General features: G+C 42.7%; 4 protein-coding genes and 1 long non-coding RNA gene across 12 annotated transcripts in view; 2 read left to right on the top strand and 3 right to left on the bottom strand.

The window, feature by feature from the left end:
• LOC118388730 (megakaryocyte-associated tyrosine-protein kinase-like) overlaps window positions 1-1,703 on the bottom strand; it is a 14,396-nt gene extending 12,693 nt beyond the window's left edge. Inside the window, exon 1 of one of the 2 annotated variants that reach the window (XM_035778152.2) lies at window positions 1,506-1,703. The gene's annotated coding sequence lies outside the window, so the exon portion shown is untranslated. The other variant, XM_035778143.2, reaches the window with a different exon arrangement.
• Window positions 1,704-6,187: 4,484 nt separating this feature from the next.
• Window positions 6,188-25,755, bottom strand: LOC118388724 (zinc finger RNA-binding protein-like). 2 transcript variants are annotated; one of them, XM_035778130.2, is made up of 19 exons: window positions 25,422-25,755; window positions 20,344-20,602; window positions 20,051-20,165; window positions 19,573-19,791; window positions 19,101-19,405; window positions 18,226-18,411; window positions 17,787-18,003; window positions 17,479-17,633; window positions 17,265-17,384; window positions 15,173-15,354; window positions 14,568-14,694; window positions 14,192-14,400; window positions 12,185-12,356; window positions 10,833-11,007; window positions 9,321-9,409; window positions 9,012-9,107; window positions 8,782-8,893; window positions 8,358-8,455; window positions 6,188-8,059 (listed from the first exon to the last, which is right to left on the bottom strand). In XM_035778130.2, the coding sequence occupies exons 1-19, from the start codon at window positions 25,472-25,474 to the stop codon at window positions 7,880-7,882; spliced, it is 3,069 nt and encodes a 1,022-aa protein (XP_035634023.1). In that variant the 5' UTR covers window positions 25,475-25,755; the 3' UTR covers window positions 6,188-7,879. The 2 variants fall into 2 exon arrangements, with proteins under 2 accessions (XP_035634023.1, XP_035634013.1); XM_035778120.2 differs by having other exon boundaries at window positions 14,192-14,403; window positions 25,422-25,751.
• Window positions 25,756-26,603: 848 nt separating this feature from the next.
• LOC118388710 (caytaxin-like) lies at window positions 26,604-39,766 on the top strand. Of its 4 annotated transcripts, XM_035778108.2 has the most exons (14): window positions 26,604-27,213; window positions 29,204-29,303; window positions 30,763-30,797; window positions 31,189-31,247; window positions 31,482-31,733; window positions 33,540-33,713; window positions 33,949-34,051; window positions 34,319-34,450; window positions 34,730-34,816; window positions 35,198-35,296; window positions 35,625-35,660; window positions 35,811-35,873; window positions 37,241-37,310; window positions 37,865-39,766. In XM_035778108.2, exons 4-13 carry the CDS (start codon window positions 31,211-31,213, stop codon window positions 37,272-37,274), a joined length of 1,017 nt encoding a protein of 338 aa, XP_035634001.1. In that variant the 5' UTR covers window positions 26,604-27,213; window positions 29,204-29,303; window positions 30,763-30,797; window positions 31,189-31,210; the 3' UTR covers window positions 37,275-37,310; window positions 37,865-39,766. The 4 variants fall into 4 exon arrangements, with proteins under 4 accessions (XP_035634001.1, XP_035633973.1, XP_035633991.1 ...); XM_035778080.2 differs by lacking the exon at window positions 30,763-30,797; XM_035778098.2 differs by lacking the exons at window positions 26,604-27,213; window positions 29,204-29,303 and adding an exon at window positions 30,054-30,291.
• Window positions 39,767-54,046: 14,280 nt separating this feature from the next.
• Window positions 54,047-57,720, top strand: LOC118388692 (nicotinamide riboside kinase 2-like). Of its 3 annotated transcripts, none has more exons than XM_035778061.2 (8): window positions 54,047-54,269; window positions 55,190-55,280; window positions 55,637-55,769; window positions 55,993-56,167; window positions 56,527-56,598; window positions 56,719-56,825; window positions 56,953-57,038; window positions 57,132-57,720. In XM_035778061.2, exons 1-7 carry the CDS (start codon window positions 54,244-54,246, stop codon window positions 57,036-57,038), a joined length of 690 nt encoding a protein of 229 aa, XP_035633954.1. In that variant the 5' UTR covers window positions 54,047-54,243; the 3' UTR covers window positions 57,132-57,720. The 3 variants fall into 3 exon arrangements, with proteins under 3 accessions (XP_035633954.1, XP_035633946.1, XP_035633962.1); XM_035778053.2 differs by having other exon boundaries at window positions 54,051-54,269; window positions 57,129-57,720; XM_035778069.2 differs by having other exon boundaries at window positions 54,059-54,269; window positions 55,721-55,769; window positions 57,129-57,720.
• A 7,830-nt stretch (window positions 57,721-65,550) lies between these two features.
• On the bottom strand, window positions 65,551-68,014 carry LOC118395626 (uncharacterized). The gene is made up of 3 exons (XR_004827987.2): window positions 67,712-68,014; window positions 66,909-67,064; window positions 65,551-65,759 (listed from the first exon to the last, which is right to left on the bottom strand). It is a non-coding gene; the product is annotated as an uncharacterized LOC118395626 (long non-coding RNA).
• Between the last annotated feature and the right edge of the window lie 2,932 nt (window positions 68,015-70,946).

Here is a 70,946-nt window from a genome sequence, read left to right as displayed (position 1 = left end):
TCGCAATGGACGTGTGTACTAAGACTATTTATTTCCTGATAATGAGAACTCAAGTGAAGCTATAACATTGAACTGAAACTGTTACTTACACGCTAAATGTGTTCACAATGTAGATCAGCATTAGGATTCGATCTGTCATATTTCTCTTTGCAGTTTCGATTTGGGGAATGAGTGAGGAAGCCAATGACCAATTGCACCGGCGCGTCGCATTACAGGCTATTTAGTAACAAAGAGAATCGAGGTAGAAATGGATGCGTAATTCTTCCTTCGTGCGGTTAAAAGTTCCAACGACAAGCACATAATGTTAAGATAATGGCAATAACGCCAACCTAGGGATGGCGCCAGTGGGGGCTATGATATATAAAAAGGTATATTACGAGTGTCTGATTGGGATGTTGTGACCTGTAACACCTGAGTAAAGGATTATGCTTGAACTTTACCAAACTCTCCGACGTGAGTTATTCACATTAAAACATGGTGTCAGCGAAAATAACCCAAAGTCAAGCGCCACGGAAAATATAATAAGGTATGTGGACAATGTAATCGCTGTCGGATAAACACAAATAAGTGGAACAAATGAGCGAGTACGAAGAGCCTGCAATGTCTCTCAGTCAAATTCCGGTGGCTAGCACCATGGACATGAACGGCGATTTGTACCAAAACGGGTTGCTTTTCCGTGATCAGTGGGATAATTATTAAAACGCTACAGGTTTATATATATTTTTTAAAGACCCGCATGTGAGAGTGGCAACACTGCTCAGTGTTATTGGAAGAGAGTGCCATATGCTTCAGCGTCACCTAGATCTGGGGGAAGAGGATATAAACAATTATAAGAAAATCCTTGACGTTTTACAAAGACATTTTGAACCCACTCGTAATGTGATTAATGAAATATTCATTTTTAACATGTGAACAAACTCAAGCAGAGACGTCTGGTCAATATATTGTGAGGTTGCGTCAATTGTCGGATTCTTGTGATTTCGGGTCAATGAGAGACGAAACGATCAGAGACAGACTTGTGATTGGCTGTAAAGATAACGGAGTAAAGTATGCTGCGCGAACCACAACGCTGAATAAAAATGCATAGATATATGCAGAGCAAACGAACAGACGCAGATCCAATTAAAAAAGATGAACACTGTCCCTGAACAGGCAGAATCACTGACTTATACCACTCAGAACAAATACAGAGACCATGTCGACAGAAAATGGAAACAGGATTCATCGGACAGTGGTCTAAGGAGAAAAATACTAAAGAAATGTGCAGGTACTGTGGATCAACACACGCAAGAGCCAAATGCTCACCATATGGGGTTATATGTAAATTCTTTGGAGAAAAAAAAAACATTTAGCAAAAGTGTGCAGACAAAGTAAGCCTGTCAATCTGCTAGAACAGGATACATGCAGTGATCAAAATTATGCTGAAGAAGCAGACATGCTATACATGAGATGTTAATTCTGTTCAAAGTGGCAAAGATAAATGGTTTACAAACTTTAAAGCTTACCCCATTGATATGTAATAACTGTGATTATGATCCAAGCAGCACCATCAAATGCCAGCTAGACAGTGGCTCAGCTGTCAATATACTCAGCGACAAAGACTTTATGCAAGTAATGCAGGATGGAGATACAAAGCCACAACCAAGCAAGGCTAAGGCAGTAGGGGAGTGAACTACAAGCCAATCAGGATGGGGAAACATGTACTCAAGTTCCAAGTGGTGAAAAACCTTGCAAAAGCCTCTCCTTTCAGCAGAAATATGTGAAAAACGTAAGTTGCTACAGTTCAACCACCAGCGTGCCATTCATCATGTCAACACAAAAAACAAAAGGTCCCACCAGACTCGAACACCTCAGGCAATATTGAAACAGTTTGAGGACGTTTTTGAAGGGCTTCGCCTGGTGGTGGATGAGTCTGTTAGATCAGTTCAACAGCTTCCCACATTTACATTTTACATTTAAGTCATTTAGCAGACGCTCTTATCCAGAGCGACTTACAAATTGGTGCATACACCTTATGACATCCAGTGGAACAGCCACTTACAATAGTGCATCTAAATCTTTTTAGGGGGGTGAGAAGGATTACTTACCCTATCCTAGGTATTCCTTGAAGAGGTGGGGTTTCAGGTGTCTCCGGAAGGTGGTGATTGACTCCGCTGTCCTGGCGTCGTGAGGGAGTTTGTTCCACCATTCCCCTCTGAATCCCCATTCCACGGAAGGAAAAGATACTAAAGGCTGTTGAGTCAATCGAGGAACAGGGTGTCATTACGAAGGTCACCAAACCTACTAAGTGGATAAGCAACATGGTTATGGTGGAAAAGCCTGGCAAAATAAAAACATTGACACCCAGGGAGCAAGGATATGGCCAACTTGAAAAGGAGTGCCTAGCCATGGTGTTCGCCTGTGACCGTTTTGATCAATACCTTCATGGTAGGAACTTCATCACGGTGCACACTGATCACAAGCCGCTTGAGATCATCTTCAAAAAACCTCTTCTGTCTGGGCCGAAGCGACTTCAAAAGGATGCCGCTAAAGCTTCAGCGTTATCAACCACAGGTAGTATACAAGAAAGGAAGACCTGGGATGCTAGCAAAGCTCATTCAGCAGAGGACAAGACTTCTCCAATGCTTCAGTCTTTTATTCTAAGAGGCTGGCCGGACACAAGAAAGAGTACCCCCTTCCTGGTGAGGGACTACTGGACATACAGAGATGAACTCACAATGCAGGAAGAGGTTGTCTACAAAAGCGACAGAGTGGTAGTGCCAGAAACTCTACGCCCAATGATTCTCTCTCGTATCCATTCAGGGCACTCAGGGGTCAAAGCCAGTCTCAGGAAAGCCAGCGAATCAGTATTCTGGACCAACATGACCTAAGAAATGAAACATTTTGTGGCTGTGTGCAGCTATATGTAATGCTAATCTACCTAAGCAGCAAAAGGAAACGCTGCAGCCACATGACAACCAACACGTCTAAAGTGGGAATGGATCTGTTCACAGTAAAGAACGTTCCTTTTCTGATTTATAGTGAACTACTATTCAGATTTTTGGGAGGTGGAGAAAGTGATTTGACACAACAGTCGGTTGCATCATCGACTGTTCTAAGCAGCAGTTTAGCAGGTATGGCATACCTGACAGTGGTGTAGTTACAGACAATGTGTCCCAGTTCACAAGTTAAGACTTTGCTTTGTTTGCAAAAGCCTGGGGAATTCCATCATATGACCTCTTCACCATACCACAGTCAGAGTAATGGTAGGTCAGAGTCAGCTGTGAAAATAGCAGACAAAGGCAATGCAGGCACAGATGTGTGGCAAGCCATTTTGGCGTGGAGAAATACTCCCACAGAGGGCTTCGGCAGCAGTCCTGTACAGCACCTAATGTCTAGACGCACCCACTCTCTGTTGCCAACAACTCCCAAGCTCCTCACACCAAAGGTCATTAGGGATATTCAGGCACACAAAGTGCACGTCAGGACAAGTCAAAACATTACTATGACCAGCATACAAAAAATCTGCCTGTAATAAAACGAGGCAAAACTGTCAGAGTGCTCCTGTCACCTTACACCAGGGATGCCACTTGGGAGGACAGTTCAGCCCAGTTCAGGAGAGCATAGGACACAGGAGGGACAAATGGGAAGATCCTCTGGATGGTGTGGGCAGGACACAGGGCAGTTCTCTGCCGACCGTGCCTACACACTTTCAGGAGGCTGTGTGAGAGAACCTAAGGATCCCGGAGGTGACCAATATGCTACCAGTGCGCCGCACTAGGACAAGGGCTAATGTAAGACTGCCCCTGCGGTATGGGCACTGTGGACAACAATTTTTTATTTTCACATTTAAAAATTAAGTGTTTAATGTAAATAGGTATTTTCACGGTGGTATTAAATTGGTATGAAGTGTTCGAGCTAACTCAAAATTAAAAGAAAGATGTTAAGATAATGGTTGTAATGCCAACCCAGAGATGGCACTAATGGGGCACCTATCTAGGATATATAAACAGGTGCATTATGAGTGTCTGATTAGGATGTTGTAACATGTTATACCTGAATAAAGGATTATGCTTGAATTTGACCAAACTCAACGACGTGAGTTATTCACATTAAAACAATGAGGTTGTGTGTTGTATAATAACCTCTCTTGGCTAGGGGGCGGTATTTTCACAAACTGCCTGCTACTCAGGCCCAGAAGCTAGGATATGCATATTATTATGCTAGGATATGTATATTATTAGTAGATTTGGACAACACTCTGAAGTTTCTAAAACGGTTTGAATGATGTGTGTGTATAACAGAACTTATTTGACAGGCGAAACCCCAAGGACACTCTCTTTTCAATGGGTTTTCTATGGGGATCTAGATTTCTAAAGCACTTGCTTGCAGTTCCTATCGCTTCTACTGGATGTCAGTCTTTAGAAATTGGTTGATGTTTTTCCTTTGAGAAATGAAGTAGGGCTGTTCAAAACGAGGGTCGAGTGAAGTGTACTGTTGTGGTTGGGGCACGTGACCTGAACTCGCTCCACTTTGTTTTTATCCGCTATTGGACGCAGTTTATCCGTCTTAAATTGTATCGATTATTGATGTAAAAAAATAACTAAAGTTCTATTAGGAAAGTTGTTTGAAATGTTTGGATAAAGATTACAGGTAACTTAGGTATTTTGTAGTCATGTTGTGCGAGTTGGAACCGGTGTTTTTTATGGATCAATCGCGCCAAATAAATGGACATTTGAGATAGAACTACGGAATTAATCGAACAAAACGACCATTTGTGATGTTTATGGGACATATTGGAGTGCCAACAAAAGATCTTCAAAGGTAAGGCATGAATTACATCGTTATTTCTGAGTTTTGTATCGTGCCTGGAGGGATAAAATATGATTGTCTGTGTTTGTTTGATTGGGTGTTATCCTCAGTATGGTTTGTTTTTGCCGTAAAGCCTGTTTGAAATATGACACAGCGGCTGGATTAACAAGAAGTTTCTTTAAACTTGTGTAACACTTGTATCTTTCATCAATGTTTGAGTATTTCTGTCATTTGATTTGGCTCTGCAATTTCACTGGATGTTATTTGAGACAATGCATTACTGAACATAACGCGCCAATTTAAACTGAGGTTTTTTGACATAGAGGGACTTTATTGAACAAGACAAACATTTGTGTAACATGGAGTCCTGGGAGTGCCACCAGATGAAGATCAAAGGTTAGCGATTAATTTAATCGCTATTTCAGACTTGAGACATTTTCCAGCCAAGGAGAAAGCTATGGTTGTTGTGGCTAGGTGCTCTCCTAACATAATCGCATGGTGTGCTTTCGCCGTAAAGCCTTTCTGAAATCGGACACTGTGGTTGGATTAACAAGAAGTTTCTTTAAAATGGTGTATAATACTTGTATGTTTGAGGAATTTTATGAGATTTCTCTTCAAATTTAGCACCCTGCAATTTCACTGGCTGTTGTCCCACAAATCCCAGAGAGGTTAAGCAAATACGCATCTTCAAACAGCACTTCAATGATTATTTACCTCCTTGCCTGGAAACCCGACATTGAATTGCAACATTTGAGTCAGGAAAGTTTCCCGTCTCTACAAGTCAGAATGTTTAATCAAATGATATTTTAACATACTTTAGCGGTTGGTCCTTTTGGCAGTAGAAATGGGAGACAATATATCCACAGGAAAGTATTATATCAACTTTTCAAAGTGCTGGTAGTGCATTCAGATTCCCATCACCTGAAACATGTGCACGAGTTCAGCAAGTATGCATGCATTGTTATTTTGTGCACATGCTTAAATCTGAACACACTATCAGCGCTTTGAAAAGTTGATGTAATTATACGTGTGGATATATTGGGTTCACATTCCTACCGCCAAAAAGTCCAACCGCATGAGCAACTGGTAAAGTACGTTAAAATAAATGTATTCCACATTCTGGCTTAGAGGTTGAGAGAACTTCCCTGATTCAAACACTCATTTCTGCCATACGGAATTCAACTTCAGTGTTCCAGGCAAATCATTACCCACTTTAGCCCATCTCATCTGATTGCTGCACCCTTTATAGTCAATATACCAGAGGGGTGTGATAGGATACAATTTCTACTTTGTGGAAGCCCTGACCATTTTTTCAGTGGCAATATGAATGGAAAAACATTTTACAAGGTGTGGAATGCAAGTTATGTCAACAAAAATATTCACATAATCAGAAAAGTAGACCATGGGTTAAGTCTTTAATATTCATCCTTGGTATAAGGCGCCACTACAAAGAAATTAAAATATTACAGCAACGTTAGTTAACTCTGTTCAACAATACAAATTAAATTGCAACATCCTCCAAAGATAACAAAAGTTAAAACGGTGCTGCGCAGATGCTCTCTGTAAATAAAATCAATGAAAAGCACAATCTGCTTCTTACAAAACCTTAATGCACAAAGATACAGGATGTGAATAAGATCTTCAAAATGTTGCATGATCCAGTTTCGGTTAAAAATGTTTCCCCCTTTAGAACCTTCAGTCCACAGATATGACATTTCCTAGACAAAACAATGCAGGCACAAGGAAGAAAGTCTAAAGACTATCCCTGGATTATTTCAGTAGATATCCATACTTTAGTTCTCGCTCAAGACATTTTCCCCCAGTAACACAAGACAGATTGTTAATAGGCAAGTTTACACGATAAATATATGGCTGCATATAATATCAGTCATTTTATAAGTGCTTCATTCCCTCAGCATGCTAGACTTAGACTGTGCAACATACTGTATGAGCTATCAGTCAACTCCTCTTAGACAAAACATGTTCTATTACCCAGTGATTCCCTTAAGTGTTGTGGCACAAACAACTTGTACATAGCAAATTTATTTTTCTTTCAGGTGTCCTGACAAATGAGTAGGCCTCTTTATAGACTATACGGAGCGCTTTTCAAAGAGCAATGTTTTCAAAGTGTTTTTCTTTACATTACAGCTTTAGAATTTGAAATGTGTCATTGACTGCAATTTAGGCACAACGAACTGTACATTCTTAAAACATACTTTAATTGACCCATGTCTTTGTATTTAAAACCTCCTGAATAACAGGGCTTCACCCCAGACCCATCAGCAAAACCCATCCTCATCTACAGAACTCATCTCAATTCATGCACCTAGATGAGAAACTCCTGCAGTCTTCGGTATATAATAAAACACTTGAACTAGACTGTGCAGTATAGGATTAAAGCTAGTCTTCAATAAGAAAAGCACGGGAAAAAGCTAAAAGAGCTTTGTTACAATGTAGATATCCATGTAAGAGTACTTACAGTACATAGACAATGGTAAGTAACAGTGGTTCGTACAGGGACTGAAAATGGGAGGGCTTCAGTAGCTGAGTGGGCAAATATTCTGGAAATGGAATGATTCAATCATTTAGCCTGGTTCCAGATCAGTTTGTGCTTTAGCAAACTCCTGACGATCATTGACTCCTGACAATCGTTTTCATGCCATAAATACATGAAGAGGACTTTGACTGAAGCACATGCAGATCTGGGATCAGGCTATCAGTCATTAGCTCCTTAATCTCAGTCAGTCAGTGACGTTAAAGTCCATTTTCAGCACGATTTGAAGTACATCTACAGTATGTTACAGTACAGAATGCATGGGAGAGAATTATAGTAAATAATCTTTACCTTTCCCCTCCCGTTCTCTCCTCCCTCTAGGGGAGGCAGAAATGTTACGACTAAGTCAGTTATATTCATATAGATTTTGAGAATAAAAATAAACGTAAAGGATGTGACATTCTGCCAGTATAGACTACTAACCTGCTCTAGCCTGGGTGCCGGTCCGTTTCTGCATTACTCCCCTATCATTCTTATGCCAACATTAGAAGCAGAACCAGGCGGGCGCCCAGGCTAACACTGCTCTGGGAGAGATCAAGCATCCACCTCTTCTGCATCCTCCTTCTTGTCTTTCTTTCCCTCCCCCTCTCCTTCTCCCGTCTCGCTCCCATCCCGTCTGCGCTTGCGGTTCCGAGCACTGGCCTTGGATGCCGGCAGGGAGTCCATCCCCAGAACCTTGTGGATCTGACGGAATGCCAGCAGTCGCAGAGCATGCTGGAACCAGAGAAATGCGAGGAGAAGTGAATCAGTGGACTTCAAACACATTCCGTTCTCACACATATCAATGGGTGAAAATCAAACACAAATGGAGTGTAACCGGAGCTAGCACTTATAACTAAGGGGTTAAGTTAGGTGGATCTGTACCCATATAGTTTAGCCATGATTTCTTTACAGAAATCGGTATTCAACGTCTTCTGTATGCCACCCCATTTCCCAGTCTAAGGTGGTAGACTTCCAAACGTTACTGTTGATTATGCGCAATCACATGGTGAGAGTGTGGTAGTTACAGTACCTGCGCGCTGGCAGTAATGTCTTCCCGGGCTTGCTTGGTCATGCTCCCCAGAGCATCGGTTTGGGCTTTCTCACAGGGGTCCAGCAGCCCAGGACCGTCTGAGAGAAGGAACACAAATCACTCAAACTGATATATATATATATATATATATATGACTACTGCTACATTATTTATATTGTTCCACTCGCTGCTTACATACCACCGCACTGAACAACTTCTGCTTCAAGAATGTAAAGTAACACTGCTAGCTATGTATACCGCTGACAAAGTACGCTGTACAGTTCAAAATGCAAGTTTCCCCTGAATGACCTGTAATACGCATTAGAGAACAAAGAGGGTCCAGGTCAAAACAACTGCAGTAAATGTGGAGTGAGCGCACCCTGGCTAACTAATACTAACAAATAATACTGTCCAAATCCCTCACCTGGCAGTAGGATGCCCGTGGCGATACACTCCAGGACCCTACGCATAGCTTCCCCCGGGCTGAGGGGCCCTGTGGCACTGCTGATGGCCTTCTCTACCAGCAGCTCCATAGCCTGAACACAGGGAGTTCACACATACCACGTAAGACACAATTAAGAACTAACGTCAATTAGCTTCGTAAAAAAAAGGGGGGAAAAAAAGAAGCTGAACACAGAGACAGAACATCCTCACCCAGGCTGGCATCTTGCCCCAGGTCGGCACTCGCTGGCACAGATCACGCAACAGTCGAATGATGATCACACAGGACTGAAGACCGTTGGCACGAGCCTGTAGATACCACACACACACACGTTTCAGTGCACTGTTTTACCTAGGCCCTGTTTATGGACCATGTTTATGAAGATTCTGGGACTCAGTACTTAGGCGTTAGTCCCAGATCTGTTTGTGCGGTCTTGACAACTCCATTGCTGTCTTAGTCACGATCTGGGACTCGGGATACTTAGGAGTGAACATGTTTGCCATTGTACATATTCTCTTTACCTGGAACCACTTGGCATGTCTCAGAGCAGCTAGGTACTCCAGGCACTTCCTTTGGTTCAGAACGTCAGGAGGGTCTTTCTCAGGCATCCCTACAGTAGGAGAGGAACACACTGGCTCATTGATTACTGCTCTCACTCGTATGACTGTGTCCATCAGACCCACCTACAGTACTGTTTCACCCAGTTTCTCATGAGTTATGGGTAATAAGAGAGATAATGAAAGTCGGGAGGAAATATTAAGTGATTGCATTGGATGTGTTGAGTAACAAAATATGACAAACAGGGTAATTCAACTACTTTACCACTAATCCCTTCCATGGTAAGAAAATGTGCCAATAATGCATTCGATTTGGGAACTCAAGGAATTTTGATGTGGGACTTGTTAATGCATCCATTGCCATATCATGCCATTTATCAATAGACATATTGAAGTGAATAGACATATGGAATGTCAAATGGTAACTCCTTAGTCATTTAGAGCTGTAATTTCATAGAGATAAGCTACAGTAGCACAATGGGGCTTTCCATGTTCCATGTGGCAAGAGTCGTAGATGTTAGCGCCTCTGTTACAGGGGGGGAATGCATGTACATACTGTATGTTTTGCCAAGGTCTGCTGATACATGCGGACAAACTGATCAACAAACCCAAACAACAACTTAAGCAATGGGAAATATAAATTTTTAAACCTTTTCCAAGTACGGGTATTTACAGTGATAGAAAAAAAGGGGAGATCAGCTCACATAGGTGAGGGAGTGTTTTGCATCTCACAATGGTTCTACGAGTAGGCCGCAATGCGACAGGGGTTTAACTGTATAGCAGACTAATCAATTCAACAATCTCGTCCCAACTTCAATAGAGACCATTGTGTGGGGATAGAATGACACTCCAACACCTTGTCAATCAATACTTTGATGATGCCGTTTCAGTTAACAGGGATGAGAGAGGTTTCATGGCACCTCTTAAAACCCCATTAGCAACTATTGACTAACTATTGATAAGATGATAAATTGACATTAGCCTAGATGGAGATTAATAGTAACAAAATGACATTTACATCAAAAGTGATACAATTATTCCTGCATGTCATGTTAATGGAAGCACACTCATCCCTGGGCATTATCTTTGTATAGTTCATCACTTCCATTGTTTTTCTTCGTTTCCCTTGGGCATGTGTCCATAGACACACACACACAAACACACAAATGGCATAGAAAGGTCGGAGAGCCCTGCTTTAGATTTCCATATCGGACAAAGTAAAGTGGAAAACAGAGGGACTACTGGTACTGGAAATAATGGATAAATTAAAACAAGAGACAAATGAATGGGCGAGTCAATTCACTTCATACCTTCGAGGGTCGGGAGGGGAGAAACAAGTGTTATTCTACGATATCTATCACATTTGTATGAAAGTCTATGGGCTTGGTTAAAAGTCCCATTTTTTTTTTCTTTTTTTGAGTTTGAGCTTTGGAAGACACAGTGCATTTATTGGACTGAAAGCTTGGCTTCTCTAACCTTTCTCAGCCGCTTTGTCTCCTGCCTTTTCCTCCTTCTCAGGGGCAGGGTCCTCCCTCATCAGCGGCGAAGTTAGAGAGATGGTGACCTGCATTTTTGGCTCCTTGCTCGAAAAAATCACGATGTTGGCTTCCTCAGGGTGAGCCTGTACCTCATACTGATCTTCAGAAAATGTCTGCCGGTTAAAAGGACACTTTGGATTACTCACTACAGAGGGGGGGTATCTTTTTGGACTGGGGGGGCGGGGTGGGTTCGTTTGATGGGGCACTGGATTCATCTTAACTATGTTTTTGGCGCTAGATATTCAAATAATTCCTCAATAGCTGCATTTAACTTTAAAGAAATGCCCATTTATATAATCTTGCGGAAGTGGACAAATGCTTAAGAGACAGTAATTCTATTAACAGGTTTTTTCTTTGGGGGCTTCATGTAACCTTTGGGGCTATATTTAAACATGTACTCCCCTGTCTCTGTAGGGTACAGGTGTCATGACTCATAACCAGGCAGTGGTACTAAAGATCAGTCAAAAGCACTTCTGATGAAAAACACTATTATACCAGAACTTCAGAGGAAGGAAATGCGACACACACACACACCACAGTCTAATATGCAAATTGAATTTTTTATAAGACCTGGGTTCAAATAGTATTTGGTTTCTTTCAAATGCTTTGGACATTTAACTGAACCTGCTGGAGTGCCAGATGTGAAAATCCAGCAATCATTTTTGTTGACGATTCCATTGTGCCAGACAAGCTCATAACGTAAATCAGGCTAAATCATTTGAAAGAAAACGAATACCATTTGAACACAAGTCTTTTTGGTATAGGTCCTTTCCTTGACTGTTTCTTCTTGAATAGTCTTGATGCCCATCTGTAGGCTAAATGTTGTGACCACTGGTAAGGCACAGACTGGTATTGTGTCCCATCAGCACTAATCTTGGCATCTCAGGCACCACAGATGCAAATACACGTTTCACTGTTCAGAGGATTGCAGGTTTAGGAACTGAGCTCTGCAATACAGACAGAGGGGAAACCGCTCTCCTTGAATCATTAATGATACAGTGTTACCTTACAGTAAATTACTTTTCTAGTGTTGGTGCAGCCCTGATGACAACTTCATGACATGAAGTCAAGAGCTGTGGTTTGTCATTTGATTACAAAAATCAGACTTCCCCTTTTGACCAAATATAGCATCAAAGATGATCGGGAAAAGTCCCCAACTGTTCCTTAGAACGGTTGACGTGTTATTTTCTGGTGTATAATCCAACAGCATGTAGAAAAACCACACCATCTCATACACAGTGGATCCCAAAAGATATGATTCCACTTAAGGGAAGATGAGAATTATCTTACCGTCAGTTCTTTGGGCAACTGCTCAGCGATGTCTTTCAGTAGAGAGCTGGTGGGCTTCTTGGCAGCCAGCAGGATGAGCTCCACGTTCCTGTCCCCGTGGAGCAGCAGGCCCTTGGCCAGAATGCCAACCCTCATCACCCCCTTCAGCATACGGGCCGCCTGAGTGTCAGGTCTACACACCAGGGATCAGAGGTCAAGCAGGGATGGGTAAACAAAAATACACATCAGGCTACATGCTAAGGTTGAGCGATGTCTGGAATGATACATTGTCCTGTCCAAACATCGTTGATATACATTTGTATCGTCTACGCGTTGCTCAAAGAGGAGTCAATTGGCGGGAAGAAAGCAATATGAAAGACACATTGCTAGGCCTAAACAGTGCTAGACCTAGTTCTTTTTTTATCTAGTCTAGGCTTCATGATTTTCAAATTGGTAGAGCTATGATTCATATTAGCCTACCTTTTAAAAACAAATATTATAGCCATATCAAGTGTAGGCTAATTGGTTATTTCATATTGATCTAGATAAGCGCATTTGCAACATTCTTCCATTAAGCTACTTTCCAACAGTTTGACTGTAAAACCTGTCAACATTTACAAGTCCATCTTCCTACTGAGTTTGCTACTCTTGGACAGAGAAGGTGAACATGCTGGTGTTCCTTGCCAGAAACCTTTCGGTAGGCTGTAGATGTGTTTTAAAACAACTAGACCTAATGGTTCCTCGTTGCACTTCATTTAATTTGAAATGACTATATTCAAAGCCGAAAGACCTATAGGATAAGCTAAAATATTCTGTCAAACCTTGAAAGACTTGTTTTTTTTTTTGCACTAATTTCAGTTATTTTTATTTAATTTTTTTGTCTACTTTATTTTGTAACTTGTAGGCTTATATTTAGGATTTGTACAGTTCAGTAGGCAAAAGGCATATACTAATAGGCCTATTTGTTATTAGCATAAGCCAATGTTCATTCAAGTGTTATAAAGAGCGTTATAGGCTAAATCATTTATTTGATCTGATTGTTGTTGACTTATATAAATGCACAATCTGTAAGCTATTTCAAACACACTTTTGTTCCAGCTTATTGATAGTGCTGCTGTGGGAGCTTATGCCCAATTGCCCGTTACACAATTCAAGGACAGTAACAAAGACTTCAACAATATTATACATATTCGTTAATACGTTTAAATTTCTCAAAGTACCTTTCACTGCTACTTTTACTGACAGTAGCCTGTGTGTAGGCCTATATTATTGGCTTTTTGGTTTGCAAGGAGGGATTTTCCAACAGCGAAGTTGATTTTGCCCACACTTTAGTCAAGTAAAGCAGAAAAGTACCAGGTTTGTTTAAACTTCCTATTTGATTGGTTCAACTTGCAATGGTTTGTTCTCCCTCTCATTATTACTATATTATGTTATGTAGGATATTCGCAAACGAAATTGTGATGGAACGCCGTTAGACCTATAGATTCATTTGATGGTTGATATTGAAAGAGTAGGCTAGTATGCTTATGCCAACAACTCACATTTTAATTGAATGGGAAAATGGGGAGAAAGACAGAAATCAACATTTTAAAAACAATAAGCCAGATAACGGAGTGCCCACTGCAAAAGGCCCATGATCAGACGGAGGGGGGAGCGGGGACAGACCTTACCTGACATTTTTCCACAGATTTGGTGCTCTCTCTACAATCTACCTTGTTCTCTTGCATTTTGTGAATAGTCCAACTACCACATATGTATCGAAATGTATTAGGCTATGGCAAATAGGAAATAGGCCTTTTGGCATGTTGTCCTGCAGTGTGCTCAGACTCCGGAGGAGCAGACAAACTCAAATATATTTTAAAAAATGATTGTGACATCACGATGGTTGTCAAACATCGTCGATAGACGATGCAATCCTGAAAGCCCCCCAACCCTACTACACGCCGATGGCCCACACCAGGAGGGAACAGCATTACAGAACATTCCAATAGAAAGGTGTGCACTAGTACAGACCCATACAGCTCTTACCCTTTCTCGCCAGCATCAGCCTCTGTATCAGTCTTAGGAGCAACAGCGGGGGGCTCTTTCTCCAGCAGGGAGTCAGACACCAGTTTGAGGGCTCGCTCAGAGTGGGACACAATCCTCTGCACTGCCTGCAGCTCCTCCTCCACAGGGTAGACGGTGGAGTGTTTGGCCATGATGTGGCGATCGTCTGGGGAGTCTGGCCGACGCACGGGCTGCTAAGGGGAGAAGAGAAGAGCTGAATAGAACCAGTTTATCTCTACAACGAAATACGTCTGGAAACAAACTGAAAAGCTAAATACATCAATCCTGGTTGCACCAGTTTTCCCTCAAGTGATCAAGTTCACGTAGACCGAACATTGATTGAATCATTGATTCTCACCAGTAGGGGTGGCACTGGCATGCCAGGCCGGCTCATGAGTGGAGGGGGGGGCATCCTGCGTCTCTGCTCCCCCCAGTATAGCTGATCCTCCTCCATCCTCCTCCAGTATATGTCCTCCTCATAGCGCCTGGTAGCGGAGACAAATACAGCACAGGATTTTTAAATATTCAGACTGGGTAGATTTTTCTGCTGAGTTACCCGTCTGATGCTGATCAGGAGTTATAAGACATCTTTGAGACTGTTGAAAGGTATTTGTCCAGATTATGCAGGGGGATTCAAGAGTTTTCAGCACATAAGATGTTGGGTTTCAGAACTATATGGGTAATGGACTCAGCAGCAGGGTTCCCCTGCTCTGCCTTCCTCTGAAATCATCTCCAATAAAAAAAATATATTATATGGTATCCATCTGACTTTGGGTAAGTAGAAAAGGGCTTAATTGCCAAAATCTCGCACTGTTTAACCCCAAATGGATGACAAGGATTTTTGGGGCGAGTAAGCTTGATCCTAGACCTATGCCTAAGCAAGGCTCTGACCTCATCTCTGTGTGCCAGCTGCTGTCTGGCTCTGACATCATCCCTGTGTGCCAGCTGCGGTCTGGCTCTCACCTCATCTCTGTGTGCCAGCTGCTGTCTGGCTCTGACCTCATCTCCAAGTGCCAGCGCTGCTCATCATCCCTCTGTCTCTTCAGCACAGCCTTCTGTTTCTGTTTCCTAAGTTTGCCCTCCTGCAGTTTCCTGGCCCGGTTACTGGGCTTGATCTCCACCGGCAGCTCTGGGTTCACCTTCTTCTACAGGAGGGGAATGAAGGGATAGTAACAATGTCAAGAGCTGTCTTTCATACAGTAGCAGTCAAACATTTGGACACACCTACTCATTACAGGATTTTCCTTTATTTTTACCATTTTCTAAATTATAGAATTATAGTGAAGACAAAAACAATGAAATAACACATATGGAATCATGTAGTGTTAAACAATCTAAAAAGTGTTAAATCAAAATATTTTTAGATTTGAGATTCTTCAAAGTAGCCACCCTTTGCCTTGATGACAGCTTTGCACTCTTGGAATTCTCTCAAACAGCTTCATGAGGTAGTCACCTTGAATGCGTTTCAATTAACAGGTGAGCCTTCTTAAAAGTTAATTTGTGATATTTCTTTCCTTCTTAATGCACTTGAGCCAATAAGTTGCATTGTGACAAGGTAGGGGGGCGGGGGGTATACAGAAGATAGCCCTATTTGGTAAAAGACCATGTCCATATTATAGCAAGAACAGCTCAAATAAGCAAAGAGAAACGACAGCCCATTATTACTTTAAGACATGAAGGTCAGTCAATATGGAAAATGTCAAGAATTTTGGAAGTTTCTTCAAGTACAATCGTAAAAACCAAGCCACAGGAATGGAAGACCCACAGTTACCTCTGCTGCAGAGGACAAGTTCATTAGCGTTACCAGCCTCAGAAATTGCAGCCCAAATAAATGCTTCAAGTAACAGACATCAACATCAATTGCTCAGAGACTACGTAAATCAGGCCTTCATGGTCAAATTGCTGCAAAGAAACCACTACTAAAGGACACCAATAAGAAGAAGACTTGCTTGGGCCAAGAAACACAAGTAATGGACATCAGACCGGTGGAAATCTGTACTTTGGTCTGAAGTCCAAATTGGAGATTTCTGGTTCCATCCACCATGTCTTTTTTGAGACATGATGTGGGTGAACGGATGATCTCTGCATGTGTGTTTCCCACCGTAAAGCATGGAGGAGGTGGTGTTATGGTGTGGGGGTACTTTGCCGGTGACACTGTCTGTGATTTACTTAGAATTCAAGGCACACTTAACCAGCATGGCAACCACAGCATTCTGCAGCGATACGCCATCCCATCTGGTTTGCGCTGAGTGGGACTATCATTTGTTTTTCAACAGGCCACCAAACTGTGTTAGGGCTATTTGACCAAGGAGAATGATGGAGTGCTGTATCAGATGACCTGGCCTCCACAATCCCCTGACCTCAACCACATTGAGATGGTTTGGGATGAGTCAGACAGCAGAGTAAAGGAAAAGCAGACAACATGTGCTCAGCATGTGGGAACTCCTTTAAGACTGAATACTGTTGGAAAAGCATTCCAGGTGAAGCTGGTTGAGAGAATGCCATGTGTGCAAAGCTGTCAAGCCAAAGGGTGGCTATTTGAAGAATCTCAAATATAAAACATTTGTTTAATCCTTTCTTGGTTACTACATGATTCCATGTGTTATTATATAGTTTTGATGTCTTCAGTATTATTCTACAATGTAAAAAAATAAATTAAAAAACCTTGAATGAGTAGGTGCCCAAACTTTTGACTGGTACTGTACATTCACACATACCCCTAGTGAGTAGTAGGCTCTCAAACTGAGAAGTATGCATATAGCAGTCATGCAAATCAATTATAATTTGATGTAAATTACATAATTCAACTGATGGCCAAATGACAAGGGGGCTACAGGACATTGCAAGCAATTTCTACATCCTGCCTAGACAAAGTCTGCCATCTAGTGGTGATAGTTTTGCTGTGACTTGACATACACTTGTACAACAGGTCAAAGAGTTCCATGCTTACATTAGTCAATTCATTTTGCCAGTACAATAAGTACATTGTAGTACGTAGCGGTTAGCTCTAGAAACACCTTGCACAAATGTTTCGCCATATGATGCACTCTCTGACCTTGTACTGCAGCCGGTGCCTGCGTCCCTTTAGGTGCATGTCTTTAGCGTTGGGGTCATTGAAACTGCATTCACAGAGTTTACAGTGGAAGCGAATCACCTTCCCATCATCATTACGCACCTTCCCATCATCAAAATGGAAACTTGCATTAGAACATAGCATAACCTTCGCATATTTTACAAATGATTAGTGAATCAAGAAAAACAACTCCTACCTCCTCCACATAGTCATGTCCCACAGGCTGGACGTCCCCCTGCCCCCCCACTCCTTCCCCATCCTCATCGTCACTCGTGGTCTCGCTTTTAGAAGCGGTTGCTAACTGCTTGTCCTCATCCACCTTGGCTGATGGAGGGGTGGCCAGCTTGTTGGCTGTCAAGAGGAAGGCCAAATATTAGTACGGTGCAACTTAGAAGTGTAGTTTGAGTCCAAAATTACTGCTTCAATTATCCAGCATTGGTTTAATCTGTCAGCACAGATATCATAGTCACAACTACTAAACACAAATTTCTTGGGAAGATTTACCAAGGGTTATTTTGGGTGTGATTTGCTTCTTCACAGGTGCTGGGGCCTTGACGGCGTTTACGACCACCGGTTTGGGTGGCGCTACAGGGGCAGTTGACGTGACGACAATAGGGGTCGTCTTCCCAGCGGTCGACGTTGAGATAATCGGAGCATTGTTCACTAAAATGGGTTCAGTTGACGGTATAGGTTTGCCTAGTTTGGTGTGGAGCTTCACCACCTATAAGGGAGAGAAATAACACAAACCATTGTGAGCTGGGATATCACATAGATACCTTATTAAAAGTGGTACACTAACGAAACACCAACATTTACAACTATCACAGAGCTGATCTAGACAAATTAACTAACTAAACAGTGCTTCAATTAGCTAGCTAAACAGGGCTTCAATTAGCTAGCTAGCTGCCTGATGTTTATCTTCCTGTCAGTGCAGCTGTGCTACCTTCTGGTGCTTGGCCCCTCGGATATGGGCAGCGTACGCGTCTACGCCAGTGCAGGCAACGTCACATAGTTCACAGCGCAGCTGGGTCTGAATCCCCCGGGGCCCGTTGCTCCCCACCGCGCTGCCAGATTTCAGAGCAGCCTCCTTCTTCTTGTGCTTCTGGCCCTCGAGGTGTTCCCGGTACGTCTGCAGAGAAATCCATTCAACAGTTAATTCAACATCCCTAGAAAAACAAACCTGCAAAAAACATTGAATGTCAACCCTGGGTTTCTACAGTATGTCTCATCTTAGGCACATTACATGTTTAACTGTTCTGCCTGCAGCTATGGAACCCTGACCTGTTCACCAGACGTGCTACCTTGTCCTGGACCTGCTGTTTTCGACTCTCTCTCTCTCTCTCTCTCTCTCTCTACCGCACCTGCTGTCTCTAACTCTGAACTGACATGTACTCCTGAGGTGCTGACCTGTTGCACCCTCTACAACCACTGTGATTAATATTATTTGACCCTGCTGGTCATCTATGAACGTTTGAACATCTTGGTCATGTTCTGTTATAATCTCCACCCGGCACAGCCAGAAGAGGACTGGCCACCCCTCAGACCTTGGTTCCCTTTCAGGGTTTTTCCTAGGTTCCAGCCTTTCTACTGAGTTTTTCCTACCTACCGTGCTTCTACATCTGCATTGCTTGCTGTTTTGGGTTTTAGGCTGAGTTTCTGTATAGCACTTTGACATCGGCTGATGTAAAAAGGGATTTATAAATACATTTGATTGATGTTAAAATACTGTACATTCAGTTGACTCTGTAGTCGTTACGTCCGTTGCCAACAAATGACCTGTCCCTCTCATAACGTATCACCCAGACAGTTCACCACTACCTGCGGGCCAGCACAGCTGATCTTGCAGATGTCACAGTAGTGCAGCTGGGGCTGCTTGGGTGGCCCTTTGGGCTTCTGCAGCCTGTTCTGGTGGAACATGGGCTTCTTGTAGGCGTTGACTGTGGGAGCGGTCACCATGTTGCTGCCCGCGTTGCTCCAGGAAGAGCTGGTGAGCTGCTTGTGAGGCAGCTGCATGGACGGCTGGGGCTGCTGGGGTGGCGGCTGGGGAGCAGGCAATTGTGCAGGTTGGTAGTAGGAGGGGGTGGAAGTGTAGCCACTCGAGTCATAAGTAGAGTAGCTGATGCCTAAGGTGAGAGATGGAGAGTTGAGACGGGGCAGAAGGGAGGGGGTCACACACTAAAAACACATGCTGTGACAAATATGCAGGCTGTGCTTGCTTGAATTTCACAAGGGTTGATCCTGGCGCTAAATGTGGAGCTCTGGGAGTGTGGGAAGAAGCTCTCTCTCTTACCCGAGTAGGAGGTGGCAGCTGTGGAGTTGAAGGAGGAGCAAGGGGTGTAAGACGAGATGGGAGTTGGAGGCTGCTGAACACTGGTGGACACTGGGTAGATGTTATAGCTGGTGGACACTGAGCTAGCGGGGGCCAGAGGCTTTAAAGCTGTGACCTGCCTCTGTGGTGGAGGGGGCTGGCTGTACGCCGTGCTGACTGGACTGTAGCCACTCTTCACACCTACAGGGAACAATAAATCATCATCACAGTGTTGTTAAACAGGCTTTTCTCCAGTTACACAACATTCAATACATGGGCTTTTGCAGTATACCAGCAGCCATGTTCTTTTGCACAATAGTATGTTCTCATGAATAGTGTATAAAACGATGTATTGTCACATTCAGAGAGAACCTTTCAAATGAATAGGTGGCTCTTGCATTGCAGTGTTATGATTGTCTGTGTGGGATTACGCATGGGAATGAGGTTGGCAAAGACTCACCTGTCTGGTAGTAAGCTTCCGTTGGTGTCCGCTGGGCTGGAGCTATACTTGTCTGGTAGTACTGCTTAGTCTCATAACTAGTGACTGCAGGTGGGCGTCCGTAACTGTAGTTATCCTGAAAGTTTGTTTTACAGAGTAAAACATGCATAGCAAAAAAAAAGTGTATGCAAAACAGATTGTGACTTGAACATTCTAAAACTCTCCCCAGGTACTTGCATTTATATACAATAGCTAATAGATAAAACACGACGACAGCACGCAACGGGATGCTAAAGAAAGGAAATGGAACTAACCGTTTCAGTGTATACCGGTAGCTGGTACGCCTGTGGGGTGGTGGTAGGTTGGGGCGTAGGGTCCGGCTGCCGATAGCCATAATCTGGGGGGGCAGGGTGGGTCTGGTAGGCCGCCAGGTAGGGGGCAGAGGCCACGGGCCTGGCTGCTTGTGCAGGGGCAGGGGCATAGGAGGCGGTCACTGCATGGGCCACGGCAGGAGCCGGCTGAACACTGTAGCTGGCTGTGGTGGGGTGGGCAAAGGCCGGTGGAGGCTGAACGCTGTGGTGACAGAGACAAGATGGAGAAGTTGGAGTGAAGAATGAGGCACATTGTAAACAGAAAATGCTCTGTCAAGCCCATCTCTAAATGGTAAGTGTGTAGTCTGAGTACTGTACAACTAGGCCATTTCCTGTCGTCAACATATATTTCTCTCGTCAAACACTGTTGCCTACCGAACATGAACATTTCATAATGTGGATTTAAAAACTTGTAGAAGAGTTCGAAGCTAGCATCTTCAATCAAAAGATAACATTTACAAACAGCATCAACTGTGGCTGTCTAGAGACAGGCTATCTATTAAATAGGATCATGCTTGATGCATTTACCTACAGCACACACTGCCCTGATTTGTTGAGCCCCCTATTTACTGAAACCAGTTTAAGTTAAACAATTACTCAAGGATGAGTCCTGAAAGAACTCATCCCCTACAATACAGATAATACTGCGCAGACTACGACACTCTGCATGAAATCAATTTCCTGCAGAATATGCAATGCCAAAAGGATGACCTTGCAAACAAAGCAACAGCCTTATGATTAGCATGGATTGTGATGCTAACAAACAGCATTCCCAAACACAGGTGTTCTAAAATCATCTGTCAGCATTTTGTCTGGAATAACCCAAGCTTTGTTTCATGTGGGAAAAGGACATAAATGTAATGGATTATGGGGAGAATAAGCACCCAAATTAAAGCTGCGAAAATGTTTAGGCTGTTCCTCACACTGTAGTGTACTGGTACACAACTACACACAAGGCAGACAATGCTAAGGAACTTGACCAACGAAAGCAATGTTTCTATAAAAGTAGAGTGCAATGATGTCGACAGTCAGGTAGCATATGTAATGATCCCGATTTATGCACAAAAAGAATTATACATGATTACTGTAATCAACATCAGCCACTGCTGCACCACTAGTTCAGAGGCATCAACTGAGACTGAAAGGTGTCACTCAAATCAATAATAGGCCTACAGCAGATGCAGAATGAGCTGGCAACGAGTAGCTCTAGGCTGCCATGTAAACATCTGGGAATAGTGTTCATGTATGGTGGTGACGGTTAAAAACAAAGTATTCTGACTGTAAAATAGGTTGGCAACATATTTCTAGGTTGCAGTTTGAGTTTGAAGCCGCAAAGGATCCACCCTCTGGAATGCAAGGGTTACTGATCTGGTTGGCTGATAATACATTTGACATCTTAGTCATTTAGCAGACGTTCTTATCCAGAGCGACTTAGTTGTGAGTGCATTAATTTCATAAAATGTTTTTCTAATTACTGGTCCTTGTGGGAATCGAGCCCACAACCATGACATTGCAAGCGGCATGCTCTACCAACTGAGCCACATGGAATATTATAGCCAAAACTAATATTATTCATTGTCACGGCTGCCAGGTTCACTTGACATGACTCTCTGGATATTAGAATGACAGTACACAGACACTGACATTAGGCAACAATTATTTATTTAGCAAGTAAAGTTAGCAAGAAGGGGCGGCAGCGTAGCCTAGTGGTTAGAGCGTTGGACTAGTAACCAGAAGGTTGCGAGTTCAAACCCCCGAGCTGACAAGGTACAAATCTGTCGTTCTGCCCCTGAACAGGCAGTTAACCCACTGTTCCCAGGCCGTCATTGAAAATAAGAATATGTTCTTAACTGACTTGCCTGGTTAAATAAAGGTAAAATGAAAAAAAATGAAAAGAAGCTAGCACTTATTTTTTCAAGGGGCTGCTCCTCCCCAAAAAAGCTTAACCCAATGCTAGTTAAGCAGGACAAATTTTGGAATGTTTACCTTTTAATCATTTAGCAGACGCTCTTAACCAGAGCGACTTACAGTTAGTGCATTAATCTTAAGATACTGTAGCTAGGTGGGACAACCACATATCACAGTTATAGTAAGTACATTATTCAGAAAAGTCATGGCTACGAGAGAAATTAGTCAAGTGTGAGTGCTAGTTCAAGAGAGGCTGCAGCATTCTGGATAAGTTGGTGGCACAAGCAAGGAGCCCAGCCAACAGAGAGTTACAGTAGTCCAGACTGTAGAGGACAAGTGCCTGGATTATAGAAATGATAGGAGAGATAGCAATGATAGGAGAGACCATGTGATGACATGACAGAGTTGAGTAACTTGGTGTATAGCAAGAAGAGGAGAGGGCCTAGAACCGAGCCCTGGGGAACACCAGTACTGAGTGTACATGGTGCAGACACAGATCCTCTCCACGTCACCAAGTAGAAACGGCCTGCCAGGTAAGATGCAATACAAGAGTGTGCAGAGCCCTGAGAGGGTAGAGGGGATGATCTGATGGTTCACAGTGTGGCAGTGGATAGATCTAGGACAGGGGTACTGAAGTACTATTTGAGAAGGTCCGGTCACAAATTTCCTAGGTGGCAAAGGTCAGGATGGATAATGTAATTTATCAGCGTAGTAACAAACCCCCACCTCACAACCCATGCGACCCCAAACTGTTCACACCCCTCTTGTTGGCGGAGAGAAGATTGTAGTTTTAAAGCAAATTTCCCACAATTCTACACATTGAGGCAGAGATTTTAAGGGCTGTTTTAAAGCTAATTTCATGCAATTCAACACATTCTTCCATGTCTTGTGCGTTTATATGCTAACAGGGGAGAGAGAGTCAGCTTTGGCAGCGCGGAAAGCCTCCTTGACACAGAGAAGTCTTGGTTGAGTGACCCGTCTTGAAGCCTCACTGGTTAAAGCCAAGAAGATCATTCTGAGAGATATAGCGACAGAGTTGGTCAGAGACTGGTGGAAAAGAGTTGCCTAGGGTTAGAGCAAGCTTGAAATGTATAATGGTAGAAAGTGGCTTTAGCAGCAGATAGAGAGGAAGGGAAGGTAGAGAGGAGGGGGTGAAAGGATGATAGGTCCTCTGGAAGTTTAGTTTCCTTCATTTTCACTCTTTGCAATGAGTCGCTCAGCTACAGAGCAAGAGGGGAGGGCCAAGCCGGCCGGGAGGAAAGGGGACAGTGCGAGTCATAGGATGTAGAAAGGGAGGATAGTAAGGTCGAAGAGGCAGAATCAGGAGGGAGAAGGATTTAGCAGAAGGGAGAGATGATAGAAGAGGAGAGAGTAGTGGGAGAGAGAAAGCGAAGATTGCAATGGCGTATGACCATCTCGGTAGGGGGTGCGTGGCTATGGTTGGAAGAGAGGGAGACAGAAAAGGAAACAAAGTGATCAGAGACCTGGATGGGGTTTAAAGTGAGATTAGCAGGTGAGCAGCCTCCTAGAAAAGATGAGGTCAAGTGTATTGCCTGCCCTGTGAGTGGGAGGGGATTGGGAAAGGGTGAGGTCAAAAGCGGCAAGGAGGGGAAAGAGAAAGTTGGAAAGAAATGCATTGAAGGCAGACGTCGGGAGGTTGAAGTCGCCCATTACGAAGAGTAGTGAGCCATCTAAAAATGTGCTTATCAAGGTGTCAAGCTCATTAAGGAACTCTAAAGGCACCTGTTGGGCAATAGATGACAATGTTAAGCTTGAGTGGACAAGTGACAGTATGGAATTCAAATGAGGAGATGGACAGGTGAGTGAGGGAGGAGAAAATAGAAAATCGGCACTTCGGAAAAATGAGCAGCCCTGTGCCACCACCGCAGCAACCAGATGCTCTCGGAGTACGAGATAAAATGTAGTCAGATGTAGAGCAGCTGGAGTAGCAGTGTTCTCTGGGGTGACTCATGTTTCTGTCAGGGACAAAACATCTAGGGACTGAAGGGCAGCATAGGCTGAGCAGGGTACACTAAATTAGAAGGGTTGCAGCCAATGGTTGGGGAGCGTCTGTAAAGCCTACATGTAGAGGAGTAGACTGGGATAGAACACAGAGTTGCTAAAATGACATCTGAAAATAACTAGGTGAGATACTCAAGTGAGAGAGGTGTAGAGCCTTCCGCTCTTTCCTTCCTCAAATAACTCAGTGGAGCCATTTTTGTTTCGAACCACAACAATCACAAATTGCCCTGCCCATTAATCAAGGTCGATGTGTCAACAATCTGCAAGTTATGAGCAGTCAGCAGTTCACACACCAAGTGGCTACTGGGAAGAAGGGCAGCACTTAAAGTAGATGGCCCTAGCTAGCAAAAAGACAGTACTAGACAACAAATTAAGACAAACAATTATACTTCTCACTCCTGGAGAGATCAGGAGTCCTCTAGTTATATAAATATGTTAGAACAAAACAACCCTCTACATTTATAACAAGGAATGATGTCGGCTCTATTCATAGCATCTCTATCTGCAACTTAACGGCCTAAAAATGTAGCATATTCGCCCAAAATGTGACTGCTAGTTTGAAGCTGACCAGGGGCATATTCATTACGCCGATTTTTGTTGCAAAACGTTTCTTAAACGGAACGGGGAGGGGGGGAACTATCTGAATTTGTCCAATAATAGAAACTTTAGTTTTCGTTGCAAAACGCAACTGTTTGGACTAATGATTACACCTCTGGACCTCAATTCAACTCATTCGTATGTCCCTACCGCTAGGAAAAAAAGCTAAATAGATAGCCATTTTACTACACAGATATCAAGCTAGGTACAGTAGCTAGTTAATCATATTTGCTAAACGATTGAGAGTTTGAGGTTTCATTACATTTCAAGTGCGAAGCTCTCCCTAGCCAGGCAAGAATGGAACCTGCTTTGATGCCTAACAGTAACGTTAGCTAGCTAACTAATCTGGCTAGCATATCCATTGCACTCCCAAGGCCTCGAGATAGCAATATCGCACCGGCAATGAGGCGTTTGGAGGCATACTCGTCGCAACAAGACCGGGCGACGACTCGGGATGAGTGCATGCTACCCATAGCCAGAAGCTATGTAATTACCTGTACTGCGGACCGGCACCATGAGTGAACCCATAATAATTGCTTGCAGCCATCTTGGCATCTACTGTAACCGGACCACCAGACTGGATCCGCTATCTGTCACGTGTCCGTCAGGTACCATTCGCGCGCACGCTTGGATATTTAACCACATAGACGTCACAGGGGCTATAAAACTGAAGCATCCGCCCAATGTTTTTTCACCGCCAAATGTGGTAGTGAGAGGATGTCTTGTAGTGGCAGATGATGGAGCTAGGTGAAACTGGGCAGACATTCTGCAAATGTTATCATTGATGAAACATCGGATCAAAAAATATATGTTCCCAAAACTATAACATGTTACGAACACAGTAAAGTTTTATAAACTTCACGCTTTGCCAAAGTCGCGTTGCTTAGAATGAATGCACGGCTGACTGAGTTTGTGCACACGCGCACTAAAGAGTAGGCGTTCCCTACCGGAAATATGAAAATATATGCTACCACGAGCCAATACGATCTCGCAAACTCGTGCTTGGCTTTGCCCACCTCCTTTCTTGTTCTGCCCACTATATGCTTCATTTGCTCACACTGTAAACGAGAGAGATTAACAATCTTGGGTTAGTTATAGACATCTATTTATTTAACTCTAGAGGTGCTGACACAATTGATATTTCGTCGTTTGAAACGATAGCTACAAAGTATCAATTTCAGTTCAAATCCATATAAGCCTAGGTATAGCCTACTGAACATTTATATTCTGTTTAAAAACTTTTCAAACTGTGCAGAGTCCATCCCGACGCACCCGTCCTAGTGGAAAATGAAGCTAGTGGCAAATTAAGCATGTATTATTGGTCAGACAAGTGCCACATATAAGCTCTTCTGGTGTGTCCCACTGGCATTGCATGGCCGCCTGCCACCGCCACTGCTGTCTAGGGCAGATTGCTCGATAGAGGGGAAGTCCACTCCTGCAGCTGGGCAGGAAAAGGGGAGAAAGGAGGACAGGAATGGGTGGGGCATAAGCAGCGGGTGAGAAATTTGTGGATGAAAGGGGGATATGATTGGTGGAGAACTGAAGTGCGCAAGGGAGGCTGAATAAGTTAGTGTCTGTGTATGGGTAGGGGGTGGGTGGGGTGGTGATGTGTTGAGTGTGGAGAGAGAGAGAGATGCTGTTGCCAGGAAACAGTGGGCATAGAGGACCATTCACAGCAGTTCATGGAGCAAAAGCACAAAGGGAGACTTGATATGTAGGTGGTGTTTTTAGTATAAACAGGCAGATATGAACAGGACGGTTATCCCAGCATGGACTGGATTAAACCAACATGAGCAGAGTGGAAAGTACAGTATAACTACTGAAGAGGAATTGGCGCTGATGTACACGCTATTATGGGATGGAGAGATGAGAGATTCTCATCATTTAGAGATTTAGATTTAGAGTTTAGACAGAAATACATGGGCAGAGTAGACAACCAGAAACAGTCATCATGATAACAACACTGATTCCTTCAAATTAAAAGGGTAGGGTGGAGCTCTAAAGGAGCCTGTCACTTCAGTCTTCAGGGCCAGTCTCTTTCACACCCTCCTTCCCTAACAGAAGTGGAGGGAGACAGGGGGGGAACAAAGCTGCACCCTGTATTCAGACACCTGCTGCTGCTGCCTGACACGGGACGACGTGGGGGGCGACTCACTAGACCCATGTATTGACCCTGGTCTGAAGGATTTCAATTCCTAGCTGTCCAATCTCTACATCAGTGAATAAGGAGGGAGGACGCAAAGGAGGGACGAACAGCAGTGATTCAAGGGATCTTTTACTGCCCATGTGAGTACGCCTTTGCATTCTTCCTCTACTCTTTATTAGACTCCTCATGCAGTATGTGCGTGTGTGTGTGTGTGTGTAGTAAATGTATAGTAGCTCATGAATATGTTAACTCTTATATAAGATACACATCTATAGGATTAGATGACAAAGAAAGACTGTCGATTTCCATTGTATTCAGCTTTTGCATTTTCCTTGCACATGCAGACTGCAGATGTGATTGAAGTCTTTTGTCGAGTTTTCCCACACTGCTATTATTCCTCGTCATGGCAGCATCCTGAATACCTTCCTGCCTACAGATATAGCCTCCATTGGTATGCCCTCCAGAAATGTAGTACTGTCCTTGGATTGTCAATGTATTAACTTATGAAAGTGTTAGGATGCAAAACAATCCATAGTGTTTGGAAAATGAAAGATGCAGGCAATTGATTACTTTCATTACCTCTCATGCTGGTGGGCTTTTCTTCTTCCCTCCATATTCATAACATTCCAGCCCTCTCTTCATTTGACAAATTATAGTTTGGATACTGTATCACTTCACTAGGCACACACAGTTGGGTTTATGCGTTTATTGGGTGTATGGTATGCAAATTGTTCTGGTCACACAATAAGGCTCACAGTTGCATGCTCAATCGAAGTGACATGGAATACAAGCAGCTTCTCTTGTGGGTTATGGCTGGGGTCTTATAGTATGCTGCTTTTCCCTTCGGGATACAGTACACTGCTCTACACCCTCTCGGAGTGGATATGATGTCGCTGTACAGTATACATTCTGTAATAGAGGTTGACCTTACAAAACACTTCTTACAATGCATCTAACAGTATTGCCGGGCAACAACCTGATGGAAACAATCATGTGAACATTTTGATGTGTGTAGGACATTGCCTTGCAAATCATGTTCTGGTCGCCTTACTTATTTTGCTGTGTCTATGTTAGGTGAATTCTCAAAGATAGTATTGCCACTTATCCACACCCACAGGCAGATAATGTACTTTCGGAGCCCTCCCTGAGTGTATCTGTTTTTATAATTATTTCCACAGCTGACCTGGGGAACCTAAGCCGCTCAGTACACCTCAGTCAGCCTCTGTTGATTTTCCACATGAGTGAAGAGGTACAAAGAGAGGAGTAATTTAGTTCAATTAAACACAATCAGTCCCATGCAGTGAATCATACACTGTATATTTTATACTGAGGTTGTATCTGACTTTGAATAATTTTAGTGTCTCTTTCTTATTCAACATAGCCGATGATGGTAACGAAAACTGAAACGCAAGTCACACATTTCCCTCGAAAACAGAATGTGAGTGATTACGACACGGTGCACTGACTAACATGATGTCAACCCAGCTTGAGGTATCTGGAGCCAGGATTATTAAGCTGTAGAACTGTCTCTTTAAACTTGTGTCAGACAGGATAAACCAGAACACATCAAAAAGGTGGCAACTGCACTGAGGATTAGTAGCTGATGAGGGGGGATTAAGAGTTGATTTCTCCTGGCCTCTTGGATTCCACCGACGAAATTCCTTAATTGTGACTGACTTTGAGGGAAGGAGCAAGGGGACCTCAGTCACATGCTCCTCTCATGCTACACATGGGGATAAACGCCTCGTGACCTGGATTCAGTTTCTCAAATGAAATGATAAATACTAATTAATTAAATAAAATACTAATAACCGTACCATTGTTCCTCTTGTATAAATGCATTCTCTGTTTTATAACGGAGGAATTCTCTGTGTTACACAAGACATGGGCTTATTGCCATTTGAGCTTCTTACCTGAGGATGGGATTGATTTGGTTTGAGCCCGCTTATAGCCGGAGGCTATGATTTGATTATGCCAATGATAATGGTGATGGTAATGGTGATTGGATCTACATATCATTTCCAATGCTCAAAGCGCTCCCTTGTAACAGGAAGGAACTCAACCCCATCTGTGATTGATTATTGTTGGTTGGTTAATTATGTATGGTCTGTCTATGTCTGTGTGCCCCAGGCTCCTCCCCTCCCTTCCATGGGATGGGCACCACAGAGGCGACACTACGAATGGATAACATGGAATGTAAAGATGAGTGGCAGGATGAAGACTTCCCCAGGTGGGTGTCAGACGACTTTGATGATGCTTTACTTTTTACAGGGTCCTTTAGTCCTGCAGAGTCCAATACTGTGTAAAGTATTGTAACAACTCACCATAACATTATACTGACAGCAGTAATCCATCAGTAAGTACACTATACAGCCTACAGTGTAACAACAAAGGTTACACTATTTGTTACATTGTACTTGCAAGAATAAGCACACAGTAATACACTTTAGAATGATACTCTGTGTGTTTTTTTTCATCACAACTGGTAGATGACAATACCTCATGCCCGCAGTGATGTTTGTTGTTGGACTATAATCTGCTCCAGTATAATTTGCTTGAGGATTTCCCAGTGAGCTAACCCTGTGCAGCTGGTGTAATTATAGCCTGGAATACCTAGCAGATACCCCATCTACTGAAATCAACCTCTGACATTGATTGCAATAGCCACATGACAATAATATGTGCCGTAAACATTCACAAACACTGGATCTATACAGAATTTAAACAAAAATTATAATTGTCCTCCAAGCACTGAAGAATTACAAAGAGGACTGGATTTAAGCAGGACTTTCCTCTTTATTGTCATTGCGAGACACAGAGAGATCAGATAATTGCTCAGTATGAAATTAAAGGATTGTGAAGAAGAAAGGCAAAGAGAGAGCATTCTGACAGCAAAGAGCCTCCTCCTGTCTCTCTCCATCTGAGGGAGCGGAGACAGGGAGCAGGTGCAGCTCTCTCCTTAAATGGTAGTGGGTAACGTCATGTGACGCAGCAGCCAGTCAACAACACAGCATCACCAGGAAAATGGTGGCAGATCAGCATTAAGGAAAAGGAGGAAGATAAAATAAGTATATGTATCATTAGGCTCTGAATGATGATGTGCCTGAGGCTCCCTATGATCGACTGAGAAAAGGGCATGCATAATATTCTAGGATCCTGTGCTGTAAAATCAAGTAGTTGCCTGGACCGTCTTTGAATCCATCCTAATTCTTGATAAGGTAAGCAGGAGCTCTTGATATCTTAGCCCTCATCATCATATAGGAGAAGAATATGGCCTGACATTTTGGATTATCATACCCTCTGTTAGACATAATTCCTATTTCATTTCTTTCTCATGGTGTCATTATTGTAGGAAACTGGTTATTTGAACAATGGAAGCTTGCCAGTAGTTATAGCAGTGGGACGCCTCAGGGATGCTAGATCGGACACCATGCAAGTAACGGATGCCCTTGTCATTTGTTATTGCCAGTCATGTTGATTTGGCAACACTGTTATAGACTGTCTGTCCTCCGTGGGATGTTAGGTTGAAAGGATGGTTTAGTATTACGCAGCAGTGGACCACAGTGGAGCTGTATACTTTATATTTCCCCAGTGCCTCTTGGTATTTGGTTGCTGTTGACATTTCCCCCCTGTATTATACCTTTCATTCTCCACCTCCTCCATGTCCTCCTCCTGGTTTCACGTTACAGGAAGTGACAAGGGAAATTACACCACGTGTTAAGGGGTAAGCTAACGGTGTGTCTGCCTCCCCTGTACAGTGAATAAGGTTTGTTGACATACCACCGCCTCTACCTCCCTCCCCACATCGCACACCGTGGCAGGTCTATAATCTAAAGAGCTCCCTGGGGAGATGCTAATTACCACCTAGCCTCCTCTCTCTGTGCTCCCTTTGTGGTGCTGAGCCAGATCACTGACAACCCCACTGACATGATCGTTGGCATGTGTTAATTTTGCACCAGCTGCATTGATGTGGTGATGTACTAGTGTGCTTCCAGGACTATTTGGGGTTTGGTTTATTTGAGTCAGGCTGGCTGGCTTTAGTGTTTGCTCATGTCATGCTATTGTGTGTGGCTGTGGCCCTGACAGAATGATGGGCTCTCTGTGTTGATTTTCAGACCACTTCCTGAGGACGGTGACATGGAGTCTTCCTGTGGTCTCACCGATGACCGAGCCTGTAAGTGTAATTGAAATAACACCTCACCTGTCTGGCATAAGATAGATGTTTTTGGTTTGGTAAAGTTAACACATTTGATCTAGTATAAGCCACTTTAGCTTAATATACAGTATTACTTTCTAACAATGAGCCTCATCTAACATGCTACTTCCTGGACCCTGCACCCGTGAATTCAACTTGATGTCATGTGTGTACACTATCAGTAGCTAATAAGTCTCACCTCCTCTGTCACAGCTCCCCCCAACTCTCTGAATGTTAATGCAGTTGGAGGAGGCGGAAGTGGAGGAGGGTCCACCCATCGTAAGCGGCGTACATTAGTGGCCCCGGACATGAACCTGTCCCTGGACCACAGCGAGGGTTCCCTGCTGTCTGACGACTTCTTGGATACGCCCGACGACCTGGACATCAATGTGGACGACATCGAGACCCCAGACGACAACGACTCCCTGGAGTTCATCACCAACGGCAACGAGCTGGAATGGGAAGGTAGGTAGAGCTCATGCGGCGTGGAATAACGGAAGCCCTGGTGCCAGCCTGGTAGCCTGGATGCCAGTCTGTATGCTTTAGACAACTTGTTGTTTGGCAAGATGTACGTAGCTAGCTCAGACATCTGGCACCCACTCTGGCTCGATATATTGAACAAAAATATAAATGCAACATGTAAAGTGTTGGTCACATGTTTCATGAGCTGAAATAAAAGATCCCAGGAATGTTCTATTCACACAAAAAGCTTATTTTTTCAAAAATGTTGTGCACAAATTTGTTTAAATCCCTGTTAGTAAGCATTTCTCATTTGACAAGATAATCCATCCACCTGACAGATGTGGCATATCAAGAAGCGGATTAAACAGCATGATCATTACACAGGTGCACCTTGTGCTGGGGACAATAAAAGGCCACTCTAAAATGTGCAGTTTTGTCACACAACACAATTCCACAGATGTCTCAAGTTTTGAGGGTGTGTAATTGGCATGCTGACTGCAGGAATGTTCACCAGAGCTGTTGCCAGATAATTTAATGTTAATTTCTCTACTATAAGCCGCCTCCAACTTAGTTTTAGAGAATTTGGCAGTACGTCCAACCGGCCTCACAACTGCAGACCACGAGTAACCACGCCAGCCCAGGACCTCCACACCCGGCTTCTTTACCTACGTGATCATCTGAGACCAGCCACCCAGACAGCTGATGAAACTGTGGGTTTGCACAAACTGTTAGAAACCGTCTCAGGTAAGCTCACCTGCATGCTCGTCATCCTCACCAGGGTCTTGACCTAACTGCAGTTCGGCGTTGTAACCGACTTCAGTGGCCAAATACTCACTTTCGATGGCCACTGGCACATTGGAGAAGTATGCTCTTCACGGATGAATCCCAGTTTCAACTGTACCAGGCAGATGGCAGACAGTGTGTATGGCGTTGTGTGGGCGAGCGGTTTGCTGATGTAAACGTTGTGAACCGAGTGCCCCATGGTGGCGGTGGGGTTATGGTATGGGCAGGCATAAGCTACGGACAACAAACACAATTGCATTTTATCGATGGCAATTTGAATGCACAGAGATACCGTGATGAGATCCTGAGACCCATTGTCGTGCCATTCATCCGTCCGCCATCACCTCATGTTTCAGCATGATAATGCACGCCCCCATGTCGCAAGGACCTGTATGCAATTCCTGGTAGCTGAAAATGTCCCAGTTCTTCCTTGGCCTGCATACTCACCAGAATTGGCACCCATTGAGCATGTTTGGGATGCTCTGCGTGGAGATGTACAACAGCGGGTTCCAGTTCCCGTCAATATCCAGCAACTTCGCACAGCCATCGAACAGGAGTGGGACAACAATCCACAGTCTGATCAACTCTATGCGAAAGAAATGTCACACTGCATGAGGCAAATGGTGGTCACACCTGATACTGACACACCAGATACACAACCCTACTTTTTTTTTTTTAAAGGTATTTGTATTGTATCTGTATTTCCAGTCATGTGAAATCCATAGATTAGGGCCTAATGAGTTTATTTCAATTGACTGATTTCCTTAAATGAGCTGTGACTCAGTAAAATCTTTGAAATTGTTTGTGCGTTTATATTTTTGTTCAGTGTAAATAGCTGCGTAGTAAAAAGTCCATGCTATCAGACTACAGCTGAACAGAACAGCAGCTAAAATACTGAAGAGACAAAGGTGGATGACATAAAACACATGCATTATGTCTCACTAACAGAAATACCTTTGTTTTTAACCCACTGTGACTACACATTACAGCATAAACACCTTCAAACTTTTCACTATGTACATCCAGATGACACGCCAGTGGCCAACGCCAAAGCGGGGCCTGGTGACGGAGAAGAGGAGGATGGTGCTGATGGGACAGGGGGAAACGGGCGCCTGTGGAGGACGGTGATCATTGGGGAGCAGGAGCACCGCATCGACATGCAGGTCATCAGGCCGTACCTCCGCGTCATCACCCATGGGGGTCAGTATCCAACCAACAGCATCCAGCCAGAGCCATAGATACACTGTATACATAGTTCAACTAATTAGAATTGAATTGTCATAAAACCTTTGGTGCCAACATGGTGCCCATTCAATCTCAAACTGAGTTTACGTCGGTATATGTCTGTATATTGATGGTTCTGCATCCAGGTAATTGACACCAACGGGATGAACTTACAGGCCATGTCAACTGTCGCTCTTCTCTCCCTCTGCAGGTTACTATGGCGAGGGTCTGAATGCCATCATAGTGTTCTCAGCCTGCTACCTGCCCGACAGCAGCTGTGCAGATTACCACTACATCATGGAGAACCTCTTCCTGTGAGTTACTGTATTTACAAATTGCAAAGATACTGATTTATGGCAAGAGGCACAAATGCCCAACTACCACAGAGTGATATTTAAAACTAGGTCATCACGCCTGGTATACTATCATTGAAATCAGAGAGATCATGTCATACATCACGCAATCATTTTGTAGTGAAGATTTATGCTGCCAGAAAATGGGAACTCGAGATTTCATTAGTGCTTGCCGCGGTAGCAATAAAATAAACCTCAATATTTTCCCCTTCCTCATTGCCATCTCAGGTATGTGGTCAGCAGTCTAGAAATGCTGGTTGCTGAGGACTATTTGATCATCTACATGAATGGAGCCACACCGCGGGGCAAGATGCCGGGCATAGGATGGCTGAAGAAATGCTATCAGATGATTGATAGGAGGTAAGACTATTTATATCGTATACACCACTGCATGACAGCATGGATAATGCAATCATTCATACTGTCAGCATGGGATGGATTTGCATAACACAAATGTTGACTGACTCTCAGGAGAAACTAATGGGGAGTAATTGAGCTTGTCACTGCTACTGGCAGTCAATGGGAAGTGAGGGTTGACTCATACTACGGTAGGCTGCTTGATAGAGTCTTCCAGCACTATGAGATGAATGTATGTATGTATTGCCTTATTTCAACTATTTATTTCTGTTGTCCCTGAAGGCTGAGGAAGAACCTGAAGTCTCTGGTCATCGCCCACCCCACCTGGTTCATCCGCACTGTGCTGGCCATATCTAGGCCTTTTATCAGGTGACCAGAGAACAACAACATCATGTTAAAGGGGTACTCCAGGATCTAAAACATTACACATTTGTAACATATAGTATGAATTGGATTCGTAACACATGTGAATCGCTATTTAAAAAAAAAATATATTTTATTTTTACATTTTGCATGACGTAACATATCATACGAAATGGATGATGTAGTACACAATTTGATGACGTAGTACACACAAAACTGGGACCACTTTTGGCTCATTAGCAGCACTTTCAAAACTTGTCTGAAATGATACAAAAGTTTTTTCATAATACAGTTATGCTACATATCGCCACTGTGATGGATAACTAATAGTTATCCATATAAAACCAATATAACTGGTTGTTGTTTTTATCCTGTTCTTATTTGCAGTGTGAAGTTTATGAATAAGATTCAGTATGTGCATAGTCTGGATGAGCTGGCAGAGATGGTCCCCATGGAACATGTGCAGGTCCCCGAGTGTGTGGTGCAGTAAGTATCATCAACCACTATGGGGGGTAACTAAGCTGAAGACTCCCACCATCATTCACTGACCTGCAGTGATTTGCAGACTAATAAATGATGTAAACTTGCAAGCTAATAATTTCCCCCTCCGTGAATAGACACGGATGCCTGGTAGAGACTTTGAGACAGTAAATAAATCATAGAAGAACATATTTGAATATCAAAAAGATTTCAAATGGGAATTTATGTTCATTTGGTTTGTCAGCCAAAAAATTTGATGTAAGATTGTATCTGTATTTCACTCTTGGAAAAGGACTTGGATCAGAAAAGGGATCTTAATCTTTTCTTTTTACAGATTTGATGAGGAGAGGATCAGAGCTCGGAAAGAAAGGTAAAACACATTTACATATATTTTTTTTAGATCGAATTAACCAGGCATACATGCCATGCTCGTACTCAATCAGGGGTGATCCATGATGTATCCTCAGTCAATACATTCATCAAGCTTTTATTCAAGTGTTGTTTCCCTCTGCCTGTACAGGATGGAGCAGGAACAGCAGGAACAGCCAAACCCACACGCGTCTTCTTCAGCCAAGGCAGAGAGGTAGGGAGTAGACAGTTACACTATAACGGCCTGTGCGTGATAGCCGGATATCTTAAAGCTCTCCAGGATCAGGGTTGGAGATACCCTATATATACAAAAGTATGTTGACACCCCTTCAAATTAGTGGATTTGGCTACAGGTGTTGCTGACAGGTGTATAAAATCAAGCACACAGCCATGCAATCCCCGTAGACAAACATTGGCAGTATAATGGCCTTACCGAAGAGCTCAGTGACTTTCAACGTGGCACTGTCATGGGACAACACCTTTCCAACAAGTCAGTTCATCAAACTCCTGCCCTGCTAGAGCTGCCCCGTTCAACTACGTGCTGTTATTGTGAATGGGAAACGTCTAGGAGCAACAACGGCTCAGCCGCGAAGTAGTAGGCCACACAAGCTCACAGAATGAGAACGGGGAGTGCTGAAGCGTGTATCGTGTAAAAAATCATCTGTCCTCGGTTGCAACACTCACTACCGAGTTCCGAACGGCCTCTGGAAGCAACGTCAGCACAGTAGCTGTTTGTCGGGAGCTTCATGAAATGGGTTTCCATGGCACACACTAGCCTAAGATCACCATGTGCAATGCCAAGCGTCTGCTGGGGTGGTGTGAAGCTCGCCGCCATTGGACTCTGGAGCAGTGGAAATTCTCTGGAGTGATGAATCACGCTTCACCATCTGGCAGTCCGACAGACGAAAGCTACCTTCACGGAGGCATAGTGCCAACTGTAAAGTTTGGAGGGGGAAGAATAATGGTCTGGGGTTGCTAGGGCCCTTAGTTCCAGTGAAGGGAAATCTTAACGCTACAGCATACAATGACATTCTAGACGATTCTGTGCTTCCAACTTTGTGGCAACAGTTTGGGGAAGGCCCTTTCCTATTTAAGTATGACAATGCCCCCGTGCACAAAGCGAGATCCGTAGAGAAATTGTTTGTCGAGATTGTGTGGAAGAACTTGACTGGCCTGCCCAGAGCCCTAATCTCAACCCCATTGAACACCTTTGGGATGTATTGGCACACCGACTGTGAGCCCGGCCTAATCGCCCAACGTTAGTGCCCGACCTCACTAATGCGCTTGTGGCTGAATGGAAGTCCCTGCAGCAATGTTCCAACATCTAGTGGAAAGCTTTCACAGAAGAGTAGAGGCTGTTATAGCAGAAAAGGGAGGACCAACACCATATGAATGCCCATGATTTTGGAATTAGACTTTCGACGAGCAAGTGTCCACATACTTTTGGTAATGTAGTGTACCTGGTATAGATCAAGCAGCAGTCAACATGGCCATTGTCGGACACTATTACCTCTCAACAGCAGTATAGCAGGAAACAAAGTCACAGAGACATTTATTTATTCATACTCGTGTCATTTGCAGGCCCAAGTCAATGATCACAGGGCAAGGAATCTGAAAGGGACCTGCTCCTCTTTATTCATCTCATACCATGGTAAGGAAGGACACAACACTACTGCTCTTCTCACACTGACTACAAGGTGACACTGCACTCATAAATACAATGTACGTTGTGCATACGGTATCCACTGGCAGCCTGTGGCAGGAGTCAGGCCTATAGAGATCCTATTAAATGAGTTCTAAGATATCATTCTGTGGTCAGGCCATTTAACCACTTAAACAGATGTTTAAACCACCAGCACCATTTGAATGTCTACTGTTACGTAATGTCCACCTGCTCAGCCATTTAAGAATCAGACCCAGCCAGTCCTCAGTGCTATTGTACAGGAATGCCCGATCAAGTGCAGCCAGCCAGGCCTAATGGGTGAGCGTGTCAGGAATGTGTGTGTGTCTTACTGTGTCATCAAGGGACTTTCAGGGGTCAAGAGGTCAGGCATGTCGCAGCCTCACTCATGTTACAATAAGGTCAGCTGTATTAAATGAACTGCTCTGTGAACCTGGTCTGCTGTTTTGAAAAGTGTATTCTTGTGGAAGTTTTTATATCATTAACCTGCTTCTTAATGACGGTGTCTTGTATCATCTGTGCAGTTGTTGAAAGAAGTTTGGAGCATGAAAACAGTGTTTATAAGAAGAAACATGAAGTCCAACAAGTCTAAGAATACTTCCTAATCTATAAATATCAAGCTGAAGATTTTTCCATCAAGATATTAAACTCCCCAACACACTCCTCAGCGGTTCTTAGGATGCCAACTGATTCCGTCAGGACATTCCAAGGAATTGTCTGTTCTGGGGACTGTACAACTCCATGTTACATAATTTTACGACCGCTGAAAGTAGTTACTTTTAAACGCCGCCCCCAGTCACCACCCTGGGTTTTGTATCCATTTCAAAAATAGATGACACTGCAATCATTTTGCCTAAGTCAAGATTTCAGAAAAAATAACACGAATATTGTAGAAAATGTTCCACCGGACATAAATGGTGTAAGGTGTCAGTGGCAGGCAGGTAACCAGACCTTTTACAGTTTTGTGTTGGAGGCTCTTGCAGGGACAATGGTAGACTAGACCTGAGTATGTATTAACTACTGTATACAGACAGTGTTGGATGGTGTGTCCTAGGAGCTGCACCGAGGGCTCTGCCAGGCCTAGTTACAGAGAGGAAGATATGCCTTAGAGAAGAAGAGGGGAGGAGGAACAGAGAGTCAGGCAATGCCCCTTAGTGCTCAGCATTGGTGTGCTGTGGCATCATTTCACCCATTAGCGCTATGCTTGCCCTTGAACATTTAGATGTAGACTGGAATGCTTTGCGAGACATCGGATGCCTTCACCTTTGCTTCATTTTGGCCTCATAATTTGTCCGAGTACAGGCTTTATTTTTGATCAACTGTTTTGCATTAATAATTTGGATGTCATCATGTTTCATATACCCAGATTGGTCCGGGGATCATTCAGTGCCCAACTAACCAACCCATGTACCTTACATTCTGATGTGCCTCAGGATTCTTGTCTGTACATTAATATGGGGGCCCACTGAAAGTAAGAACAAGAAATGTGCTGGTTTGACTGTAATGTCAAGTGGACTGCATTTCATTTCAGTTTTTCAGTCATTGATGTTGTGACTTAATGGTATAATTTCTGTATCATGCTGTGTTGTGGGTGCAGTCAAAGCATGCCAACATGTTGTCAGCATGTAATGTACCTTCAGATGTCCTATTAGATTACAGACCAATCGCCTAATGGTCAATCTTCTATTGGATACTTACCTACCGGGTGGTAGAGGGGAGGAAGTGTTAAGAGTTTTTATTTTTGTAAAAATGACATACATACATACATGCATTGTAAGTGTTGTTTTGCACTATAGAATTTGATTGTCATTAAATTGTGAGCATAACATCTAGATGTGTATATTTGGGGACAGGTTGCCTTCCTAATATGTAACTCAAGATGGATTTATGTGTGCTCTTCTAATTTTTGTACAAGTATACTGTAGTACAATCAATATCATGCATTGTATTTGTTGGTAACCTGTCAACCCGTCTAGACAATTATGATAATCAAAAATGTCTCTTTCTGAAGTGCCATCCAAATTCAAACGATACCTTGATAAATATAAAACATAACAGAAGTCATTTTCTGTGGACAGGTTTGTGGATGGCGATGGGCTAGACTAGAGGTGATTGATATTCAATGGACAAAGTAAGAAAATGGCTTCCAAACATTTGTATACACATAATTGTAGTGTTACGTTAGAACATTGGACAGATTCATTTGCCTTTGATTTCTGGTAGAGAAATACCCATCCCGTCAAAAGGTAGGCTTAAACGTGGCACAGAATTGCAGGAGTTTTTCTGCAGTCTCCCAAAGCTGCTGGAGAGAGAGTGCCGTTTTCTAAGGGATGTCAGCTCTTCTGAGTGCCTCTCCTTCTTTTCACCAAATTCTACACAGAAAACTATGATATGGAATGTACAATTCTAAATTGACTACTGGGATCCCCCCCAAATTGCTAGTAAACTGATCTTGTTGACAGAAGTATATTTTGTTTTGGCAAAATGTTCTACATGGAAAGCAACCCCTGAGTGTCCAGAAATGTCTTTCAATCATATTTTCAATCTTTAAAAGCACAATATGTTATTACACTGGAAGATTTGGAAGAGATCAGTGGGCAATTTGTCGGCTGGAATACTGTGTGTAGCTTATTTTTCAAAACTGCAAAGCTTGAAATGGGGTTGGGATATGTAGCTATGTAGTTTGGATGTTCTTTAGATTGTGATGTACATTCTTCCATGTAAATACAAAGAAATAAACTGTTCCACCCGACAATCTCTCTCTGCGGCCTGTATTCTTCCATTTCTAAATTTACCCACTGCTGTAAATGAATCCAAGATATATCATTCAGTCATTCAGAAATACATTTCTATCTTTCAGACATTCCGAATGTACGGATAGATTCGAGCTTTGACTCGAATCAAACCTGATTTGTTGAGAAAAGGAACAGTTACATTTGCCTTACCATAGAAGTGAGGGTGTCCAGGTGTTCACTGAGTTGACTTAAAGCAACGCCGGATGTCCCTAAAAGGTGCGTGTTGTGGTTCAAAGGAACCTATTAATACACAGTCATGATACACACGTCCATGTACACTCTGACGCTTATCACGAGCCCCGCGGCTCTGTTAGAACAACTCTGACAGTTACATCAGCTCCGCTGTATTAGTGACAGAGGCAGCGCTGGTCACTGGTCAGTCACACATAGGATCTAAATTGAGAATGGCCTTCAGGAAATGAGACAAGACAACAGACCTGGTTTCAAATACTATTGAGGGTTTTTCAATTACTTTCAAAGACATTATGAAGTAGGCTTGGGCGGTATCCAGATTGTCATACCTTCATACCGACCTTGTTCAGACAGATTACTGCATTCTTTGGAAAGAGCAAGAAAGGCATTCCACTGTACATGTGCACTTGACAATAAACTTGTGACCTTCTGGGATATTCTGTAATACCGGCACTGAACACAAGAGGCAATGTTTTCAATCCGAAGGTTAGCAATGCTAACAAGTACATGTCAAATCCCATAGTGAATGCTACCTAAATGATAATGAAGTAACAAGAAGTAACAAAAATAATGCTACTCACAGATTTCTGTACGCACAAACCAAATATTAGAATGCAAGGCTCTTGATCCAGCAGGGGATTATGTTACCAATAGGAGCTTGACTGCAAGAAACTAACCCCTTATCTAGATTACTAGCTACTAAGTTAGCAAAGCAAATGCACAACTGCTTAGCATTTAGCATATTTTAGACAGTTCATAGTTCTAAGATATCCAGCTGGCAAACATTTAGTTGGAATTCCATGCTGTAATTAGATCACCTGGTATGTGCTGCACAACAGAACGACTCACAAGGCTCCAGTCTCTCTTCCTCTTCTTCTTCTTCTTCTTCTTCTTTAGGATTTGGTTTGGTGGATTGCATCCAATTTTTAGGGGTACACGCCACCGCCTACTGTACTGGTGTGTGAGGCTATTCACTGCCTACCTACATTCAATTATTGATACGGTAATACAAAACTGGGAAAAAGGAAAATTACCCTGCCAACTATTAACCCTCTCTAAAAAACACCACCCCATTCCACTATTTAACGCTATGTAATCCTACACCAGAACAACGACCAAACTGTTCTGCAGTACATCCTTGCAATCCCAAGTACCTCTCTGCCACTGCCACCACAACCTCTATTTTCTGTGACGACCATGGCTACAAATACTAAAAATCCCACCTTACTGAAGCAAATATTCTTCCCATCACTCTCTCTTGGTCTCTGCCTACTCACAGGAATCCTCTCACTATCCCTCACCCCGTACCCATCTTCCTCAACCACTCTCTTCACGCTTAGGCATACAACACTCTGTGTACTACTCTAACTCTACATGCCTTTCTCTCACCGGACACCTCCGATCTCCCGCCCCGTGATCACCCCCACAGCTAACACACACAACTTTCTCCACCGCTACTACGCATTCCTTCGTCTCATGCCCATAAACTTGACAACTAAAACACCATAGTATTTCCAGAAAACAAAAGCTCTCACGGGATAACTTACACTTCTTAACTTGACCTTGTCGGGCACTTAATGCCACCCCCGTTATCATTCCTTTCAACGGCGCCCTCCTCAGGAGAGAAGAGCACGTCACATTTCTTGTCCCTAATAGCGTGAGCCTGAGCACCCACTGCCTCTGGACTGAAGAAACACAATAAATCATCACTAATGCACTCTGAATTACTCTCACCAACTCAACATTCCCCAACCCCTTCTCCACCCAACCCGAACGAACACACATCCTTTTCATCCTCGGGACGAGGCACGAACTCAGTGGTCCTCACAGCAGGTACTACATCCATACTCTAGTCAGGTTCCATCTCTAGAGCACGTAATACTCTTTTTGCACTGGACGCCAACCCTCCTCACCACGCTTCTTCCCTCTACACTCAGCTCCTTTACGGCGGTCATCACCTGCCACCTCAATGAATTTACACTCACTCTCGTCACATTCACTTTCCTTCCAAAAGGAAAGTAAATGCTCTTCCAAAAGTTCTGTGTAATCCTCCATTCCATATTCCATCAAAACATATGCCACTTTTCTGCTTTTTTCCTTATCCGCCATCTTCTCCTTCACCAGATCTTCCAGAAGGCTTCTGCAATCCCCCACTCCATATTTATTCATAATATGTTCCACTTTCTTCCTTTTTTCCTTATCCGTCATCTTCCAGGCACCATGTTGATAGTGAATGTTTTGGGCATCAGAAAGCCCCTGGATTTCTATCTCAGGTTGTTCTTTGTTTTCTCTACAGGAAGGGATAGCAATCTCTCCCATCTTTCAATGTTGTATTCTTGTAAACAAACAACATGTGACTGGGGACTACCGGTAAGCTTAATAATGTATAATAATGTGACATGTGAAATTAAGAACGGGGGATCTACTTTATCTCATAATGTATTGTACAAGTTAAACAGCTGGTATTTACTTAAAAGGTAACTACTAATATTAAAATGTATAAAAAAACTTCAAAAGTTTTAATGATACTGAAAAACCATCCAGTGGCTATTTTCAAATACTCCTGTATACTGCCCAAGCCTATTTTACATTTACATTACAGTTGTTTAGCAGACACGCTTATCCAGAGTGACTTACAGGAGCAATTACGTACATACCCCAAACAAAAGCCATGGATTACAGGCAACATCCTCACTGAGCTAAAGGGTAGAGCTGCCGCTTTCAAGGAGCGGGACTCTAACCTCAGACAAACCATCAAAGCGTCAATACAGGACTAAGATTGAATCGTACTACACTGGCTCCGACGCTCGTCGCATGTGGCAGGGCTTGCAAACCATTACAGACTACAAAGGGAAGCACAGCCGTGAGCTGCCCAGTGACACGAGCCTACCAGACAAGCTAATTATGCTCTATGCTCGTTTTGAGGCAAGCAACACTGAGGCATGCATGAGAGCATTGGCTGTTCCGGACAACTGTGTGATCACGCTCTCCGTAGCCGATGTGAGTAAGACCAGGTCAACATTCACAAGGCCGCAGGGCCAGACGGATTACCAGGACGTGTACTCCGAGCATGCGCTGACCAACTGGTAAGTGTCTTCACTGATATTTTCAACCCTGACTGAGTCTGTAATACCAACATGTTTCAAGCAGACCACCATAGTCCCTGTGCTCAAGAACACTAAAGTAACCTGCCTAAATGACAACCGACCCATAGCACTGACATCTGTAGCCATGAAATGCTTTGAAAGGTTGGTCATAGCTCACATCAACACCATTATCCCAGAAACCCTAGACCCACTCCAATTCGCGTACCGCCCCAACAGATGACACAATCTCTATTGCACTCCACACTTCCCTTTCCCACCTGGACAAAAGGAACACCTATGTGAGAATGTTGTTCATTGACTACAGCTCAGCGTTCAACACCATAGTGCCCTCAAAGCTCATCACTACGCTAAGGACCCTGGGACTAAACACCTCCCTCTGCAACTGAATCCTGGACTCCTGACGGGCCGCCCCCCAGGTGGTAAGGGTAGATAACAACACATCCACCACACTGATCCTCAACACGGGGGGCCCTCAGGGGTGTGTGCTCATTCCCCTCCTGTACTCCCTGTTCACTCATGGCTGCATGGCCAGGCATTGGCGACTCCATTACCCACAATAATAGACGCAAAAATAATCATCCAGCGATCATACACTGTTTACCAGGGGGCAGGGCTACCGACGTAAAGGCTAATCTGAAGATGGTACTGGCTAGGCTAAATCTGTCGAGTGTAGAAAGTATAGGGAGATTGTTATCCACGTCACTCTCCATGCCGTCCCACAGGACGTGCTACATTGTCGTGCTGCTGCTCCAGTTTCAACTGTTCTGCTTGCGGCTATGGAACTTTGACCTTTTCACAGGACGTGCTACCTTGTCGTGCTGCTACTCCAGTTTCAACTGTTCTGCTTGCGGCTATGGAACCCTGACCTTTTCACAGGTCATGCTACCTTGTCACTGAACCTTGTGTTTTCGACCCTCTCTCTGTCTCTATGCCACACCTGCTGTCTTGCTCGGCTATGAAAAGCCAACTGACAAATACAATCTATTTTTTGGCTTAGTTGTGGTCAATTTGCAGTGTATACATTATTATAATTATGTTTCAGCCCCCCGGCAATCGTAAAATCATCATCAAACTAGTTGCCTACCCCTGGTTTAAGCTTTCAAAACCTAACTAACTTTGAGAGGTTCAGGCTGACCCAACTTAGATTGCTTGTATTCATATTTTTGATCTTATTAATACTTTTTCAACTATAACGATTTAAAATCTGCAAATATTAACATTGGTTTGAATGCTCCATAAACCTAAACGGGAAATACATAATGTTTCAGTCAGGTCAATCACATCAAGATTATGATCAGTGATTAGTTCATTGACTATGACTGCTTTGAAAGAGGTCTTTATTCCAGTGAGATTGCTAAGGTGAACACCACCATGTTTAGTTTTGCTCAACCTAGTTCGAGGTATAGACACTGTCTCAATGGGGATAGCTGAGGTGACTACACTGAGTGTGCTAGTGGCAGTCTCCGCTAACTGGCAGGCTGGCTAACATCCTGCTGCCTGGCCTGCACCCTATCTCATTTTAGAGCAAGAGGAGTTAGAGCCTGGTCTATGTTGATAGATAAGATGAGAGCACCCCACCAGCTACGATGGAGTCCGTCACTCCTTAGGAGGCCAGGCTTGATCCTGTTTGTGGGTGAGTCCCAGAAAGGGGGTCAATTATCTACAAATTATATATTTTGGGAGGGGGGGGGAACCAGCGGTTGAGTTGTGAGACTGCTGTAGAGCTCATCACTCCCCCTAACTGGGAGGGCCCAGAGGCAATTACTCGATGCTGACACATCTTTCTAGCTGATTGACACGCTTGGTGACATCTGACTGTTTCACCCTAACATCGTTGGTGCCAACGTGGATAACAATCTCCCTATACTCTCTACACTCACCAATTTTAGCCTAGCCAGTGCCATCTTCAGATTAGCCTTTACGTCGGTAGCCCTTCCCCCTGGTAAACAGTGTATGATCGCTGGGTGATTCTTTTTAAGTCTAATATTGCGGGTAATGGAGTTGCCAATGACAATGGTTTTCAATTTGTCAGAACTAATGGTGGGAGGCTTCAGCGGCTCAGACCCCGTAAAGGGTGGGGGAGAGATCGGAGAAGGCTTGGCATCTGACTGACTCGTTGCTTAGTGGGGAGAACCGGTTGAACGATTCTGTCGACTGAATGAGCGACAGCATTTTTTCCCAGAAGCCTTGAGAAAAGTCTCTGGCTGTGGAGACATTGTGCGGAGGGGATTTAGACTGGTATCTATACTTACTGGTGGCACAGACGTTGTGTCATCCTTTCCTAGACTTAATTTATCCTTGCCTAACGATTGCATCTGAAGCTGTGCTGCAACACGGCTATCCACACTATAAGGACATTTTTAACTAATTTTTGTACAATTCCTGACATTTAATCCTAGTAAAAACTCCCTGTCTTAGGTCAGTTAGGATCACCACTTTATTTTAAAGAATGTGTAATGTCAGAATAATAGCAGAGAGAATGATATATTTCAGCTTTTATTTATTTCATCACATTCACAGTGGGTCAGAAGTTTACATACACTCAATTAGTATTTAGTAGCATTGCCTTTAAATTGTTTAACTTGGATCAAGCATTTTGGGTAGCCTTCCACAAGATTCCCACAATAAGTTGGGTGAATTTGGCCCATTCCTCCTGACAGAGCTGGTGTAACTGAGTCATGTTTGTAGGCCTCATTGCTCACACAAGCTTTTTCAGTTCTGCCCACAATTTTCTATAGGATTGAGGTCAAGGCTTTGTGATGGCCACTCCAATACCTTGACTTTGTTGTCCAAAGCCATTTTGCCACAACTTTGGAAGTATGTTTCGGGTCATTGTCCATTTGGAAGACCCATTTGTGACCAAGCTTTAACTTCCTGATGTCTTGAGATGTTGCTTCAATATATCCACATACTTTTCCTATCTCATGATGCCATCTATTTTGTGAAGTGCACCTGTCCCTCCTGCAGCAACGCACCCCCACAACATGATGCTGCCACCCCCGTGCTTCACGGTTGGGATGGTGTTCTTCGGCTTGCAAACCTCCCCTTTTTTCCTCCAAACATAACGATGGTCATTATGGACAAACAGTTCTATATTTGTTTCATCAGCCCAGTGGAAATTTCTCCAAAATGTATGATCTTTGTCCCCATGTGCAGTTGCAAACCGTAGTCTGGCTTTTTTTATGGGGGTTTTGGAGCAGTGGCTTCTTCCTTGCTGAGCTGTCTTTCAGGTTATATCGATATAGCACTTGTTTTACTGTGGATATAGATACGTTTTGTACCTGTTTCCTCCAGCATTATTTACAAGGTCCGTTGCTGTTGTTCTGGGATTGATTTGCACTTTTCGCACCAAAGTATGTTCATCTCTAAGAGACAGAATGCAGCTCCTTCCTGAGTGGTATGACTGCTGCTTGGTCCCATGGTGTTTATACTTGCGTACTATTGTTTGTACAGATGAACGTGGTACCTTCAGGCGTTTGCGCCCAAGGATGAACCAGACTTGGGAGTCTACAATTTTTTCTGAGGTCTTGGCTGATTTCTTTTGATTTTCCTATGATGTCAAGCAAAGAGACACTGAGGTTGAAGTTAGGCCTTGAAATACATCCACAGGTACACCTTCAATTGACTCAAATTATGTCAATTAGCCTGTCAGAAGCTTCTAAAGCCATGACATCATTTTCTGGAATTTTCCAAGCTGTTTAAAGGCACAGTAAACTTTGTGTATGTACACTTCGGACCCACTGGAATTGTGATACAGTGAATTTTAAGTGATATAATCTGTATGTAAACAATTGTTGGAAAAATGACTTGTGTCATGCACAAGGTAGATGTCCTATCCGACTTGCCAAAACTATAGTTTGTTAACAAGAAATTTGTGGAGTGGTTGAAAAACAAGTTTTAATGACTCCAACCTAAGTGTATGTAAACTTCCGACTTCAGCTGTACATCTGTAGTTTGTAATTATATAATTTAGATCTAATTTTAGTGGTAATAAAATATAATAAATAATTTTCCAATTATGTTTTTAACAGCTCCGTGTTTTGTCAAATTGAAAAGAAATTGGGATTGCCTCTCCCCCCGCGGTACGCCTTTACAATAAAAGATAGCAGTTTTGAAACTGCAGTAAAAGTGCAGTAACTGCAGTCGACTGTGGTATTTTGGACACAGTAATAGCAGAATAACTGTTATACTGCACTCTAACTGCAGTTACACTGCAAAATTACTGTAGTAAAGAAAACAGTGTTATTTTGGAACCAGTATTTACAGCATACTGCGGTTATACTGCACTCTTACAGCAATCTTTTTTCGTAAGGGCGGCAGCACTACATACCTGCTACCGACCACAACCACACAACTACTGACAACAACTACAACTCTAGTCTGCACTAGCTATGGTCCAGCTCTGTTCCTGGGCGTAGCTAGATTCTAGCTAGCTCTGGTTCACACTAGCTCTGGTCTGCAATAACTAGCTGTGGTCCAGGGCATAGATAGTAGCTAGCTAGCTCTGGTCTGGACTAGCTGTGGTCTTGCTCTGGTCTGCACTAACAAGCTCGGGGCCAGGGTGTAGCTTATAGCTAGCTAGCTCTGGTCCACACTAGCATTGGTCTCGTGCTGATCTGCACTAGCTCTGACCCATGGCATAGGTTAGCTTTGTGTACCCATAGCAGGAAGTGTACCCTTCAATCTGTACTGTGATTTGTTTATTTAAATTGTGGGATTTGTTGAGCTTTCCCCTCCTCTGCATAAAGCTTGCCCCCTCCCCTGACTAAAGCATCACAATGGCAGGCAACCTTTGCGAGTGTACCCATGAGTTTACCAGTAAAATTGCCAGGTTTGAAATCACTGCCACAACACTTTCAGAATGTTAAATAGTATTGAATGCAGGTAAAACTAAGTATATGTTGTTCTCTAGAGCGCATAAAAATAAGTCTGATGATTTAAGCATATGTATTTTAGACGGGATCCATATTGATCATATATCAGTGCTTACAAATATCTGGGCAGCTGTATAGATGAAAAGCTGTCTTTTAAAAAGCATATTGATGAATTCGTTATGAAGTTGAGAATAAAAAGTGGATTATTCTATAGAAATAGGTCTTGCCTCTCGCTAAATAGTAGAAAGCAGATGATTCACTCGATGTTCCTATTGGTCCTAGACTATGGCAACATCATCTATATCAGGGGTGTCAAAGTCAAATGGACGGAGGGCCAAATAAAAAATGTAGCTACAAGCCGAGGGCCGGACTGTTCGAATGTTCATTGAAAAATTTTTAAATGACGCATATAGTCTAGTGAACCTAATTGAACCTACTGAAAACCTAACAAATATATTCCAATATGATCAGATAAATAAAGCAATATTTTCTTATGGCTCTGTCAGTAATCTTTAATTTTCAACAGACACAAAAGACAAATTTCCTTTATATAAAAATCCCCATAACATGAACATTAAATGAAAGAAACCGGTATTCAAGGCACCATCAGTAGCCTATATTTTCTATTTTAGCAAAAGTGGGCTAAATTTACTTCAAAGAAAAAAACAATAATAGCAATTTTCTATCATCCACTCAACTGAAATATTTTTAAAATATAATTGGATTGAAATACAATAAAATAAAGTGCAAAAATCTATTAATCAAAAACAACACTTTGTTTAAGGAGAAGTAACATGCAGTGAAAACAAATATTAAACTTTAACTTTTAAACTTGAACTGAGTAAAAACTCTAAATATGTGATTGCACAGTAATGTTCACTTGTTTGAGGTTGAGGGTGATACTTGGTGGTGTCCCATCTTTTCCACAAGTTCATCAATGTTCGGGGTAAGGCTCTGAGCTGAGGAAATCGTCAGAATTGAGTGGAGGTGTTCAGCAGTAAGTCGACTTCTGTGTGATGTTTTGTTCAAGTTCATCAAAGAAAACAGTTGTTCACACAGGTATGTGCTGCCAAACATAGACAACGTTTGAGCAGCCTGGATGCGCAGCTGGGGCATTGTGTCGGGGAGGAAACGGGCGAACTCCGCAGCACCCACTGCCGCATATTTTGCCCTCAGTGCATCATTGCATTGGAGGTCAATCAACTCCATTTGGAGGTTTGGTGGTGAGCTTTCCACGTCAACAGCAAATGGGTTACCGAGCAGTTCCAACCTGCTTTTTGTGCTTCAAAGTCAGCAAATCGGCGTCGAAAGTCAGCGGCAAGCATACCTATTTTATCAGCCAACTGTGCGCTCGGGAACGCACTGGTAGAGAGCTTCTCTTTCATGGTCTGGCAGCTGGGAAAGTGGCTCAAATTTTCTTTCCGCATCTGCGTCTCCCACAGAGTCAGTTTGGTTTTAAATGCCTTCACTGTACTGTACATATCAGAGATGACACGATCCCGACCCTGCAGCTGCAAGTTCATTGCATTCAGATGACTCGTAATGTCACACAGAAAAGCCATTTCACACAGAAACATTTCGTCTCGGAGTTGTGTTGTGTCTTTCCCTTTGCTGTCCAAGAACAGACAAATCTCCTCACGAAGCTCGAAACATCTTTGAAGCACCTTTCCCTGGCTTAGCCATCGCACCTCTGTGTGATAAGGCAAATCACCATGCTCCGTTTCTAACTCCGTCAGAAATGCCTTGAACTGGCGGTGATTCAAACCTTTGGCTCTGATAAAGTTAACTGTGCGCGTGATGATGCTCATTACATGCTCCATTTTCAAGGCTTTACCGCACAACGCTTCCTGGTGTATGATACAATGATAAGCTGTCAGCTCACCTGTCGCGTTTTCCTCTTGCATCTTTTCCCGTATCTTCGCCACCAGTCCGCTCCTGTGTCCACACATCGCAGGTGCTCCGTCGGTTGTCAAACCCACAAGTTTTTCCCAAGGCAGCTCCATCTCATTTACACATCTTGACACCTCTTCATACAAATCATGCCCCGTAGTTGTGCCATGCATAGGACGTAAAGCCAAAAACTCCTCTGTCACGCTTAGGCTGGAGTCCACTCCGCGGATGAAAATTGACAACTGGGCAATGTCAGAAATGTCGGTGCTCTCATCCACAGCCAAGGAATATGCAATGAAATCTTTTCCCTTTTTCACAAGCTGCTCTTTTAGATTGATGGACAACTGGTCTACTCTCTCGGCAATGGTGTTTCTGCTCAGACTCACATTTAAAAAGAGTTGCCTTTTTTCTGGGCAAACTTCGTCACAAACTTTAATCATGCAGTTTTTGATGAAATCCCCCTCCGTAAATGGCCGGGCTGATTTAGCGATCTCTTCTGCCAAAATAAAACTGGCCTTGACAGCAGCCTGGCCTTGTGATTTGGCTTTTTGAACAGAGCCTGTCGAGATTTGAGGCCTCGTTTTAATTCCTCTGCCTTTTGTAGCCTTTGTTCCATGTCCATATTCTTGTTTTTGTCCGCGTGTTTCGTTTCATAATGTCGTCTCAGATTATACTCTTTCAGTACCGCCACACTTTCTCCACACAGAAGACACACAGGTTTTCCAGCTACCTCCGTGAACAAATACTCCGACTCCCACCTTGTTTGAAACCCCGGTTCTCAGTGTCCACCTTCCGTTTTGCCATTTTTGATGGGTATCTGAAAGTTAATTTTACTGTGATGCTGACAACTGCTGTGCCAATAAATATTGAAATGAAGCAGCCTACTGCTCGGTGCGTCACCGTTGCATTGTGGGAAATGTAGTATTGGTGCGTGTAAAAGATCTGCGGGCTGCCGGCTTGCTGCGGTCTGCGGGCCGGTTCTAATAATAAATCAAGATCATCCCAGGGGCCGTAAAAAACCTTCTCGCGGGCCGGATGTGGCCCGCGGGCCTTGACTCTGACATATGTGATCTATATGAACGCAGCTAACGCTTCATTAAAAACGTTAGCTGCAGTTTATCATAAGTCAGTGATGCCAACTTAGCAATTTTGTTGACGAACCAAACCCAATGAATATAGTTGGTCACGAATGTTTGATCTTGAACAGAACTTACAACATCAATCAACATGTCTCAATCAAAATTGTACAGAAAAGAGTGGGAGGGAGTCTGTACCTGAACAAATGTCAAATCATATTTTTTGCCGAGATGGCCAGTCAATTTGACGTTATTGAGTATTCTACGTAATGACGCAGTTTTACGTTATCACGCAATGACATCACAATGGCATTTAGCAACTTTTAGCAACAAATCAACCTAGTAACTTACCCTGAAAATTATTTTGCAACACTGAGTTTAGTACTCCTCACTGCATTCTTTACCAGAAAGTTGGTTGGCTGTATTTGATGTCACGTAGGTTGATACGCTGCTTTGTTTTAATTTATAAAACCCTTTTACAAAAAGTCCCACTTTACCTAACATCATTACTAAACTTTAGATTTAGGAATTACCACACCCGGTCTCAGGGATGGCTAACTGGAAATTCCTTTGGTCTCTACTGAGTTAGGTAAATCCGCTTTTAGTTTTCTTGCACCCTATTTGTGGAACAATCTTCAAAATGTTCTTAAATGTGATGTTTTGGTGCCTCTGGGGCAATTCAGAAAGCTGATTGAGGACCTTATTACTGATGAATGTGTTTGTTTTTTATGACCATGTTTTTCTTTTCGCTTGCATTTTGTATTTATATTTTGGTGTGTGAATCTTGCAGCCTGCCAACCAACATATACCCTATACACACAAATCTAAGTAAATGGAATGGAAGTAAGAATATATAAATATATGAACAAGCAATGTCAGAGCAGCATAGACTAAGATACAGTAGAATATTATAGAATACAGTATATAGATATGAGATGAGTAATGCAAGATATATAAACATTGTTAAAGTGATTAGTGTTCCATTTATTAAAGTGGCCAGTGATTTCAAGTATATTTATATAGGCAGCAGCATCTGTGTGCTAGTGATGGCTATTTAACAGTCTGATGGCTTTGAGATAGAAGATGTTTTTCAGTCTCTCGGTCCCAGCATTGATGCACCTGTGCTGACCTCGCCTTCTGGCTGATAGCGGGGTGAACGGGCAGTGGCTCAGGTGGTTGTTGTCCTGATCTTTCTGGCCTTCTTGTGACATCGGGTGATGTAGGTGTCCTGGAGGGTAGGTAGTTTACCCCTGGTGATGTGTTGGCCAGACCACACCACCCTCTGGAGAGCCCTGCGGTTGCGGGCGGTGCAGTTGCTGTACCATGAGGTGATACAGCCCGACAGGATGCTCTCAATTGTGCATCTGTAAAAGTTTGTGAGGGTTTAGGTGCCAAGCCACATTTCTTCAGCCTCCTGAGGTTGAAGAGACACTGTTGTGCCTTCTTCACCACACTGTCTGTGTGAGTGGACCATTTAAGTTTGTCTGTGATGTGTACGCTGAGGAACTTGAACCTTTCCACCTTCGCCACTGCGGTCCCGTCAATGTGGATAAGGGGGTGCACCCTCTGCTGTTTCCTGAAGTCCATGATCATCTCCTTTGTTTTATTGACGTTGAGTGAGAGGTTATTTTCTCTGCACTACTACTGTTGTGACGTCTGCAAACTTGATGATTGAGTTGGAGGCGTGCTTGCCCATGCAGTCATGGGTGAACAGGGATTACAGGAGGGGGCTGAGTACGCACCCTTCTGGAAGTCTAGGACCCAGTTGCACAGGGTGGGGTTCAGACCCAGGGCCTCGAGCTTACTATGTACTATGTTGTTGAATGCTGAGCTATAGCCAATGAACAGCATTCTTACATAGGTATTCCTCTTGTCCAGATTAGATTGGGCAGTGTGATGGCGATTGCATCGTCTGTGGATCTATTGGAGCAGTAAGCAAATTGAAGTGGGTCTAGGGTGACATGTAAGGTAGGGGTGATATGATCCTTGATTAGTCTCAAGGCACTTCATATGATGACAGAAGTGAGTGTTACTGGGGCGATAGTCATTTAGTTCAGTTATTTTTGGTTTCTTGGGTACAGGAACAATGGTGGCCATCTTGAAGCATGTGGGGACATGTGGGGACAGCAGACTGGGATAGAGCATGCGCAGACTGGGATAGGATAAGATTGAATATGTCCGTAAACACACCAGCCAGCTGGTCTGCGCATGCTCTGAGGACGCGGCTAGGGATGCCGACTGGGCCTGCAGCCTTGCGAGGGTTAACACGCTTTGATTTCTTACTTACTTCGGCCACGTGGACCTGTACATTCCTCAAAGCCTGTGAAGAAGGTAGGTGAACCATATCATAACATTACACATCATTCACCATGTGTCCCCATGTATACAGAGACAGTATAATTCCACTGCAGTTACATGTGCTGGTGCCTCTCAGGCAGTATACATTATTGACTGAGGACCTCTATGTAGTTGAATGTGATTGCTTTTTTAAAGTATGTTTATTTTGTTATTGTGTGCTGAATTATGTTGTTTTATACACATATATGTGTATGTTACATTATTCCGTTTTTATTGTAATGTACAGAGCTCTCTTGCAAAATAGATTCCTAATTTCAATGTGACTCCCTGTTTAGATAAAGGTTAAATAAAAATGAATATGCAAATCTTTGAGAAACCCCAAGGTTGATTGGTGTCGTTGGGTGTTCTGGGACAGTGATTGGTCACTGTAACAATGACACAAATCTGAGCTCACGTCTGCGTGACGCAAGTCACAGTTGTCTACAAATTGAGGGCTCGCGCCTCTTCATCAATGAAATAGTAAAGACAGCGAGGTTCTGCCACGACACTGGAGAAAAAACACCGAAACTTGAGCTACTCCCTGCCTCGTATTAGTTGGATTGTATTTGTTACTGATTGTGAGTGTCACTTCAACTGGGACTAGGAGCAGAAGTTTCAAAAACCGACTCAAAATGAAATACGTTATAGGAATTGGCGGGTAAGTTCAGTTTTTATTTTGTCGTTTGAAAATCTGTTTTATTATATAATGTATTTTTTGATTAGTAAAACATGTTTTATAAATGATTTAGTTGATAAACGTAACACCGGTATAAAAATCTAAACACATGCCATGTTACGCGTTAGCTGGTAAGGGGGTAAGCTACGTTAGTTACCTATCAACGTTGATTTTCTCGTCTAACATTTTAAGTTATTTATGCAAAATAAGAAACGGTAAGGATCCAGGGATAAAATATAAATAAATTACTAGGGCAATGTATTAACGCCATGTGCTGTAGGTAGTTAACTGGGGACTTGGTTTTAGCAAATCGCCTGTCACGTTTGTATGTTGTCGTAGTCGGGCGGGAGATTTAAAATTCCAGCGCGGACTTTCACATTGAACACATTGGAGGGAGTCTCAATTTCTAGATTTGCAAACGTGAGCGCCATTCTCCTTACTGGCAGCTTGTATTATACATGTTTATTAAGCATGAATATTTCTTTTTGCCAGCAATGTTTTACTATAATGTAACAATTTTACTTGGATGAATATCAGGCTAGCTAACGCTAAATGTAGGACTGGCAACGTTCCGAGTTGTTTTCAAAGCTTCTTACTAAATTCAGAGATCCACTTAGCAAACTTACCTAGCTAACGTTAGTTATAAAACGTTTGATTGCAGACGTATTCAGAGTAGCTAACATTTGTTGACCTTGCTATTTTAGGTAGCCAGCTATGTGCCCTGTCCCGCCACAATGGTTAGGTTGCTAGCTACTACTACAATGCATACAATGCTGACTGCTATTTGAGTAACCTACTGCAATAATGCCTGCAAGGTATGTGGATGAGTGGTGTATAGACCGCTTAGACTTTGAATACACGGACGCCTTGCTAAATCGCATGACATGTTTATCTATTTTCAGTGTGACTAATGGTGGGAAAACCACTTTGACGAATAGGCTGATCAAGTCACTACCTAACTGTTGTGTGGTGCATCAAGATGACTTTTTCAAGGTAAACTTGGTCTGCTAAAACGTCTCTATACAGTGTTGTATTTGCATGACCTTGTTAAGGGAAAATATCCCAAACACTCACACATTAACCAATAGCCATGATGCATGCCATCTACGGCACCTGTCATTCCCTTTCATTAGATCTGTGTAGTATGCTGTAAATGAACCTAGTTGTCTTTTCACACACACGCCTTGCTTATTGCCACCTTTTTAAAATTCAACTGCATTAACCTGTACAGGATCAGAACTTGTGCTGAGTAGCTCACTGCTCTTGTGCTTTGTTTCCTGTTTTATTGACGTCTCTGGTTATATATGGATTCTCAATGCTCTTGTGCATGTTATACCTGCATGCTTCAGCTAGGTGTGCACATCTTGCAATGGGATCTGCCCGTATTCAGATCAGCCTGCGCTTGCAGCAATGTTTTATTGGTGTTATTTCAGAAACCTGACCAGATAGAAGTCGGGGAGGACGGCTTTAGACAGTGGGATGGTAAGCCTGGATTTCACTGTAGGAGACTCATAACTGATCATTGTACTTGTCCCTTAGTGTAACAAAGCATCCCTAAAAATGTCATATTTGATAGTACATGCATAAATATTAATACTACCCTAGAGCACAATTCCCATTAAACAAGACTGAATACATTTCTTCATCCAGGTGTGTCCCTTTTTTGCTAAACTTCCTCCCCTCTGCCTTTCTCTGTTCTATGCAGTGATTACAGCATTGGACATGGATGCCATGGTGAACACTATTCGAGGCTGGAGTGAGAACCCAGTGAAGTTTGCACACTCCCACGGTGTCAACGTGTCCCCTTCCACAGAGGTTGCCGACCCAGATCAGCAGATCCACATTCTGATTGTAGAGGGCTTCCTTCTGTACAACTACAAGTGAGTTTGTCTGCACCACTGCTAACTGGAAATGTACTAGTTAATGGGGGGATGAGAGTAATCAGCTGGTTTGTGTGACATGTATTCAAATAGCTTGTCCCCTATTCCTATGACAACTAATGCTTGCATGCTCTCAACTGGATTTGAAGAAATATGACGACAAATATTTGGACGGTGTCTTTTCAAGTGACGTGTCTGGGCAGTGTTGTCAGCTAGCTAGATTAAGTAAGAGGATGTCAACTGAATGGATGTGGGGTCCAGGAGTGTGCTATCTGTATTATGGTGCTCTGAGAACCTCAATTGTACATTGGTGGAGAGTTGAGGAGAACTAAAAGTTGTCATGTTCCTCCTTCCCCCAGACCCCTGATGGACGTGTATAACAAATGCTACTACATCTCCATTCCATACGGAGAGTGCAAAAGGAGGAGAAGGTGGGAATGGAGGGGCATCAGATCACTAATATTCATATGTTGCTATAGTATGGTAGTCGTTCTGGCCCCCCTGGAAAGTTGTGCTAAATTCATAATTTTGTTTCCCTTTTATTTTTTTAGTACAAGACAATACACCGTCCCTGATCCCCCGGGTCTGTTTGAAGGCCATGTGTGGCCCATGTACTTGAAGCACAGGAATGAGATGGTTGAGAGCGGTTTAGACATCGGTATATACACATTTAGCCTCTTTTCCATTTGTCAGTGAACGTTATTTGTTTTTGTAGGCATTTTGGTGCTAGTAGCTATGACTTCCCTTTGACAAATGTCCTGATCAAGGTTTACATTTTGCCATAGCATATCTGGATGGCTTGAAATCAGAAGAAGGGATCTACAGCCAGGTGTATGAGGATATCCAGAATACACTGTTGAATCGTTTATAGGTAAGAGGTGACACTGGTGTCTGACTTCTGTCTTGTGTTGATGATAATGAAATTGAGTGTGGTGAGAACTTTACTTTTCTGTTTGTACAGCAGGAACTCCATCCCCAAACCTGTATAGACCTGTAAATAGCATCAAGACTGAAGATACTTTTTTTTAAATTGAAGCATTTTTTTCTTATTGTGTAAATTATATTGAAGGAATGTTAACTTATGTTTGACAGAATAATTTCTGTTTTGTTTTCTTATCTAATCTGTTAGTCCATTGCTTGTGTTAATCAAACCACTGCCTAGTATCTGAGGGAGGGGGACAAACTCTGACCATCTGTCAATGAAAATATTTTTTGAGTGGAGGTCAATGCGAAATGCCAAATTTCTACATGAGGCTTATTTGATCAAGTAGATGTTTAATGTTTACGTTTGTTACAAAGGAGCTGATATAAGTGGATTCACATGGCATTTTGATTACTTTGAGGTACAAATAATAATTCTTGATTGGAGTTGTGCCTCTGCCCTCATGGTCTAGAAGGGTCCCACCTGAACTGGCTGCTTGCCTTCCATATTTGAGGAAATGTATTTCCTTTGTTAGAGTGGTCACTTGACTATATTACATCTTTGTTAGTATGTACTTGGCTTTGTTTTGGCAAGTAAATTGTTTAAAATGTGTTCAGATTTCTCAATGTTACTCCTGTGTCCTGTCTTTATTTACAGTTCTCAACTTAATTGTGGTACATGGGGTATGAGTAAATAAAGTTTACATACACCTTAGCCAAAATACATTTAAACTCAATTTTTTCACAAGTCCTGACATTTAATCCAAGTAGGAGTTCCCTGTCTTATACCAGTTAGATCACTATTTTAAGAATGTGACATGTCAGAATAATAGTAGTGAATTATGTTTCAGCTTTTATTTTCATCACATTCCCAGTGGGTCAGAAGTTTACGTAAAGTAAGTTGGTAGAATTGCTTTTAGATTGTTTGACCTGGGTCAAATGTTTCAGGTAGCTTCCCACAATAAGTTGTGGAAATGTTGGTCCATTCCTCGCATACTATTGTTTGTACAGATGAACGTGGTACCTTCAGGCTTTTGGAAATTGCTCCCAAGGATGAACCGGACTCGTGGTCTACAATTTTTTTCTGAGGATTTGGCTGATTTTCTTTTGATTATCCCATTGCTTGTTAAGCAAAGAGGCACTGAGTTTGAAGGTAGGCCTTAATACATCCACAGGTACACCTCCGATTGACTCAAATTGTCAGCCTATCAGACGCTTCTAAAGTCATGACATTTTCTGTAATTCCAAGCTGTTTAAAGGCACAGTCAATTTAGTGTAAACTTCTGACCCACTGGAATTGTGATACAGTGAAATTAATAACAATTGTTGGGAAAATTACTTGTGTCGTGCACAAAGTAGATGTCCTAACTTACTTGGAACAAATAATTGTATTCATTTAAGGACTGATCTTAATTTATAGCTACTGAACTTGTCAAAAATTATAACAGTCATTGCCATAACAGTGAAGTACCAAAAATGTTTCTGAACAAAATGCTACAACTCCACCCTGTTTGAAATAAATGTACAAATCTGGTTTACAGATTACAGTTGTTTACACAGAATATTAGCTGGTGCAATGAACATAAAACATGGAAATAATTAAACTGATCAATTGTGAAGAAATTATTTTAAATATACAATCATTTATGGTAGATTAGCACTTTACAGCACAAAGTGGTAATAACACGGCAATAGTATGGTTTCTCGGCAACTACTGGCAGCTAACATAGTGACTTTCCAGAGTTCTACCTGCAATGCTAGCTGTGACCTGTGCCCCATTGACCTTAAATAAATAAAACCTGTTGACAGGGGAAGGGCTGTGAGGAACCTGTAGGAGACTGATATAGTAACCAGCCGTTGACACACATCCAGTTAACGCAGCCAGCTAACCTTGTAATGGTTGCCCTCTGGAAGACAGGCCCTCAAATACACATTGCTCAGAGCACTCAGAGCACAAAGGCTCTGAGTGCTTGTGGACATAGACAGGCGGAGTGTTTATATTTAGCAGGGATTCCTGCATTGTCAGGGGAGGACATATTGTACTTGTATAAAGATGGACACCTCCACCCTCGAATCCACAGCATGACTGGCCTGTTGCCCATAGCTACCCTTCTGACTGACAGGCAGCTCCCTACCCTTAGCCTTGTCTCATAGACTAAACATAACATAATAAATGTAAATCAGGGAAACTCAAATTGGTGTGATATGTTACGTTTGGTATAGTTACATAAGACAAATGGTTACTTAAGGCAAAAATGAAATGGTCAGGGTGGGTAGGTGGGCGTGTAACACGAATGTCTAGCAACCCAAAGGTTGCGAGTCCAAATCATCACGGACAACTTCAGCATTTTAGCAACTTTAACTACTTACTACTTTATTGCTACTTTGCAACTACTGAGCATGTTAGCTAACCCTTCTCCTAGTCCTTTTAGCGAACCGTAACCCTTTAAAGTAGCTCCTAAATTTAACCCTGAGCCTAGCTAACGTTAGCCATCTAGCCAGAATTCGTAACATATAATACGAATTGTAATTCTTAACATATACAAAAAGGGTATTGGACATCCACAAATTATTACAGTACATACCATGCCAAACGTAACATATCATACTAAATGGAGTGTCCTAGATTTACGTACAGAAATATATGAAATGCTCTGAGACCAGGTTGCACCCAACCTTGCTTCTCTTCCAGCAAAAGTACACAATGCATCAGAGGGGGACAAAGCAGGGGAACAGTGAGACCTGCTCTCTCAATCATGGGCTCTTATGAAGCCACTCTACACCCTCTCAATCATGCATATAATGAGTGGAAACAGAATGACGCACAATAAACCTCGTGCCTTCCCACAGAAACCTACTGTCCCTATCCTCTGTCACCTTGCAACATATAATGGCTGGACAACTGTTGCATCTAAGTTGCATTGGCACAGAACTCAGCTGTATATTTACTCTATTAAATCCAATGTATATGTTATAATGGTATACCACAAAAGTGGTTGTGGAGACATTTTAGCTTACATAATCTTTTGATCATACTATTCATAACATACAGGCATTCATACTCTACTGTATACTGCCATCGGACAGGGATAATTAGATCTCTTCAGTTGCAGACTATTCTAAGACTCCTGCACTGTAACAGATCTGACGTGAAGGCTTCATGTAACATATCTGACCAGGACGTAACAAATCTGACCTGTTAGGTATCACATCTCTGAGGAAGGAAAGGTTCACGCTGTTTGACAGCAGCCAACACTTCCATAATGATTATGTCCAATCATCATGAACCATTAAATGAGATACAGATCAGTTTCACGGCCTTATGTAACTATATAATTAATGTCTGGGTAATACTGTCAAAAAGTATTTCATGTTTGTTCTTCACTGCAGATGTTATGGTTATAAAATCAACCCTCATTTAGATGTCAACCATGTCATCTTTCATGGTGCTCTTGAAGTAAATTAAGTGTATACAGATATCATATTTATGTGTCCCATTATGGCTCTGTGATCACATGGATGGCGCCATTGAGGCAATCTCCATTTTGAAGTAGTACATTTTTTACTACTTCATGTACGAGTTGGCAAACAAACTGAAAGGATGCATACTGCCACCTAGTGTTTGCTCATGAATACAATTAATTGGCAGATCCCTCCTGATGACCGGATGGAATCACGTGATTCTTCCTCAACCAATAGGAAGTCCCACCCAGTTGAACCCTTCAGTGACAATCAATGTCCATGCCCAAACAAGTTTTATCCATCTAGAGTCCTTTGTCTAACTCTATGACTGCTACCTTGTACAGAATAGCACAGGGGTAAACTTGACGACAGGTCCTATGGCAGGCATTTTGTAGTCTTAACCGAGTCAAGTGCACTACGTTTTTTCCACTCAGTAAATTAACAGGCTACCTTCCCTAGAGTTCCACTGCCATCATGTGGCAAGGTTTTTGTGGTGGTGATCGAGTTACTAGATTAAAGAGTGTCATAGAGAAACAGAACTCAGAACTATGCACTACAGTATTTCAGAGAAGTAGTGTGAGTTAACACAAAAAAAGCCCCCTGTGTGATTTTACCGTGTGGAATTTACCATTCAAATACACCGTGTGAATGGATCTCACAGAGCCATGCGGCCGCAGCGCGCGCCACGTGCTTATTTTCATGATGCAAATAGCTCCTACTATGACACATTTTCTGCTCAAGTATTATGAATGTTTTTATATTTAATCCGCGTATAAAACGTATTGCTTATGATGACGATTAGTCACTTGTGACAGAAGTTCCCAATTAATGCCGAAAGGTGTGTCATGATATTTGACTAAACATGTATCAAATTTGGATGACCAATCAGGGACATACGTTTTTAAAACTAAGATCACTTTATTTGCTTTTAGATATCTTTCATTTTCAGTACAAAATATCAACGTGCAGTGAGAATTGGCTACCTACCAGCTATGCGAAAAGTGTAAATAGTTATATAGACTGAAGGTTAAATTAAACATGGTATTTGTAAAAGAATAATAATAATAATAATATATGCCATTTAGCAGACGCTTTTATCCAAAGCGACTTGCCCTTTCTCCTGTCTGCGCATGCGTAGACAAACTAATTATATGAAAGTGAGTGCCTAATTTTCCACCTTCCAAGTAGTTATACCTGACATTCACTGTGGAGATGTGGTGCGCAACTGCATGACGGAATCAAGTGTGTGTACAAAACATCACCCGTATCCCAGCATCACTTAGATTACATTTTTACAGAAGTTAATGTCACAGAGTTTGGTATAGTTAAAATAAGTTTAACTATGTTATTTTCTATCGTTCTGCCTGCTTTATGTTCGGGTTCGTTAAAGCACTGGACAGCTCCATTTACGCACGCGAGACACAGAATCCGATGGGAGAACAACTGTCGGGTGTATAGATTACACAGCAAGCGGTCTGAATGTCACGCACCCGCCCAGACGAGGAGACTACCTGCTGAGCTCTACCTGACCACCGAGAGGAATTTCAACAGTCATCACCCAACTTCTGCACCAAATAGATCATCTAGAACAGGGCTCTCCAACACTGTTCCTGGAGAGCTATCTTCCTGTAGGTTTTCGCTCCAACCCTAATCTAGCGCACTTGTTTCTATTAATTAGCTGGTTGATAAACTGAATCAGGTTAGTTGCAACTGGGGTTGAAAGGAAAACCTACGGTAGGGTATTTCTCCAGGAACAGGGTTGGATAACCCTGTTCCTGGAGCCCAAGACGTCTTGGTTCTGGGCTCAGATATTGGTCGATACATCTTCGCCATTGGCCGCCAATGCACGAGCGCAGCCAGAAACATCCCCGAGGGACACGGAGCCGGTGGCGGGATACCCAGGAGCGTGTCTGCCTCCCCAAGGAGGCACCGGCTCTACTTCCAACGGTACCGGTCTCGGGGCTCTCCAGGAGTTCTCAGGCAGTGGGATCCCGAGGGGAGGACGAAACTCTGCTCGGGATGATGTCAGCCTGCGGGTTCAACGAGAAGTATTTGCGTCGCCAGTTAAAAGCGAGGAGATTACGCATGTTCGCGGCACAAACCAGGCACGACACGAGAGACCAGAAGCAATAAGCATCAACCCAGGTACCCACATCTGGGTACATGATTGATTCCGATGATGCAAACACTAGACAACGCGCCCAGCGCACTGCCCAAGCCTCTGATTCCATTTTCTCATCCAAACGCATTTCAGCTCAGCTATATCCAAGCTGCCTATTATATCCAACTTGTACAGATGTATGCCCTGAGATGTGCTGGAGAGGAAAACGGTATGTCATGGTAGGAGTTCATGTTTTATGATTGATTATGCATATCCGTGTAAGATCAATTGCGCTAAAACATTTACCTTGACGTCATCTATGTATTATCTCACAAATGACATCTACAGTTATTTAATTGATGAGATAGAAATCAGACTGGTTGTTTGGACAAGACTTGTTTGGCGTTGGCCGGCTCAGAAGTAATAGTATAATAATGGAGCGCCATACAACCTGGCATCCGACCTAGATTTTCTCTCTCTGCTCTACCAAGTACAATAAACTCCAAATGAAAGTCAAAAGTACACTCCTCCTCAGTGTATTCTAAAGAATAATAGGTGAACAAATACCAACTTGTTATGATGTTGTTATTAAGTTGTCATTAATGATAATTCAAATGACTTTCCATGCACTTATCAGTCATAATTGGGGACAGGATTTTTTTCTGACCAAGAAAGTTATGGTCAGGTCACACTGTCAGAAGAAACTCCTGGTCTTAGTCATTATGTAGAGTACATTATTTTGAGGTCAACATATCGGGGACTGAGGTTTCCCCAAAGGGTGAAGAACCAGGGGGCAGCTGACTTCCTTCCAGTCAAACCCAGACACAAGTGTTAATGGAACAGTTGCCACCAGCATTACCACAGCATGGAGGCCTTTAGTAACTATGACCTGCTGGATGTCATCACAGACAGGAAGGTGGCAGAGGGACACAAGGCCAGCTTCTGTCAGGAGGACACCAGCTGTGACCCAAGAGTCCGCAGACGCTTGGCTTGCATTGCACACACACACAATCTCTGATAGTTTAGTCGATCGATCAGTCAACCAATCAATCAGTTGGTGTTTTTCATCACATCTGTTTTTTTTTTTTTACATGTGTTTGGTGCTATGACACCTACAATGACAACGTTGACTGCGAGTGGATTGACATCACAGATGTGCCACCTGGAAACAATATTATTTTTTTCATTTTTCCAAAATCTATTGTCAAACTAGCAAGGAGTCGGATTTCTCAAACAACATAGTCTATGAACATTTGAACATCTTGGCCATGTTCTGTTATAATCTCCACCCGGCACAGCCAGAAGAGGACTGGCCACCCCTCATAGCCTGGTTCCTCTCTAGGTTTCTTCCTAGGTTCTGGCCTGTCTAGAGAGTTTTTCCTAGCCAATGTGCTTCTACACCTGCATTGCTTGCTGTTTGCGGTTTTAGGCTGGATTTCTGTACAGAACTTTGTGACATCAGCTGATGTAAGAAGGGCTTTATAAATACATTTGATTTGATAGTGAGGTGTGACATCAGGTTCACAGGAACCTATGTCCATGGCAGGAACTGTAAGTCATAGAGACTTTCCGTATATAATTTATGTACACATTTTATTTCTGGTACTGTGAAATGTGTTTGTGTCATTGATTCCACAGGAGTTGATCCTAAATTGCTTTGATGGAGGGGGACATTTTCTGCTACCATGCACTTGCCAATGATAATCAAGACAGACAATTCTTGTTTACCATTTAAATGAGCAATACATACAGTTGAAGTCGGAGGTTTACATACACCTTAGCAAAATACGATTAAACTCACTTTATCACAATTCCTGACATCTAATCCTAGTAAAAATGCCCTGTCTTAGGTCAGTTAAGATCACCACTTTATTTTAAAGAATGTGAAATGTCAGAATAATAGTAGAGAGAATGATTTATTTCAGCTTTTATTTCTTTCATCACATTCCCAGTGGGTCAGAAGTTTACATACACTCAATTAGTATTTGATAGCATTTCCTTTAAATTGTTTAACTTGGGTCAAATGTTTTGGGTAGCCTTCTGCAAGCTTCCCACAATAAGATGGGTGAATTTCAGCCCATTCCTCCTGACAGAGCTGGTGTAACTGAGTCAGGTTCACGGTTGGGATGGTGATCTTCAGCTTGCAAGCCTCCCCTTTTTCCTCCAAACATAACGATGGTCATTATGGCCAAACAGTTCTATTTTTGTTTCATCAGACCAGTGGACATTTCTCCAAGAAATACGATCTTTGTCCCCATGTGCTGTTGCAAACCGTAGTCTGGCTTTTTTATGGCGGTTTTTGAGCAGTGGCTTCTTCCTTGCTGAGTGGCCTTTCAGGTTATATCGATATAGCACTCGTTTTTACTGTGGATATAGATACTTTTGTACCCGTTTCCTCCAGCATTATTTACAAGGTCCATTGCTGTTGTTCTGGGATTGATTTGCACATTTCGCACCAAAGTACGTTCATCTCTAGGAGACAGAACGCGTCTCCCTCCTGAGCGGTATGATGGCTGCATGGTCCCATGGTGTTTATACTTGCATACTATTGTTTGTACAGATGAACGTGGTACCTTCAGGCGTTTGGAAATAGTTCCCAAGGATGAACCAGACTTGGAGGTCTACAATTTTTTATCTGAGGGGGATGTAGGCAGGGGGATGGAGCATTGAAAGTTAAGACCAGGTTTAGCCGTTGTTCTCTCTCTTATGTCTGGCCTTCACAAGAGAAGGTGACTGTTGTTTTATTGGGTATCTTTCATTTATTTGGCTTGGGCTACGGCCAAACAGTAGCCTGTGTCAAGTAGAGGTCGACCAATTACGATTTTTAAAATGTGTGTGTATATATATATATATCTTTTTTGTTGTTGTTGAATAATGACAATTGCAACATTACTGAATGAACAATGAACACTTTTATTTTAACTTAATATAATACATATGGGCTTTTGGATGGGTGTTCTTAAGGTGATTCCACAGGTTGGAGGTATTTTTTGATTTAGCCGTTGCTGACCACATGCTTACATCTTTATCACAAATAAGACACCTTGCTTTCCCTGGTGCCAATTCCATGTAATAGTCCCACACTGGTGCTCTGCTGTTCTCTGCCATCTGTAAAACACACACAAACACACAGCTCTGAAGTGACAATGATGCTGAAGAGTCTGCTTAGGAGACACTCTCAACTGTTTGAATAAAAATAGAGTTTAACTTACCTGTGATGAATGTTGAAAACAAAACTGTAATTTCTATATGCAGGAAATCCTATTTTAATAATGGACATGGTAAGAATTGACTACCAAAGTGCTAGTCATAATTCCCATGACACCTTCTAGCAAAATCTGAAAATCGGTTCCTTCATTCATTTATTCCATAGGATATTTTTAGATTCACTTCAAATAAGGCCTGTGTTTTGTGTAGGCTTACACCACCTTGCCAATTTTATAACTGTGTAAATATCCATAGGACAAGGTAACTCTGATCAATATTGGCTAAATATAAGCGAAGATCATTATTTTTGTAGAGTGGATTTATGAAAATATTTTGACAAACGTTACATTATCCTACTGAGATTTACACGGGTATCAAAACGCCGAGGCGGTTTACGCCTGCACGAAACACAGTCCTTATTTGAAGTAGATCAAGACATTCTCTATGGAAGACATGAACGGTAAAATAACGAAGGAACCCCTTTCAAATTCAGCCGCAAGTTATTACAGGAATTATAACGCGTCGACTATTTCTCTCTAAACCATATACCATACTCCCCTCAGTCAGACTGCTCTATCAAATATCAAATCATAGACTTAAGTATAATAAACACACAGAAATCCGAGCCTTAGGTCAAATCCGGAAACTATCACCTCGAAAACAAAACGTTTATTCGGTTTCGTATTTGATCTAACGGGTGGCATCCATGAGTCTAAATATTCCTGTTACATTGCACAACCTTAAATGTTATGTCATAATTACGTAAAATTCTGGCAAATTAGTTTGCAAAGAGCCAGGCGGCCCAAACTGTTGCATATACCCTGACTCTGCGTGCAATGAACGCAAGAAAAGTGACACAATTTCACCTGGTTAATAATGCCTGCTAACCTGGATTTATTTGAGCTAAATATGCAGGTTTAAAAAAAGATATACTTGTGTATTAATTTTAAGAAAGGCATTGATGTTTATGGTTAAGTACACATTGGAGCAACGACAGTCGTTGATTGATTGTTTTTTATAAGATACGTTTAATGCTAGCTAGCAACTTACCCTGGTTTACTGCATTCGCGTAACAGGCAGGCTCCTCGTGAGGCAGGTGGTTAGAGCGTTGGACGAGTTAACTGTAAGGTTGCAAGATTGGATCCCCCGAGCTGACAAGGTAAAAATCAGTCGTTCTGCCTCGTTCCTAGGCCGTCATTGACTTGCCTAGTTAAATAAAGATTAAATAAAGGTGTAAAAAAAAATCTGCAAAATCGGCCCCAAAATACAGATTTCCGATTGTTATGAAAACTTGAGATCGGCCCTAATTAATCGGCCATTAAACAGTCGACCTCTAGTGTCAAATTGGGTTAATAAACCGTAAATTCGTAATTCCATCCTCTGTCTGGACAATTGTTCCTTTATGATCTAGCCAGGTCATTACAGTATCAGCAGCATAGAGTCTTGTTTCTTCTCTTTCCTGTTAGCCATGTGCGGAATGTCATTCACCTTTTTACCTTGAAGCCTATTTGCAGCGCACAATAAAGTCATATTGCATTCAGTCAGTCCTTGTTGTTCATCCAGTTAGCTTGTAATCAATTGAACTGTTTTTACGAGATTGTGTACCATATATCCTTATGTATTTACATTTGTCATTTATCAGACGCTCTTATCCATTGCGTCCATGCCCTTTTTGTTACAGCCTTATTTAAAATGTATGAAATATTTTTTTTCCTCATCAGTCCACACACACACACTACCCCATAATGACAAACCAAAAAGTTTGTGTGTGTGCAAATTGATAAAAAACAGAAATACCTTATTTACATAACAATTGTAATTAATACTAAGGGAGAAAAAGGTGTTTATTTTACCGTCACAGAAGGCAGGAATCGTGGTCCCAGGCAGGCAATGGTCAAACACAGGTAGGGAAATAGGCAGGTGAATCAAAACTAGGACTGAAAGCTGCTTCTCACAAACAAGCTAGGAAAAGGCTGAGTCGAGTCAAAATGAACAACACCTCACAAAGGCACAAACAGAATGAGCTGAACTAAAATAGGCAAGTCAGTTAAGAACACATTCTTATTTACAATGACGGCCTACACCGGCCAAACCCAGACGATGCTGGGACAAATGTGTAGTAACGCCTCAAGCACTGAAATGCAGTGCCTTAGACTGCTGCGCCACCCGGGACCACAGGTGCATGCTGTTTCCATTGATCATCCTTGAGCTGTTACTACAACTTGATTGGAGTCCACCTGTGGTAAATTGATTGAACATGATTTGTAAAGGCACACACCTGTCTACATAAGGTCCCACAGTTGACAGTGCATGTCAGAGCAAAAACCACATCATGAGGTCGAAGAAATTGTCCGTAGAGCTCCAAGACAGGATTGTGTCGAGGCACAGATCTGGGGGAGGGTACCAAAAAATGTCTACAACATTAAAGGTTCCCAAGAACACATTGGCCTCCATCATTCTTAAATGGAAGAAGTTTGGAACCACCAAGACTCTTCCTAGAGTTAGCTGCCGGGCCAAACTGAGCAATCGGGGGAGAAGGGCCTTGGATCAGTGAGGTGACCAAGAACCCGATGGTCACTCTGACAGAGCTCCAGAGTTCCTCTGTGGAGATGGAAGAACCTTCCAGAAGGACAACCATCTCTGCAGCACTCCACCAATCAGGCCTTTATGGTAGAGTGACCAGACAGAAGAAACTCTTCAGTTAAAGGCACATGACATCCCGCTTGATGTTTACCAACAGGCACTTAAAAGACTCTCAGACCATGAGAAACACAATTCTCTGGTCTGATGAAACCAAGATTGAAATCTTTGGCCTGAATGCTTAGCGTCACGTCTGGAGGAAACCTGGCACCACCCCCATGGTGAAGCATGGCGGTGGCAGCATCATGCTGTGGTGATGTTTTTCTCCGGCAGGGACAAGGGGACTAGTCAGATTCTGCTCAGGACCTCAGACTGGAGCGAAGGTTGGCCTTCCAACAGGACAGCAACCCTCAGCACACAGTCAAGACAACGCAGGAGTGGCTTCGGGAAAAGTCTCAATGTCCTTGAGTGGCCCAGCCAGAGCACGGACTTGAACCCGATCAAACATCTCTGGAGAGACCTGAAATTAGCTGTGCAGCGAAGCTCCCCAGACAACCTGACTGAGCTTGAGAGAATCTGCAGAGAAAAATTGGAGAAACTCCCCAAATACAGGTGTCAAATCACTTTTTATAGCTACTGTTTACAGGCCTCCTGGGCCATATACAGCGTTTCTCACTGATTTCCCTGAATTCCTATCGGACCCTGTAGTCATAGCAGATAATATTCTAATCTTTGGTGACTTTAATATTCACATGGAAAAGTCCACAGACCCACTCCAAAAGGCTTTCGGAGCCATCATCGACTCAGTGGGTTTTGTCCAACATGTCTCTGGACCCACTCACTGTCACAGTCATACGCTGGACCTAGTTTTGTCCCATGGAATAAATGTTGTGGATCTTAATGTTTTTCCTCATAATCCTGGACTATCGGACCACCATTTTATTACGTTTGCAATTGCAACAAATAATCTGCTCAGACCCCAACCAAGGACAATCAAAAGTCGTGCTATAAATTCACAGACAACACAAAGATTCCTTGATGCCCTTCCAGACTCCCTCTGCCTACCCAAGGACGCCAGAGGACAAAAATCAGTTAACCACCTAACTGAGGATCTCAATTTAATCTTGCGCAATACCCTAGATGCAGTTGCACCCCTAAAAACTAAAAACATTTCTCATAAGAAACTAGCTCCCTGGTACACAGAAAATACCCGAGCTCTGAAGCAAGCTTCCAGAAAATTGGAACGGAAATGGCGCCACACCAAACTGGAAGTCTTCCGACTAGCTTGGAAAGATGGTACCGTGCAGTACCGAAGAGCCCTTACTGCTGCTCGATCATCCTATTTTTCTAACTTAATTGAGGAAAATAAGAACAACCCAAAATTCCTTTTTGATACTGTCGCAAAGCTAACTAAAAAGCAGCATTCCCCAAGAGAGGATGACTTTCACTTTAGCAGTGATAAATTCATGAACTTCTTTGAGGAAAAGATTATGATTATTAGAAAGCAAATTACGGACTCCTCTTTAAACCTGCGTATTCCTCCAAACCTCAGTTGTACTGAGTCTGCACAACTCTGCCAGGACCTAGGATCAAGAGAGACGCTCAAGTGTTTTAGTACTATATCTCTTGACAAAAGGGTTAAAATAATCATGGCCTCTAAACCTTCAAGCTGTATACTGGACCCTATTCCAACTAAACTACTGAAAGAGCTGCTTTCTGTGCTTGGCCCTCCTATGTTGAACATAATAAATGGCTCTCTATCCACTGGATGTGTACCAAACTCACTAAAAGTGGCAGTAATAAAGCCTCTCTTGAAAAAGCCAAACCTTGACCCAGAAAATATAAAAAACTATCGGCCTATATCGAATCTTCCATTCCTCTCAAAAATTTTAGAGAAGGCTGTTGCGCAGCAACTCACTGCTTTCCTGAAGACAAACAATGTATACGAAATGCTTCAGTCTGGTTTTAGACCCCATCATAGCACTGAGACGGCACTTGTGAAGGTGGTAAATTACATTTTAATGGCATCGGACCGAGGCTCTGCATCTGTCCTCGTGCTCCTAGACCTTAGTGCTGCTTTTGATACCATCGATCACCACATTCTTTTGGAGAGATTGGAAACCCAAATTGGTCTATACGGACATGTTCTGGCCTGGTTCAGATCTTATCTGTCGGAAAGATATCAGTTTGTCTCTGTGAATGGTTTGTCCTCTGACAAATCAACTGTAAATTTCGGTGTTCCTCAAGGTTCCGTTTTAGGACCACTATTGTTTTCACTATACATTTTACCTCTTGGGGATGTTATTCGAAAACATAATGTTAACTTTCACTGCTATGCGGATGACACACAGCTGTACATTTCAATGAAACATGGTGAAGCCCCAAAATTGCCATGTGTTTCAGACACAAGGAAGTGGATGGCTGCAAACTTTCTACTATTAAACTCGGACAAAACAGAGATGCTTGTTCTAGGTCCCAAGAAACAAAGAGATCTTCTGTTGAATCTGA

The sequence above is a fragment of the Oncorhynchus keta genome, chromosome 1 (assembly GCF_023373465.1).
Source record: "Oncorhynchus keta strain PuntledgeMale-10-30-2019 chromosome 1, Oket_V2, whole genome shotgun sequence".
Classification (NCBI taxonomy): domain Eukaryota; kingdom Metazoa; phylum Chordata; class Actinopteri; order Salmoniformes; family Salmonidae; genus Oncorhynchus; species Oncorhynchus keta.
The sequence above is the reverse complement of the archived record's forward strand: the minus strand, read 5'-3'. Positions and strand labels throughout refer to the sequence as shown.

Coding starts and splice junctions, on each gene's coding strand:
- LOC118388692 (XM_035778061.2), top strand. CDS start 54,244: ATGAAATACGTTATAGGAATTGGCGG. Junction 56,599..56,718: donor GAGTGCAAAAGGAGGAGAAG/GTGGGAATGGAG, acceptor TTATTTTTTTAG/TACAAGACAATACACCGTCC. Junction 56,826..56,952: donor TGAGAGCGGTTTAGACATCG/GTATATACACAT, acceptor ATTTTGCCATAG/CATATCTGGATGGCTTGAAA.
- LOC118388710 (XM_035778080.2), top strand. CDS start 29,227: ATGGGCACCACAGAGGCGACACTACGAATGGATAACATGGAATGTAAA. Junction 31,248..31,481: donor TCTCACCGATGACCGAGCCT/GTAAGTGTAATT, acceptor CCTCTGTCACAG/CTCCCCCCAACTCTCTGAAT. Junction 34,052..34,318: donor ATCATGGAGAACCTCTTCCT/GTGAGTTACTGT, acceptor TTGCCATCTCAG/GTATGTGGTCAGCAGTCTAG.
- LOC118388724 (XM_035778120.2), bottom strand. CDS start 25,474: ATGGCTGCAAGCAATTATTATGGGTTCACTCATGGTGCCGGTCCGCAG. Junction 20,603..25,421: donor GGTGCCGGTCCGCAGTACAG/GTAATTACATAG, acceptor CTGTCACCACAG/CGTTCAGCCTCCACCGGCCT. Junction 8,060..8,357: donor ACATTACTGCCAGCGCGCAG/GTACTGTAACTA, acceptor CTCTGGTTCCAG/CATGCTCTGCGACTGCTGGC.